This window comes from Hydra vulgaris, chromosome 11, assembly GCF_038396675.1.
Source record: "Hydra vulgaris chromosome 11, alternate assembly HydraT2T_AEP".
Taxonomy (NCBI): domain Eukaryota; kingdom Metazoa; phylum Cnidaria; class Hydrozoa; order Anthoathecata; family Hydridae; genus Hydra; species Hydra vulgaris.
In genome coordinates, this window is record NC_088930.1 from 11,238,447 (window position 1) to 11,310,535 (window position 72,089).

General features: G+C 25.9%; 3 protein-coding genes across 4 annotated transcripts in view; all 3 read right to left on the reverse strand.

Annotated features, from left to right (window-relative positions):
- Positions 1-2,694: 2,694 nt before the first annotated feature.
- On the reverse strand, positions 2,695-6,156 carry LOC100210289 (fas apoptotic inhibitory molecule 1). The gene is made up of 3 exons (XM_065810072.1): positions 5,612-6,156; positions 5,337-5,386; positions 2,695-3,025 (listed from the first exon to the last, which is right to left on the reverse strand). The coding sequence occupies exons 1-3, from the start codon at positions 5,958-5,960 to the stop codon at positions 2,876-2,878; spliced, it is 549 nt and encodes a 182-aa protein (XP_065666144.1). The 5' UTR covers positions 5,961-6,156; the 3' UTR covers positions 2,695-2,875.
- A 2,228-nt stretch (positions 6,157-8,384) lies between these two features.
- Positions 8,385-42,645, reverse strand: LOC101239015 (glycerol-3-phosphate phosphatase). 2 transcript variants are annotated; one of them, XM_065810074.1, is made up of 10 exons: positions 42,552-42,640; positions 37,939-38,006; positions 24,138-24,230; positions 18,344-18,483; positions 14,732-14,792; positions 12,252-12,399; positions 11,992-12,091; positions 10,638-10,679; positions 10,412-10,556; positions 8,385-8,667 (listed from the first exon to the last, which is right to left on the reverse strand). In XM_065810074.1, the coding sequence occupies exons 1-10, from the start codon at positions 42,622-42,624 to the stop codon at positions 8,638-8,640; spliced, it is 900 nt and encodes a 299-aa protein (XP_065666146.1). In that variant the 5' UTR covers positions 42,625-42,640; the 3' UTR covers positions 8,385-8,637. The 2 variants fall into 2 exon arrangements, with proteins under 2 accessions (XP_065666146.1, XP_065666147.1); XM_065810075.1 differs by lacking the exon at positions 37,939-38,006 and having other exon boundaries at positions 8,501-8,667; positions 42,552-42,645.
- A 16,340-nt stretch (positions 42,646-58,985) lies between these two features.
- LOC101241027 (transcription termination factor 2) overlaps positions 58,986-72,089 on the reverse strand; it is a 44,763-nt gene continuing 31,659 nt past the window's right edge. Inside the window, exons 13-24 of the mRNA XM_065810076.1 lie at positions 69,819-70,042; positions 69,652-69,743; positions 69,345-69,558; positions 69,141-69,233; positions 69,012-69,062; positions 67,067-67,134; positions 66,886-66,975; positions 61,732-61,792; positions 61,560-61,642; positions 61,328-61,402; positions 59,687-59,770; positions 58,986-59,107 (exon numbers count right to left, since the gene is read on the reverse strand). Coding sequence (XP_065666148.1) covers positions 59,041-59,107; positions 59,687-59,770; positions 61,328-61,402; positions 61,560-61,642; positions 61,732-61,792; positions 66,886-66,975; positions 67,067-67,134; positions 69,012-69,062; positions 69,141-69,233; positions 69,345-69,558; positions 69,652-69,743; positions 69,819-70,042 — 1,202 coding nt within the window. The 3' untranslated portion in view covers positions 58,986-59,040. The remainder of the gene's footprint in view (positions 59,108-59,686; positions 59,771-61,327; positions 61,403-61,559; positions 61,643-61,731; positions 61,793-66,885; positions 66,976-67,066; positions 67,135-69,011; positions 69,063-69,140; positions 69,234-69,344; positions 69,559-69,651; positions 69,744-69,818; positions 70,043-72,089) is intronic.

Below are 72,089 nucleotides of genomic sequence, written 5' to 3' on the forward strand. Positions count from 1 at the left end.
TATATATATATATATATATATATATATATATATATATATATATATATATATATATATATATATATATATATATATATATATATGTATATGTATATATATCAATCAGGGTAAATTCAACATAGGTCCAAACTTGATCAGAATAAAATGCATAAGCATTAAAATTTTATGTGACCTTATAACAAATTTGAAATTAATGCAATCAGTGGAGAAGGAAAGTTTTTAAATTTTTGAAATAACCAACTTTTAAACAAAAAAAATATTCCAGATTTTTTTACGCTCATATGTATGACAAAAAGATTCTTCAATTCTTCCCTACCCTAATGTGAGGGCAATGAGTTGAATTATTTATTTTTTCATAAATGTAAACTAGTTATGTATTCATCAACAGATTTCAAATTTTATGTTTAAATTATTCAGTGTTCAGTTTTTATGACCATGTAAATGAGTGTCATCAATATTCTACAGCAGTGGAATGGGGTGCAAGAATGACTGGCCTGTGGCACCACAAAGTCATCTAATAAAGTTTTATACGCATCAAAACTATTATTGTTATTTGGCACGCATTTTGAAAATTATTTGCTTTTTCTGAGTTCCTGACACCACATAACAAAAACTTTGGTTGTTGCTGTTTTTTTTGCTTATACAAAAATACAGAACCACAAAAGTGTTGGTCAGCAACAGTTTCGACTAAACAATACTAAGCAACTAAAAGATGATTAAAAACATATTCAACTAGTTGAACTGAAAGAACAGCACAATCCTAAACTGAATCAAATTCTTCCTACCTCCTGGATGGCCTTGAGACTATAAGGCTATCAAACATATCTCATTTCTACAGTCACATTGTAATTGAATAGTGGGTTTACAACACAAATGCCATGGATTTTTAACAGCTTTGGCAAACAATAAATTTATAGAAAATTAGCACTTATCTGGGTTAAAGACAATGTGCATGTGTTTATATGTATTTATATATATCTTAGGGCTCTACAAATCTTTGAAATTTTGCATCGAATCAGAAAAGTGATTCAATGAAATTGAAAAACTCCATATATACTAATCAACCTATTTTAATAAAAACATTTATTTTATAATATTTATAAAGCAGACAATCCACACTATACAATGTAATTTAAAAATATAGGAAAAAGACTAAACACATAATTTCTGAAAAATGTCATTGTAACAAACTATTTTGGGATGACAATCAATACTGTTCTGTTATAAATTAAGGTCATATAACAAAATTGTTACTTTAAATCTCCAATCGAATACATTCAGTCGTGTGTGGCATCTTTTTAAAAAATTTTATAATAAGAATTAAATAAGAAACAAACTAACTTTTTTAAGATTCAAGATTCAATTTAAGAAAAATGAGGTCAGTAATAAATTGCTGACCTCAAACTGTTAGAGGTCGGATTCAGGTCAGCATAAAAAATTTCACACAAAGGTTTACGATAAAACATAGAAATGAGGTCAGTGATTTTTAGTAGACCTCAAACACTTTTAGATTATCAGTTAGGTCAGCATTGCTGAATACCGACCCTAATTCTGAGGGTTGATGTGTGTATATATATATATATATATATATATATATATATATATATATATATATATATATATATATATATATATATATATATATATATATATATATATATATATATATACACACACACACACAGGGGTTAAAGTAGAATAGGAAATCAAGGGGAACGGTGTTAAAAAGTTAAAATTGTTCGTTCAAAGGGATGCGGACTAGCCCATTAGGGTACAAAATTACAAATTTTTTCCATAACAAACAAAATTGTTTGTTTATGTCAAATGCCTAAATTAAATGGTTATATTAGGGACAAAACTTTTAAAATGAGTTGATTTGTGGTGTTCAAATATACTTAAGCAAGAATTAGTTATATTTATGAAATTGTTGTTCACGCAATTCTTGTTGTTCCCAGGCTTAAATCACCACAACTTTGTGATGATTTAAGCCTGGGAACATAACATTATTTGGCATAAGTATAAACATATAAATGTTTGGAGTTTTCTCCATGTTTGGAAGTTAGCTTCAAACACAAAAAATGCTAATTTTTTTAATAAAAATCTTAACAATTTTTTTTATTTTATTACAAGTTCTTTTAAATCATTAATAAATTAAGCCCATTTAAATTTAATTGAAGAGTCTAACATTTTAGCAATAATTAAAATGTCTAAGTTCAGTAAAAATCAATGTGCAAAGTGAAATTACTGACAATCCCGTTAAAAACAACAACTCAAAAACAAGATGGTGGAACGGTTGCAAAGAAATTTGAAACAAGGGGAACGATTGCTTGATTTTTCACCTAAGGAGGAATCGCAATCTGCATTCCCCCCTACGTTACCCCTGTGTGTGTATATATATATATATATATATATATATATATATATATATATATATATATATATATATATATATATATATATATATATATATATATATATACACACACACACACACACACATATATATATATATATACATACATATATATATATATATATATATATATATATATATATATATATATATATATATACATATATATATATATATATATATATATATACATATATATATTTAATATTTATGCATTTATATATACATGTGTGTGTATGTATGTGTGTGTACATTTTTTGTAGAAACATACAATAATCAAGTAAATACATTTTAAAATCTTTTCTCCGTAAAAAATACAAGTCTATACTATATATTATATAATATTAAAAACTATTTAAATATAAAACTTAGAGAATATATAGTACATTATGTACACTATAGCCATGAAATAATAAACTAATAACTAAATTATAATGTAATAAATAATCTTTTTTTTTTAAATCATTCAAAAGATTCTGGAATTATAGCTCCATCTACAATTAAACTATGTACGATTCCTTCACGAATTTTTCCGGAGCTTACACCTGATATTACACAAACATGATCACGAATTTCAAAGTGTGTTTCTGTTCCTTCATCTCCAAATTCACCCTGTAATAAAAAAACTTTTTTATTATTTTCACAAAATTAACATGTTGCTGACAGTCAACTAATAATTTATTAAAGACAACTATAATTTAATATAACCGATATTAAAAAAATATCTTAAAGTATTACACAATGTAGATATAAAATAGGGAAAAATTTATAATATTACATAGTACAGATATATAACAGTGTATAGTATTATATTACAAAAATATATAATAGCGAAATAATATATAATAACAAACTAAAATAAGATTTTGTAATACTTAAAAATAAAAAACTTTTACAAATCAAAATTAAATTTATAACAATGAATTTAATTTGATTTAGTAAAAATCAAAGGTAAGAATAACAGCAGATATTTTATAACCAACTTAACAAATACAATTTAAAAAATTGCATTATTGCAACATTTTTAAATATGTTTTTAAAACAATTTTATTTTAATCATCTTCGCTTCCAACAAGGCTGCAAGCAACCACTATTAGAATTGAAAGTTAAAAAACTGAAAGAGAAAAGATAAATTTTATAAAGCAAGATAATGATTAACAGATGACTTAAAAGATTGCAAACTATATGAATCAGGAAAACAAGGAAGCAAATTCTAAAGAACTGATGTTCAAGGAAAAAAAACTAGACAAAAAAGAACTTTTGGAGCACTAAGGAACACTAAATCACAGTAAAAGGATGAGTCTTAAATGATGAGTAACATGAGAATGAATTTCAGTAGATGGCACAAGAAATGCTAGCTCTTTAGAGCAGCGCCCATTATTGTATTTATAGAAAAGAGAAAGTTAAGCAACATTTCAACAATGTGACAATGGTTGAAGGTTGGCTGTAAGAGCAGGTCCAATTATGTTTAGAATGCATTTTGCACCTTATCTAAAAGAGAATGAACATCATTTGAAATTGGCTCCAGATATGGTAACAGTATTCCATACAAGAACGGATTAGAAAGATAAAGGACAGCATTGGAAATATGAGTTTATCCTAGAAGATAAAGGGTAAATGAATCATGGAGTACATTAGCTTTCCTAAATAAAGGTCTAAAAATATCTAAAAAGATCTAGAACATTATGATAATAATTAGCCAAAAAAAATTGAGTTTTATCTGAGTTAAAGTTCACTAGCCACTGAGAGAGCCCCATGTTGTCGCAGAATTGAGATCCTTTTCAAGCCCTATGCCCCCACCAAACAATCAGAAAGTGTTGGCTTCTTAACAAGACAAGAATAAATGGTAATATCATTAGCAAACAACGTCACCTTAAATGTATGAATATCCTGGAAATTGTTAACATAAATTAAAAAAAGTATAGGGCCAAGGATAGACTTTGAGAAACCCCTGAAGTTACAAAAAATGAAGAAGAGCTGTCCATCAAGAACAACTTTTATACTACGGCTGGTAAGGAAGCATAATCTTAAAGATGTTACCTGATACACCCTAAAAAAAAGCTTATGGAGAATACCAGCATGCCAAACTTTATCAAAGGTTTTAGAAATGTTGAGAGCAATAGCCCTAACCTCTCCACATCTATCTAATACACGATAAAACCTATTAGTTACTGCTGTTAACAAACCAGCAGTAGAATGAGAAGATCAAAATCCATATTGAAAGAAAGTAAGTTAATAAATACTTATTAGATTGAAGATCTAATAAGTATTTGTTAATTAAAGATTAATTGAAAAATAAATATAAACTTAAACATTTAAAAAATATTATCAAAATCCATTTTTTAAAAGCTTAAAATGTGTGCAAATAATAATGGGTTTAACAAATTATGCAAAAAATCAAAATGTGTGTAAAAATACTAATAAAATTATTAAACCAGGAGACATTAAGTTGCCAACTAACAACTTAATGTCTCTTGGTTTAGTAATTTTACCATTTTTCTCTAACTTTAAATCTTGTTAGCCTTACCCCCCTCCCCCTGTTTAATACATTTAGAGGTTTATTTTTGCTCACTTGCAAAAATACAAGAGGATCAACTATAGAAACAAAAATACAAGAGGATCAACTATATAAACTTCAGAAACATTTCAACGGTTAATTTCATACATAGTCAATTTCATTTATTTGTTTTTTTTTATTAGAAAGTGCATTGAAAATAGAGAAAAACAAAACTACAATATCGATTTCCTGATCATTGAAATGATAACAAAAGCCCCAAAATTAATTTGACACCAGAGTAAAAAAGTTTAAAATTTAACAAAAATTTCTATTAATAATGATTTTAAGAACATATAAAATGTTTGTATTCTACTCTTATTTTAATATAAAAATCTTTTTACTCTTATTTTAATATAAAAAACTTACTGCAGTTTCTAAAACACTTCCATTGACCCAAACATCCATAGTATCCTTTTCTAAATAAATAATGCATTAACTTGAAATTATTATTAATAACAATTATTACTAAATAAAAATATAATTATATTGTAATAATATTTTATAAATATATTTCTAAAAATTTCTAAAAATTTCTTTAAAAAATAATTTTTAAACTAATTTAAACTAAACTTAATCAAATAATAAAAAAATTTGATTTGATTATTTTTTATTAGAAAATTTAATTATTAGTAAAATCATACCCAAAACAACTCTAGTCTCTATTCCATCCAATAATAATGTCCATACTTTTGCAGACTTTTTTCTATTTTCTTTGAACTTATTTAAAGGTTTTCCATTTATTAATAAAGTGTATTCATAAGTAAAACCATTACAGGCTTCTATTAAAATAACTGCTTTTGCAGTTCCAATATTAAAGTCTTGCCGCCCAACTAATTTGAACATCCAGTTTTTACGGAATATTTCAGTTTCGTCAACCCAAACAACACGCTTTCCTGAAGTTGTACCATGTTCAAATTTTACTTGATGATTTCCATCTGGTAGTGATACATCCCAAACTGCTACAACATCAGAAATATTAACTCCTGACATCTTTATTTAGCAACAACAACTTGATGTATACAGTTTTTAATGAAAATTATCCCGGTATAAAAAATTGTAGGAAAAGAGCATGCTATTACATTATAAGATAAAATCTATTATTAACAGTACATAAACATCAACATAAATATATATGTGTACATATACATGCCTCCCCAAGGCCAAGAAGACCAACATGGTAAAAAAATAACAAGTACATTAATACTTATATATTCTATAATGGTTGAACATATTTTTTGCGGGAAATATTAGTAAAGATTTTATTAAATATTAAATTTTAAAAATATATTTATTTACTGCCCTGTTGTGTAGCACTAAAAACTGTATCGTATATCCATAATATACAAGGTTTTTAAAAATCATTTATACTTTTTTCTTACATCATTGATGTAAGAAAAAAGTATAAATGATTTTGTCATTTTATTTTTTGTTTTTAAGTATCGGATTTTTTGTTACGACCGCTACAACAAAAAGAACATAAAAATGCTTGTAAAACTCTTGTAAAAACTATGAAACTCAGAATATAATAACATCAATATGTGCTAAATACACACATCAAATGATTTTTTTTACCATGCTGTTCGCAAATCAAGCAGGCCTCCATTTTGATTGCAGTTACATACCTCAATCAACTTTAAAACTTCAAAATACAAATGTTAAAAATTTAGAGACCAGGTCTCAAAAAATATCTACTATAATCTCTTTATAAATATTTACATATACACTACAACTTTTATATACATATACCACAATTTACATATATATATATATATATATATATATATATATATATATATATATATATATATATATATATATATATATATATATATATATATATATATATATATATATATATATATATATATATATATATACATATATAGATGCACACACACATACAAATATAATTGCCTAATTAGCCTTATAAGAAATTTGGGCAGCTGAGACAACTGTTGTATCAGCAAATGAAATGTAATGAAAAGTAATGATCACATACTGAAAAAGCGATCTGTGGGGACTATAATCCATACATCAACTGAGGGTTTAAAAGGAAAGTTACAGAGACTTATTTTAACAAAAATATTATTAAAATGATTTTTTTGTAAAGATTCTTTTTGTTTTAATTTTTTATATTATTATATATTGTTTGTACAATGCTTAGAAACACATTAATAATTTTAACAATGATATCACAAACTTTTGTCATTAATACTTTTATCATATTTTCATTTTTTATAAATTTGGAATTTTGATTTTAGATTTGATCCTCAACCTAATTTCTTACAGAGTTTTTGGCTTTGTGCTTCCAACTAAATAGTATTTCTTTGTTTAAATATGTGGGGACTTTAATGCAGGACTTTAATGCTAAATGTAAATTTATATTTGGTTCTATGGTTGCAACAGAGCTATATACAACTTAGGTACTTGGTATATGATAATATACTAATAACTAATTACAGCTTATACGGTATCTATACAGTAATGTATATACAACCATCAGGTAAAGTAAAAATATTTAAACTAAACATTTTTAATCACCTTTTAAAAGGTATTTAAAGGTTGTATATCTACAAACTTCAAAGTAATTCAATAAACATGATGGACCATTTAAAAAAGATATCAGTTGACAGTTTAAAAAATATATGAATTGAGAAAATAAGTATATATGATTAATATTTTACAATAATTGCAAAAAATAAAAATAAACTTTTTCTATTGCATAAAAAATTGTTATAAAAAATAAATTTATATTGTTTGCCTAAAAATTAAAAAATAGAATATATAATGCCTAAAAATTATGTTTCTTTAGAAACATATATAGAAAAAATATACAAAAAAAAAAAACTTAAAAAACTTTGATGATCAAAAACTTTAAATAAATACCAAAATTTATTTTGATAGCTAAATAAAACTTTTTAAATTTTAGCTTAAAAAAGATTATCTTTTTTATTATCAACTAAGTATTAATTATTTAAAAGACAATCATATAAGTTATGAATTAAAAAAGTAGATTCAAAGATTCATTTTTAAAAGCTTCAATTTTGAAACACAAAATAAATTATTTATAAATTATCCTTAAGATATTTTTAAAATGATTTTAATATTTAAAAAAACTAGCAATTCTCTTAAAATATAATAGTTAGGTAAATAGTTGAATGATTAAACTTTTTTTTTTTAATTTTATGTTTATTATTAAAAAAAACAAGAAAAAAAAGAAAGAAAAAAAAAATAGAATAAATAAAACAAACTAAAGAAAATTTAAAATAAAAAAACCTAAAGTAATTATCAAAATATTAAAATTTCTTAAATTTATCAATTGCTTAAACTATCTTAATCATTTCATAAAAAATATATTCCATTTATTTAAAAAGAAAAACCAAAATAATTTTTTTTTCAATATTCTTTATATTTCTATGGTTTGCCTGAAAAAGTGTCTGGCCAGTCAAAATTACAGAGAGCAGAATATATTACATACATGGAAACATACGTATACATATGTTGACCTAATTTTATTTAATGAAATATAAATGCAAATATGTCATATATAAAATTTAAAAATTTATTAACTTATAAAGTTCATAATCAGTTGTGTATTTATACACATGTGCAAACTGTAGCCAGCATTGATGGAAGTCTCAACTCTTCATTTAAAATTTTCATAATTTCAGTCTTCAATCTCTAATAGATCTGATAACTAAAAAATAATAACTTTAATGAAAATAATGATAAATAATAAACATGTCAAAAAATTAATAGAAAAACAACTAAAAAGAATAAAAACTATTATTAAAAGTAACAAGAGTAATGTTTTAATCAATGACTTTATTATGACTACATATGATCGCACAATCATTCAATTATTATATGCAATGAAATGCTTCTTACAATAAAACTATAAGAAAAAAATATTTTCATAACACTTTTCAAGTTAGGAACCCAACAAGTAAAATTCTGTAAAGAAAATCAAGAGCAAAAAGGTCAATAAGGAAAGTAACCAGTGAGAACATACTTAAAAATAGTTCATAGTAATTTTATGCAAATGTTTATAGGAACAAACTATTTTATATAAAAAATTAACCTTTATAAAATAATTTTTTGTTAAAAAGGTTAAAAAACTATCTTTATTATTTTCTAATATTGATGGTCTTCAAAATAATATTTCTTCCATTATATCTCTTATAAAACTCACTACACCTCTCTGTTAGACTTATTTGAATTGAACTGTTTTGTTTTCATATTATGATGTGCTGATGGCTATTTTACAAAATATTTGCATTTACAAAAATTTTAATAGTCAAATGCTTAGCCAGGGCATATACTTACATATCAATTTTCCTACTAGCTGTGGAACTAAGTGCAAATCTTTTAGCCATTTTTACATGTGCTTTCGTTTAGCAACACTTCATATAATTCTCTATTTCTTTTTTTTTTTTTAAACAAAAAAGATAACGATAAAATGGTCTGATTACTTCAGCAGATTACTTTTGTGAAATAAGAAACATAAGAATATAGACCTGCAGAGATATTTGAAAAGTTATTAATAATATCATTTAACTAAAATGGCAGTTGTATCATTAAATTAAAATGGCAGTTGTATCATTAAATTAAAATGGCAGTAATATCATTATTATGATAAAACACTCTGACTCAAATCTTATTAGCTTTTCTGAGGATCAGGATGAACTGTTTGTAAAGTGCTTTTTCTCTAATCTCTCGATTCTATTCAGTGAAAACATCCTGACATCCATTAATCAATTGTTACACACTCTAATTACTTAGGCTTCCATTGCTATTATATATTGCATTATTATGCAATGTTATTTCTTACATAAACTTTTTTGCAGCTTGAGGCTTAGGCTCCTAGTCAAAATCGTACAAAAGTGTTTGTCAGAACTCTCCTCTGTACTCAAACTATTTAACAAATGGTTACCTAAACCTTGCTTATAAGACCACCTGGCTTTGTGGTGTGTTGGTTGAACATATTTTAATAAAATGTTAATCTAACTATAAATTCATTAACTTGATTTTTGATTTTCTTGTTCTACTGCTAACTTGTTGAAATTAACAAGTAAGGGGTGATGTTCTTGATGTATCTTTTTGACAACATCTATGCTGATTATATTTTTTTTCTTTTTTTTTTTCAGATTTATCATTTATATTTATATTTGTTTAAATACTTTATTTTAAAAAGTTATAAAAGTTTTTTTATTTTCTTTCTTTAATGAATTCTATTTAACTTACAGACCTAATTTTGTAAATAAATCTAAATTGAACTACCATTATTTAAAAAAATACACGCTAACCACTTGAAAATTTCAGGACTTAAAATGAAGTTGTTGCAAAGGTTTTGTATTTTAAAAACAAATACAAAACATTAAACAAAAAAGATGAAAAAAATCAAACCATATAATAATAATAAAAGTAGCAAATAAAATAACCTTATCAGTGTAGCAAGTCGGTAACAAATTTTGTGAAGAACTATTTGATGATAACTCAATGATTTCTTTTTCACTAGTAACCCCAGTAAGAACACATAATGTTTGCATGCCACAATCATTTCCAAAAACAATATCTGTATTTAATCTAAAATAACAAATATGCTACTTGATGAATTAACTCATAATTTATAAATAATAAAAAATAACACTAACATAAAGACCTCACCTATCTCCAATCATGAGTGATGTTTTTGAATTTATAGTATATCTAAATAAAAATACATATTTTGCATATATATATATATATATATATATATATATATATATATATATATATATATATATATATATATATATATATATATATTTATATATATAGTGGCTGCCAAAAATTTAGTGACACTTAGTTATTTTGAGGGTTCCAATCTTCATTAAAGTGCAAATATTAACTACACTGTGGGCCTGTATTTGATTCATTTGCTAGTAGGTCATGTCGTAGCACACATTTGTTGACTGTGACATCAAATTGCTGTAACTATAGTTATGTATAAATATATCCTACTCTTCAAACTATTCAAAAAGATTACAAAAATAAACAGTTCTGGTATATCTTCCATTTCTGAAATAATTTGAGAAGTTGCTATAGATGAATTTAACACAAAGAATTTCAAACTTATAAATAAAATCTTCATTACAAACTTAAAACACGGTTTAACTTTAATGAAAATGACAATTATATAATTGCCTTTTTTATTGGTGTACGTTCCAAAACTAATTTCTTGGAATTAGTTGAAACAAACAAGCAAACAAAAAATTTTTTCAAATGCTCTGAGAAAGATTGTAATGTGTGACATACATCAATCTTTTTCTGTGTAAGGTTAGGTCAGTGAAAGGTTAATCTTTCACAATGAAAAGCTGCTTGACACCGATGAACAATCACTGGTGTGTAGTAGCACCACAATACAGCTTCAACTTCATAAGAAAAAGAAATATAAATGAAATCATTCTACAGAAAATATGCTAGTATACATGAAGATTTGGAAAAGAAAAGTCAAATTGCAAATAAAGTTGGTTTTTACATGAAACCGTTTGCTCAAATTAGACAGCAAACCCTTAGAAATGGTGGTCAGCAAACTCAAAACATCTGAACAGAACTTGCTAAAATTTTACCACGTATACTGCAGAATTCCCAATGGGTTTAAATTTTTTTTTTAATCCAAGTTATAGGACAATGTCAATAAGAATTCCCAATATTTTGTAGAACAATAGTAAATATTTCCAATATCGCAAAAAGGGGATAAAAAATATATTCCTTGCTAACACCCTGCTTACCACTGATAGATTTTAAATATTAAATTTGCTAATTATTTGTTAAAAAAAATTAAAAAAATAGTTATATATAATCCTTTTGTTACAATCTTGTATTCAGTATTTGGCCAAATAGTTTTGAATATGCAATAACAATAAGTAAAAAAAGTAGTTGAAAAGACCAAATACCGAATTTTTAAATCAAAACTAAAAACAAATTGATTTTGTAAATCATTTTACAAAACTATCTACAACTAAGAAAATAAATTTACCTTTTCATAGCTGTGTCAAACATCAATCTGTTAGGTTTTCCGACAATAATTGGCTGGCGTCCTGTTGCTGTAGAAACAGCATTTACAATACAACCAGTACCTTTAAAAATATGTATCATTAAAATACATACAATTTAAGTTTAAAATTGTAAAAATGTAAATGATAATTATTAACACAATGAATGTTATAATAAAGAATAAAAATAAACATTAAAAAAAAAAAAAAAATAAATAAATAAATAGAATCTAAATCTCACAACCTGGTCCAATCTTTCCATTACCAATAGGAAAAGTACTATCAGTATTTGTAGCAATATATGGAATGCAAGGATCACTTAAATACTGCATGGCAGCAGCAATATGATGCAAGCTAAACTTTGGATCATATGCAACAATCACAGCACCAATCTATATCAGTGTAAAATAAATATTTCATTATTATAGCAAGTACAATATCAACCTGTTTACTAAAGACTTAAAGCTATGTTATTGTCCAGAGTTCCACATTTATGTGGCTAGGACAGACTTCTATTATCCTATTTTTTTATAATAGGTGTATGCATATGAAACCGCTGTTTTTTCTTTGAATTAGAACGTTTGTTTTGGAGATGTTTTATTTATATTTCTTTGAATGTAATTTCCATTATTTTCTACTACTTTTTGCCAATTTTTTGGTAACTTATGAATTCCATCCCAATAGAATTTCTCAGGTTTAGAAGCTATCCAATCATCGAGCCATTTTTTGACCTCTTCATAATTCGAGAAGTGCTGATCTGCCAAGCCATGTGACATTGATCGGAATAAATAGTAATCTGATGGAGCAAGGTCTGGTGAATACGGCGGGTGGCATAAGACTTCCCATCCGATAGTTTTCAACGCTGTTTGAACAACTTTACAAACATGAGGACGAGCATTGTCATGTTGAAGAATTATTTTATCGTGTCTCTCAGCATATTCGGGTCGTTTTTCTTCTAATGCTTTTCTTAAACGGAATAATTGGAGTCTGTAAAGTGGCCCATCAATTGTTTCTTTAGGTTTTAGCAACTCATAGTATACCACACCAATCTGATCCCACCAAATAGACAGCAAAGCCTTATTTCCATGAATATTCCTCTTTGGTGTTGATTTTACAGGTGCGCCTGGGTCAACATAATGTGTTGTGCGGACTGGATTGTCAAAATAAATCCATTTTTCATCTCCAGTCACTATTCGATGCAAAAAAGACTTTCTTTCAAAACGATTCAATAACATTTCGCATGTCACTAAACGCCTTTCAATATCACGTTCTTTCAATTCATGTGGAACCCATTTTCCTTCCTTTCTTATTTTACCGAGAGCTTGTAAACGTCTTGAAATTGTTGCCTGATCAACATTCAACTCTTCTGCTAATTGTTCTTGGGATTGAGCATCGTCTTCGTCCAATAAACTTTGCAATTCTGAATCTTCAAATTTTTTTGGAGGTTTACCACGTTCCTTGTTGTCAAGATCGAAATCGCCACTTTTAAATCTTCTAAACCAATCTCTGCAAGTTGTTTCAGATAAAGCATGGTCAGAATAAGCTTCTACAAGCAAACGATGACTTTCTGCAGCAGTTTTCTTTAAAATAAAATAGTGAAGCAATACTTCCCGCAAATGCATATTTGAAGGCACAAAGTTGTTCATTTTGAAAGATGTATAAAATTATCTAGATATGAATAAAATCAAATTAAAAACTATGATATTTAAAGCAAATTGAACGTAGTTTCACACACATAATCATCCATACATTAATTTTGTCTTAAAAAGAAAATTAACTTGTCTTATTTTAAACAGCGGTTTCATATGCATACACCTATTATAAATATGATATTATGATACAATTATTATTATAAATTACGAATAAAACAATTTTTCACAAGCAGATTCCCTTCTTGGTGTTAACTTTTTTGCAGACATTATATTTAAACAAATTGAAGTATTAGAGTATCTTTTAAAACAACATATTTGAAAATTTTAAAGGGATCCCAAAGTGCCAAGACAAGTTGTGTTCATTTTAAAGAGAATGATAAAAAAAAATGTTTGGGCAGAATTTTTTTAAGTGAAACAAAATAATAATAGATGTATACCAAGAAAAACAAACTTTGTTGTTTTTACTTGAAGCTTGCTATCTCTATGTTAGCCGATCTCTTAAAGTCTTTAAAATATATGCCGCAATCTACAGACTTTATAATTTATTCAAATGCATTTAATTCCAAAGAGTTTTAGTAAATGACATCATTGTAAAAATATTTTTTCTTTTGAATCAATATTTGTTTTTGTTTTAATTTATTTTTTTAAATAAGTGTTTATTATCAATCATGACTTTCCTATAAATTTTATAAGAAGCTAAACAAAAGAATGTTTTTTTATAGAGTGCGCCAGAACCAAATAAATTTAAGATTTATATGTTAAAATATAATAAATATTCAAAAAAGACGTTGATCACATTATATATTCTGAATCTTTTTCTTTTTATATAAACAATGTGAACTTTTTTATCGTGTTATATTTTTTAAGTCGTTTATCACTTTGTTATCCTATCGAAAAGACATTTTACAAACTCTTAAATTTTTAATTAATAAAGAATTTTGGTAAACGACATCATTTATTAGAGATATTTGCTGAATTTTAAATTTTTAGTTATAAAATATTTATAGATTTTTCACTTAACAAATTTACAGACAACCATATATATACACGTATAAACAAAAAAATTTCATACACCATGTTCTTTTGTAAAGCTTTCCATAAAATTCTTAGCTATATACACCTGGTTTTCCTCACTAAAAAAATGCAAACAAAACTATAAAATATTATATAAATTTAAAGACTCAAAGTGAAGTAACAATGAAAATCTGTTATCATAAACCTAAATTTTAAAACAAATGCTTGCTCTCATCAAAATCCTTAATCTGTGTTACTAATGAAACTTGTGTACACTAAATGTCTATGGATGAGGAGATGGAAGGGATATGGAGGTTGGAAAGAATATGGACTTTGAAGAATTTGATGTAATGATTGATAAAGCAGCCCTCGAAATAAGGAAAAATAAGGTCAGTAAAAAATTGCGAACTTAAAACTGTTTTAGGTTGGCATCAGGTTGGCACAAATTTTTGAAACAAGGTTCAACAAACTGACAATTTTATGTTAAATGTGAACATTTAACATAAAATTGACAGAAAAACATATGATAATTTTGCCAACTTTTTTTCCAAATATTTGCTTAAAAATTTGAAAAATGAATGCAGCATATTACCATTTTATTAAGAATTTAAGTAAAAATTAGTTTTGCTGATTTAATTTAAACAAGATTGGTGTAAATAATTCATTTGAGGAATTCTTTTTGAGCCTATTTTATCTGGTTATAAACTGTAGATAATAGCAAGCTCATGTGAAATGCCATACAAAGTCACTACTAATGAGAGAAATTAAAAAAATCTACTTGAAATTCATGTGAAATTCTTATTTGCAAGTCTACCAACCACTGTGTTTTTTTTTTGACAGTTTTTTACAACCTGGTATGCCGACTTGAAAAAAAAAAAGGTAGAGAGCAACCATAACACCACAACAGTTGCTGAGCTTAAAACTTGATTTTTCTACAGCAAAACTATGTGTGCTCATATGATTTTTTTTTAAACTTAATTCCAAATCCCCAAGGTTCAGGAGGTCAAGCTACTGGTCAACTTGGCCATTAGAGTTAAGGAAGCTACTTTTTTTTTTGATTATTCATTTTTTTTTGAAACTCTCTCTTAAGTTTTTAAGTTTTTGGGTTTAGAAGACAATAAGGTTTGTGTTTTTTTAGGTTTTTGGGTTGAGAAAACAACAAGGTTTGTGGTTATTTTGTTGACAATTATGTTCATGTTACTATTAGCAAAGTTTAATAATTTTTATATGCTTAATTTTCATAGCACTTTTACAAGCATATTTTGCTCACCAATGGAGAGCAAACTGCACCAGTAGTTGCTGTTTGACAGCTGTCTTCATCTTTTAAATATAAATAATATAAAAATATAGAAGTTGTTTGGAGAAAATTAACGTCATCTAGCCATAATCTGCAGCAATGGTGTTGGATATGAAGCAGTTGAAAAGATAAATTTTAGGAGATTATATACATGTAACACAACCAGCTGTGGTCTAACACTATAACAATAGAGTGGGTTGTGCCTTCATTATTGATTGGGCACTTCATTATTGATTGGGCACTTTTGAATTGTGCAGCCTAAAACACAGAAGATTTTTTTTAAATGTCAAAATCTTAGAGAGAGAAGACAGGAGAAGAGTAGTCGTTTTTTTTCTATTTTTTATAATATTTTTTTTAAATGTTTTGAAATTCTTTCTCAACTCTAAACTCTAATGCCTTATTAAAAATCCTTGATAAACAAAACCACTGCCCAGAGAAACAAGTTAACTAATTACTTCCAGAAGCAAGTGTGGAATTTTGAGCAAAGTGTTTTACTACTAGCCTACTACTGCATTTATGCATGCCATATACCACAGTTAATGCATCATAGAGGAGGTGCTGTGTTTGTGGAAGAAACAAACTAATATTAGTTACAGCAGTTGTGAGAAAATTATACCAGTATTTCATTTTGGATGCCATTTAGTTAGAGACAATTTATCAACAAAATAATGACCCGAAACATTCAATTCTAGTGATTAAATCTTATTAATGTTGGATGGATCAACTCTAATAAGACCTAAAACTTAAAAGCCCATCATACAAACAAACATCAATTTGTAAAAATGTCTTGATATGAAACAACACTTGCATCAATATGTGAAAATGTCTTGATAAGAAACAACATATGCATCAATGTAAATGTCTTGAAACAACACTTGCACCAACCAGCAATAAAAATAAACTAATTAAAGTACTATAAAATTAAAATCAAAAATTTATATAAAGTAACCCAAACAGTGATCAGCAATAAAAATAAAAATTAGAATTTCTCATAATTAATTTGAAAGTGCTTATAAAAAGTTAGGCATGATGAATTTTTAAAGAAAAAAATTGAAGTGTAAGTTAAATTAAAAACAAACCAGAAGTTTTTTTTATATAAGAGTCAAAGTAATTTGAATAATGTCATTATTGGTTATAAGAAACTTATACTAGAAGTCCAAAAATCTTAAGATACTTTTTTTATGTTAATTTTCAATAAGAAACTTATTTTATCATTACAACTTAACACAAAGTTATAAAGCATTATCTACAACAGAGAACAGCAATTTAAATGAGTATTTAATTTGCACCACAATAGGATGGAACTCCATTCAACTGCAAATGAAATAGATATATTATATAAACAAACTTAAGAAACTTTTAGCATTAGAAAATAGAAGCATCAAATTAAAAAACTTTCTAGTCAAAAAACCCATTTGCTTGGTTTCTAGTAGAAACCCATTTGCTTGGTTGTTAGTAGAAACCCATTTGCTTGGTTTCTAGTAGAAACCCATTTGCTTGGTTTCTTATGAAAAATAAAAAAAAATCTACTAGTTTTAATGGAAAATAAAAAATTAAATCTTCAATCTGAATAAATCTTCCATCTTCAGTAAACATATCTTTAATTATGTCCTCGTATTCATTATACCCATAATTTAGCCATTATGTCCTTAATGTTTTATATATACCCATTTTCATTTTAGTTTTTATTTTTGCACAGTTATGGACAAAAAGATTCGACCACTGATAATTATTATAAATAATTACTTATAGATGCAAAATATGCACTCTGGAAATAAACTAAACAATCACATATTGCACGGGTTGCGTACTTATCAAATAATAGGATACATTATGTAATGTAATTTCATAATGTATCCTATTATTATTATGTTACTTAATAATAAATATATTATAAGGTACAAAAATGGTTATTTGAAAAAAGAATTGGGGGTTAGATCTTTTTTGTCCATAACTGTATAATTAATAGATTCTAAATGACACAACAAAACAAACTATGCATCTTTTTAGTCTTTAAACTACCTGGATCTACTTATTAAGCAATTTTAATTGCTGATAAATTATTTTCTTTATGTCAGATTCCACTTTTGATACTTTTTTTTTTTTTTTTTTTCTTTTAATAAAAACCTGTTTAATTGTATACAATATTTTGAATAAAAAATATACTCAAGAATTTGGCTAGTAAGCTAATAAAGCAAACTTGGAGAGCTGTTTTAATCATCAAGTATATATGAAGAAAAAAATATATTTATCTAAAGATGTTTTTCATAAAAATTGAAAAATATCAATTAGACAAACATTTCTCCATAGATCCACATTTTGTCACTTTATTCTACATATATATTAATTTTCTCATAAAGATAACAAACTTACTTTTCAAATGAAACATATTTCATTCCAACATCTTCTAATTCTTCCTTCATTCCTGCTGATCCAATAACAAAAACTTTTTCTGCTTGAACTATATCTTGTGCATAGATAGCAGCAATATATGCAGATGACAATATCTCCTCCTATTTATAAAAAAAAACAAATAGTAGAAATATCAAAAAAAGGTATATAAAAAATAGAGAAATTAAAAATATAGAGAGTGTATTTTATTGATCAGTGTTTTTCTTAAGTGTAAATATTTTAAATATTACCCATAATCCAAAACATGGCTATTCAAATATGTTTGATAACTTAAAAAAATATATATAACTTTATGAAATATATTTACCTCCCTAAAGCCCAGGGGCCAGAATAATCAAAGAGGATAATCGTTTTTTGTTTATGTTAAGTGTTGTTTTAATTCTTTCTCAACCCTAAAAACCCAAAACAACCACTTGTAATTAATGCTTTTTTTTTTAACGATAGATTTTTAAAAGATAAAAAGAAAAGACTAGATATGATAAGAAAAGATTAATTACAAAAAATAATTAATATAATATAAATCTCGAAAAATAAATAATAATATAAAAAATCAAATGTTGGGTAATTATAATAAACCAAGTGTTGGGTAATTTCATGTAAATGTTGAAAAAAAAAAAAAATTTTCCACCCATAACACAGTTCAACAAAAATTTTTCTTCTGTTTCCTAGCAAACAGTTTTGTTGTTCATAAACCATGAAAATGTAAAGATATTTGGGTTCAAATATTTAGTATTTGGGGCAGAATCCCTAATATTCTCAACAAAAAAAATTCAAAAGTATGTCAAACTTAAATGATATAGATTATATTTTCATATAGATTATATTTTCATATAGATTATATTTTCATATAGATTATATTTTCATATAGATTATATTTTCATATAGATGATAGAAAACTTAAATACTTTTACTTAAATTTATTGACAAAAAATATTGCGAAAAAAAAGAGTCTTAAAACAATTTTAACAAAATTTCATCAATATAAAAAAAGTATTTATTACACTTCTTATTACAAGCAAGTATTTTTAAAAAATCTATGAAAATAGGCTTCTATAGAGACTCAGGTTGAATAACTTTGATCCCATGCTAAAGATTTGAACCATAATATTTTTACAATTTGACGTTATGGTGAAAAATGAGTTTCAATTTGAAATCAAAATGAGAAATGCTATACAAAAAACGCATTGTATAATATATGTACATATATATATATATATATATATATATATATATATATATATATATATATATATATATATATATATATATATATATATATATATATATATATATATATATATAATATATATGTAACTAATGTTTATAATATAATTTAATATTGCAACTCTGAGTTTCATGTGTTATCACAATCATCAGGCAAGTAGTAAAAGTTTAATTTTGCTAATTTTGGTAACAAAATTAAACTTTTACTACTTGCCTGATGATGATGATGATGATGATATATATATATATATATATATATATATATATATATATATATATATATATATACTTATATGTATATATATATATGTATATATATATATATATATACATATATATATAAATATATATGTATATAATAAATATTATTAGTATATTAATCTAAATCTTTTACTTCTTTAACTTGATTAGCTTTTAAAGCTGATCAAATTGAAGAAGCAAAAGCCATTAAAAATATTACCAAAATGCATTTTTGGCAAGTAAAAAATGGAAAGCTTTTGGTTTCAAACTGTAACAAGTTTTTAAAACAATTTTAAAATTAAAATTTTTACTTTTCTAAAAGATTTTTTAAACTTATGTTGGGAGCAGAGAGCATTAAGAGTGTTAACCCTTTAGCGTCCATTAAGGCTTAAAATTTTCAAAAAATTCCAAAAACTTCAAAAAGCAATTGTTTTAGGGCCTTGATTATAAAAAAAAAAAAAAAAATTTAAAATTTCACTTGCAAAGCCAATTATGTCATTGTAGCATATCTGCTAAAATGGGAATATGAGGAGTGAAATAATAAAAAAAGTTTTCTTAAATTAAAGGATTCTGTTTAAAGAATATAAAGCAATTTGAGAAATGAAAGCCTCTTCTAATCAAATAAAAAACATGTAAAGCATAACAATCGTTCATCCGATCATTGGATTTTTAAAAAGACAATTTTGATGTGTTTTTATGCCTTGATTATCCAATTATATTAACCTGGCTATATCGGATCAACAAAAGTATGTTGTAAATATGCTACAAAAGTTGTTTTTGAGATCACTTTTGTTGACAGGACAGCCATAAAAGGTTTCTGAAGTTATGTAGCATATCTGCTACACGGGGCGCTAAAGGGTTAACCATTAAAAATTTAGTAAAGTAATAAAGTATAAATAAATTTATAAATAAACCTTTGGTTGTCAATTCTAAATTAAACAAATCAAAAAACCATAACCGAGAACTTTATTAATGTTAAAAAGTGCATTTTTTAAACATAATTTATATGGTTTTTATAATTATTTATCTTCTTTTTATGGCATTAATTGCGTTATTTTATTTGTGTTTTTTTTAATATTAAATTTTTTGTAACGATTGCCATGGTTATGATTGTCACGACATAAAAATATAAAAAACTTCAAGGAAAAATTATGAAACACAACATTTAATAATATCAATATGTGCTAAATACACACAGCAAATGATTTTTTCAAAACATCCAGTTTGTTACATTAAATCTGACAAAGTTGTTATGTTCAGAAGTGGCAAAAAGTAAACATAACAGCCAACTCGCTATGCAGAGTTAATTTTTGAAAAAAAGTTTATAACAATATGTATTATATTGTTATATCAATGCTGTAACTTTTGCATACTAAATTATATGATAGTATTTCACATTTCTGGAAATTTTCGAGCCATTTCCATTTTTTGTTCATTTTTAATAGCTTAGAGAGCATCAAATGTTACAACCATCACTCTCGCAGAATTGCCCATACATAATATATATATATATATATATATATATATATATATATATATATATATATATATATATATATATATATATAAACAAATAATTTTAAATATATTCTACAAAATAGAGTGCTCAATGTTCTTAAAAGAACAGAACGATGATAAATTAGTAAACTATCACTTATAAAATATTATTCATTTTACACTGTGTTTCATCTATTAAGACTCATCAGAAATAAATAATCAGATTATTAAAAACTTTAATTTTAACCCAAAATTAAATTACAGGAAGTCATAAATGTCTTAACCCAACCCTCGGAATTAGGAAAAATGAGGTCCGCAATAACTTACCGACCTCAATCTTTTAGAGGTCGGCATCAGGTTGGCATAAAAAATATGAAACAAAGGTCTTAACATAAAACATAGAAACGAGGTCGGCAACTTTTTGCCTCAAATACTTAAAAGTCAGCATTTAGCCTGGCATTGCCCAAAACCGACCCTTATTCCGAGGGGTGCTCAACTACTGTAAATTTTAACACATTTGTGGAATATGCTGACATATTTATAAAGAATTCTGTTAGAATTGTTCACTTCTACTTTTTATTAAATATACTTTTAAATATAATAAATAGGAATTGAATAAAAAAAAATTTTTTTGAGCTCATCTATTTTTATATTTTTTTAGGACAAACTTATTTTCATGCCTGCATTTAGAAATCAATTCTGATTTTTTGTTAAATAAACATTCTTGGTTTGCATCTGTAATTGCTTAAATTTTTTCTTGAGACATAATATGCATTATTTAGAAATATTATTATATGCAGGTGGTGTTTTAAGAACAAACCAATTCAAAATAAAATCATCAATACTTTTATCCTTTAATTCCCATACGCGTTTTGACAGCATAGTGAAATTTGAATACTTTTTATTTTTTAAGGATTGATAATGGTTGGCAAAACTTTTTTTTCCATTCACCCTTTGCTAAGCCAATATATTGTTTATCAGGTACATGCTATTGGTATCAAACTATACAACTCATTTAGGAATATGGATTATAGCCATGATCTAGCTGTTGCCATCAACAAAGTTTTTCTCTGGTAAGAAAAATGGCCATTAGAAGTTACCAGCAGCAAGTGTTTTATGCCTAAAATAGCACCTGCTTTATTTTGTAAATATATTTACTTCAATTATAAATTAGGATTTCATAATTTAACTTGCTTTTTAAAGTTTAGACTAGATGTTAATAAATATTTTTTCACTCTTAGAGTTGTTAACATTTGGAATAACTTGCCAAAAATATCAAGAGCTTTAAAATAAAAATTAATTCCATCAATTTTGAAAATACTTTTCCTAACTACATTTTGTTTAACAGTTTTTGTTTTTGTCATGGTGATAATTTATTTCTTATTTTTGTAATCTTCCTAGTAAATTTATTATATCATTGTGTGGCACAATGTCCTACATATTTTTTGACCTGTGTGTCCTTTAGAACATGAATTACTGTTGTAGTAAATTTTAATCTAATCAAACATCAAAACTTTTTTATGCTGTCAAAATACTTTCAAAATGATGCCAATAAAAGACTTTACTTTTCTAAAAAATTTTATAAATAAATCTTTGAAAAAAAAAATTTATCTTTATTATTAAAATAAAATTATAAATAGTTATTTATGAATAGTTAAAGTTATAGTTCCCGCCAGACAAATTAAAGTTCTGATTTTTTAATCGATATTCCAAATTACGATTGATGTTGATTTATGAGCAGAAAAATATTTTTAAATAAAATAAAAAATCTGATTCATGCTTTCAAATGTTTTGTACAAAAACAATTATCATTTAACAGACATAACTTTATAATGCCTGGATTATCTACTGTTCACTTAACATTATAAAAATATTTTTCAAAACAAAATGTTGTTTAATAATTAACCGTAGTGTGATGAAAATTATTCATTGCTACATTCTCAAAAGTTATCGATCAATTTTTATATCTTCTGCTAAACATATGACCTTCATTTGAAATTTAAGTTTAAAATTATGTTTAATATCATAAAAATCAATGGATAATAAAAATTATACATTGATTTTTCTACATTCTCAAAAAGTATTCATTCACTTTTATACGTTCTCCTAAACACTTGACTTTCATTTAAAATTTATTACATTTTTAAGTAACTATATCAATGCTAATAGAAGCCAGTTCTTTTCAATTCAATGTAATTCTAATTAGTTTAAGTTATATATGGTACCTACATACAAATCAAACATATATCATATATACATACAAATGGGCCTTCAAATCAAGCATATATGGTAAAATCCTGCATTAATAGGCCTTTTCACAAAAATCCCGCAAGAACTTTTTAGAGTCAGCATGTTAATTTCATTATCTACCTAAGTATTACAAAATGTCTTTTAAAGTGTTTTATTCTTAGTATGCATAAAAGCTTTTTTTTTATTCATAAAAATTCTATACTTTTATTTAGTCATAAAATTTTAAATAATAGCTTCTATTCAAATTTTTAGCTTTCACTAAAATTAATATTTTTCACTAAATTACATACAAATAACTTTAAAAACTAGTATATAAATCAATTATATATATATATATATATATATATATATATATATATATATATATATATATATATATATATATATATATATATATATATATATATATATATATATATATATTAATATATGTGTGTGTGTGTATAATGTATTTTTATCATTATTAAAATTATATTTATTAGTTTTCAAAAAAAAAAAAAAAAAATTCAGAATTAAAATCTTAGAAAAAATTTAAATTACTTACAAGTTTCACATTGAACCCATATTGTTGAAACTTTTTCAATATTACTTTTCTTGAATATGAGCTGTTGTTAGTAATGAATAACAAATTCTTATTCTAAACAAACATAAAACCAAAAATATTTTAAAACAACATATTTCTTTGTGCCTTGTTTATCAGGACTCGTGTTTTTGAGATAATAAAATTATCAATGATATCATGCAGATATGAATGATAAACAAAAAACTATGAAAAAATATATTAGCAAAAAGTGAGCAAAAAATGGCATAATTATTGAAAGCTAAAAAAAAATTTATTTGAAAATTTTTTTTAAAAAAAAAGCAAGAAAATTACAATTGAAGAGCAGTTATCCAAAACTTGTTAAGTCCATTTTTGTAGTTTTGAGATATTTAGGTTTTTTTGTTTATGAAAAAACTAAAACTCACATGTAAATTTTTATAAGTTGAAAACATTCAAATTACTTAAACTTCATTTATAATTAAGCTTTGGTAAATCTTTGTTTATCATAAGCCACTTTTTTAGCCCTTTAAAATGTGTTGATTTTTCTAAAACTGTGTAAGTCCATGTGACTTAACAAGTTTTGGTTGAACTATAAAATGTCCTAGGTAAAAAACTCTTCTATAACTGTTGGTTGTTGTGTTGTAACATCTTTTAATTTTACATAAAGTAAGTATTGTCTTTAAAAAATAACTGAACTTAGACTAAAGCCCTTTAATGGTAATCTTAATTGAAGATAATCGCATTAAACTTTTTATTTGTATTTATTTACAGTCATTTATTCTTCAAATGCAGTGATTGAAAGCTTAATATGATTACAAAATACTTAATTTTAAACAACATTATTACAGAATAACATTAATAACAACATTAATAACAACAATATGCAATAATTTAAATCTCCAATATATTATTTTTGGCTTTTTATTGAAAAATTTTCCAAAACACACTAAACAAGAACACTAACAGTTGCAATAAAATATAAAGTATCTACATGTAATAGTAGTTGACAAGACACACGCCTTAATAGTGAAGTGATAATATTAATATGTGGATTATGTCAAATGAAGCAAATTTAAATGATACAATGAACAGAAAATAAAAATACATTACATTTCAAAAAAATATAACAAAAAATATTAATAATAGAACAAACATCAGTTATAGGAAATTTTTACAAAAAAGATTCAGTGATATCATCATAGATCTGAACTTCCTCTCCTTCTCCTTCAACATTCGCTCCCAATACATCATTATAAAATGAAACTGCATTAGCTGGAATAGTAAAAAATGACATAAGTTTTTGCACATCATCAGCTTTAACTTTTTTAACTTTGTTTTCTGGGGTTAATTTAACAGCCTTTTCAAGCGCCTCAATTTTCTTTCCCTTAGCCAAAATTGTTACCATTGTTGGTTCAGCATTGTAGGTTGTCTGAACAAACAGTGCAGTTTTAGTACAGCTTAACACTCGCTGTTCTCTCATTAAGAATGGTAGCTTTGATTTTAAAATATTTTTTGTTACTAACTAAAAATCAAACATTTCCCAGTTTATTCCAAATACGTGTAAAGTGCCAAATTCAGAAAAAATATCATAATATTCCTCTGGGGATAGATTATTTTCTCTTTTCCAAAGCATTTTCTCTATTCTTCCAAACACTCTATCTGGAGGCATATAACTATGCCCTCGAATAGGAAAAAAATGTTCAATTTTTGTAAAAACTTCACTTTTTTTAATGAAATTCATCAGAGTGCTCATTAAAACAGAGTTTTTATTTTGCGATGAGCAAGCATCTGAAAAAAGGCGTATAATTTTAGGACTCACTTTATTTTGACTGCACTCATCTTCAATCTTATCTAAGTAGTTCAATAATGCAGAAGCTACTTGATTGCTTCCGCGTCCACTTTGAGTCTCAAGCCATGTGTATATGTCCACATTTTGTTTGTCTTGTTTTGCACCCTGCCTTACAAATGTAAGGTTGTACAGCCATGCCTGGCGAGCATAAAAAACTTCACCTACACTAAACTTGGGAAGTGGTTGATTTTGCTGCATATCAAAGGAAATAGTGATTGTATCAGGCTGAGTATTACTCAACAGATCAAAAAACTTTGAAGCACGCAGTTTGTAGACTCGCAAGTCAGTAATAAGCTTTTGCTTAGCAGCTGGTGTGCTTGCACTCTTAATTTTCATTTTCGTTGTCTAACAAAAAGAGCAGACATCAGTTCTAGGATTTCCAAAGCCTAAGTTGAATTTGGAAATGAACACTCAAGTAAACTTTGATAACGAAGCTTTTTCATGTTGCTTAGATTTCCACGTACGCCACATTTTGGCAATAGACAGCTCTGGGGGAAGATACGACCTCACACTTTTGCCTCTCCCATAATGACTTTCTCTGCATCGATAGGTAGCGATGAAGTCTGTGATGCTTTTTGTTATCCTTATATCATTGAGACTCTGTCTGGATCCACCTCTGGTCTCTTTAATAACAGAGCTTTCATTCTGGGCGTAGTTGCGCTGTATTCTCTGAATACGGTCTGCAGAACAACATGTAATCGATCTAAATGATTTAGAACATACAGGCACTAGGTCACCTGCACTGTTGCGCACAGTGTAGTTAAGTATTTGCCGGCGTGTTTTAGTCTGCAATGCCTTACGATGTCTTGTTCTAGATGGCATTTTACTCGACACATGCCTTAGAATGAACTTGTCTTGCTCAATCTTTTCTCCACATTGGTAAAATGCATCGAAAAATCCAAAAAACAAAAGAAAATATAATTAAATATAATATAAATTATATTACAATTTTATTATATTAAATTTAAATATTACCATTAAAATATTATAAATATAAAACCATTTATATAATAAACAATAGTACTTTATTAAAAACTAATAAAATATAGCCTCTATTAATAATAAAATATATAGGTCTAATCCTTAAAACAAAAAGTTATTTTTTTCAATAATAACTAGACTCGATTATATTACTATAACTATAACTATTAGACAACTGTTTAATAGTAGATCTACTAATATTAGAAGAGACCAACCTTGTAAATCTTTCGAAGCTAGGTCACCAGCCCTACACTGGCCATTACAATGTTGGCAGCTTAGTATTGGCACTTTATCGATCTTTTTATATTTTGTATTCTTATCTTTTGTTTTCTGCCATTCTTTAATTCTTTTTCGTCCTCTACCGGGTGTTACTGGGGAAGCGAAATCATCAAGGAGCTCCGATACATCTACATTGTCGTTCAACGCCATTGCAACAAAATGCTTTCACTGCGCATGCGCATGGACGTAACGAGTTTTTGAAAGAATTCGTATCATGACTTACCAAGTTTTGGAAAAATATCAATATTTTGTACTTACTTTATATTGCCATATAACAAGTTTTGCATGAAACGGTTTTATTCATTAAATAGCATCAGAGAGAATTTCCAGAAAAATGAGTTATCTCATTTTTTTCATTTTTTGACTTAACCAGTTTTGGAAAACTGCTCTTCAATTGTGTATGTGTGTGTGTTTGCACAAGACCATTGACAATTATTATAATTGGGCAGAAGGGGAGGGCATGAGAAGGGCAAACAAGTTAAAATAATTTATTTTTTATGAAACTTTTTTTTTTTTTAAATTTATACCAATAAAAACATAATAATAGAAATTATCGTAATAGTCTAAAATATCGTAAAAACAATTTAATCAGGCCTTCCCAGGAGAGGCGTGCGGTCGGTTGCTTTGAGTGACCACGCATATATATATATTTTTTGAGAGTTTGGCCACGGTTTTTTAGCATATATTAATGACGCATTTTTAAAAAGGCGCTGAAAAAACCTAACTAAATTGTCGTATTATTTTATTATTTTTATTCATAATTTATTCCTATTATTAATATAAAAATATGAACATAAAAATGAAATATATATATATATATATATATATATATATTTATACTTATTTAAAAATTTTTTTTTTTTCTTATTACAATTTTTTTTTTTTATGTCTAGTAAACATTAAAAAAAAATTTATTTGTTTATATTTATTTTTTATTTATTTATATTATAATTATTTATAATATATTTTTAGGTGTTGATTTTTTCAGCAACGATATTTGAGACAAGTCGAAAAAATAAACAGAAAATGTGACCGAAAACTTTTTTAATTTATTTTGAAAAATATGCTCTGCCGACGCGGGATGCGAACCCGGGTCTCCGCGGCGCTGTGTAATGTCTTAACCGAATGAGCTAATCGTTCATATCCTTATCAAGAACCTTGTAGATAATAATTCTTATAGAACTTAGAAGTTATTTTTTGTAAAAAGACATACTTATGCGAAAAAATTTAAAATTAGAAAAAAAAATATGTAAAATAAAAAAAAAAAAATTTTGTTATAAGAAAAAAAAATTCAAAAAAAATATATATATATATTATTTTTATGTTATTATTTCCTTATTAATGAAAAGAATAAATTATTAATAAAATTACAAAATAATACAACGAATTTAATTTGATTTTTTCAGCGCCTTTTTAAAAATGCGTTTTTAATATTTGCTAAAAAAGCGTGGCCGAGTTATCCAAAAAAAAAAAAATATCCGTGTTCACTCAAGGCGTGCGACCGCACGCCTCTCCTGGGAAGGCCTGATTTAATAGTAAAATAATTTAACAATTTAAAATTTTTCAAAGTCAAGAAAAAAGTTACTTAATGAAAAAATGACAAAATACTATTAGAAATATAGTTTTATTTTTTAAATTAGTTTTGAATATAATAATAGTTTTATTATTATTATTGAAATAGAAATTAATTAATTTTATTTAACTTTCTCTTTCAGTTAAAAATATATTTCTATTATGAAAATGCTCTACATAAGTGCTAAAAAAAAAAAGAATCTTTCAATAAAATTTCAAAAGAATAAAGAGACATGGTTTTAGTTGATCCATATTTTATTACGAACTAAAAGAACTGTTTTTGAGATTTAATAAATAAATTATTTAACAAGCCAATTGTCAATCAAAAAGGATTGACAATTAGTTAATTGATAAATTTTAAAGATAAATTTATATTTATCTTTAAAAATGTATTAAAAAATAAAATAATAAACATGTTTTTTTAATCTCTTATAATTATATATTATTTCAGGTAAATCTTCTAACAGCACAGAATGGTGGATTAATAAAGATTTTGAAGTCTATTTAAAACACTCCTAATCCTTATTGTATGGGTCACATTTCATGCTTTGGAACCTTGTTTTGAAAAATGTTTTACCATTTTTTGCATTTTTTTCAGCAAAAAAATTAGAAAATTTACTTATTTTGAGATCTTATTCCAATTGTCTGTTGATTTGAAATTTAGTACTCAAAAAACATATGATCAAATCTGATCAAATATCGTTGATATGATAAAACTAATAATAGAGAATTTGTTAACACAACAAATTGCATATATCAAGATTTACTTGAGAGCTAATCATAAATAAGGTTTTCAAAAATATCATCAAAATACCTCTGGTTTTGGTGGAAAGAGCACTTGCTTTAAAATCAAGCACTATGAGATTTGATGCCAGCTGTGGCTACAATTGTAATATTGGTAAGGAAAGAGGCATGGACTTCCTAGTTAAAATCTCTTCCTGAGAATTTAACTAGGATGCTGCTTTGTGATACAGCTATAGGGATCAATAAGAATGGTATGGAGAATCTTGGAAACTTTATAACCAAAACAAAACAAACGAAGTTATACTTGCTTGCTTGAATCAAAATTTTGGCATAACATTAGAGATTGGGAATGAACAACTTGGATTAAGATATCTATATAAAATAAAAAACTTATCACATCTGTAAATTGTTGTAGATGAAATATCTTACAAGAGGGACACTTTAAACCTTTATTTGCTTCAGAACCTTTTAATAATAATTTGTGATTAAATTAAGAACGAATTCAGCGGAAATGGTTAAGAACTGCTTGAAGAATGCAGTTAAATATTTAAAATTTTCTTAATCTTAATTCCAAATTAACAAGAAGCTATAAAAAATATTAAACTGATCTGAGAATGTAACAGCACCATTCTATTTTTGTACATAAGTCTTTAGAAATGAATGGTAGAAACGAATTTTTCTAAAACAAATCAACAACCTTGTGACTCTGTTGATGATGTCCTTCCTTGCCAAAATTAAAACGTACATTTAATTGTAGTCTAATTTGTTCTTTTATTTTAGTTAAAATCAAGTCTCTTGCATTATATTTAAGTTTACCAAATGGTCCTGTCTTTTTAACCCAAAATGTAACATCAATACAGTAGTTTTAAAGAGCAGGTAATCTGATATTTTAAAGAGCAGGTAATCTTAATACTGGAATATTGTTGTTATATTTGCGCACGTTTTCCAAAACCACATTATAAATGTTGTTGGACAAGGTATCATCACTAGTTCCATCAACCAAAACCCAATTGTGACTTGTCATTCCGCAAAGTTGCTTCCTTTTACTGTAACCGCTCTCTCATGCTCAAAAAAATATTTAGTTTTTTGAGCATGAGGGAGCTACTTTTTTTTTAAACTAAAAACTAGTTTTTTTCCTAAAACATTTATGCTTTGGAATTTTTCCCCCTCTTTCTTGAGTAAAGTTTTTTCCTCTTTCTTGATCTTTAACTCTTTTCTTTGCTTTCTGCTAACTCTGTTAACTGTTTCTATTAACTGTTAAGAGCTTGCATCCTTGTTAGGAGTAAATTCATTAGAAAAAATCAATTTTTTCATAAAAAAATCAAATTATTCATAGTTAAGACAATAAGATCAAAATAGTTTCTGCTTTCCTTATCAACTTAAAATATTTTTTTAAATAATATTTAAAAAATTTAACAATTTAAAAAAAAGAGGTAACTTTTAACAATTGTCCTTAGCATATTTAAAAAAAAATGCTAACATTTTTAAAATGAATATCAAAAACTTTTTTTATAATCTAAAAAACCAGATTAAAAACTTCTAGTTTTAATCTGGTTTTTTAGATTATAAAAAAACTTAAATTTACAAATTTATTTTAATTTAGTTGTTTATTTTTACATCTTTTTTTGACTGGGGTGTTATAGTATGTTTAATCAGCTGGAGTGCAGACTGGCCCAAATTGTATTTCAAACATTTTTACCTTTTCGATAAGGTTACTGATAACATTGCAAACTTTACCAACCCAGATATAGGTTTTCGTAAGTTCATACTATTGATATAAAGACTGTATATATACATACATACATACATATATATATATATATATATATATATATATATATATATATATATATATATATATATATATATATATATATATATATATATATATATATATATATATATATATATATATATATAGAAAGAGAGATAGAGAAAGAGAGAGATGATACATATAGAGAGATGCATTTGTCAACCTAAATATAGTTATTTTATATATATAGTGTCTTTGCAAAAAGAAAAACAAAGAATAATGAAAAAAAGCTCATAGCTGGCTTAAATATATAAATATATACATATATATATATATATATATATATATATATATATATATATATATATATATATATATATATATATATATATATATACGTACACATATATACAAATAATTTTTAATGCATTCTAAAAAATAGAGTGCTCATTGTTCTTGGGGGGTGGGGCAGAGGGAGATTAGTGTCGATAATCAAATTAATAAAAGTTCAATTTGTACCAAAATTAAATTACAGAAAGTCACAAGTAACTTAACCACTGTAAATTTCACACATATGTGGAATATGTTGACATTATTATAAAAATAATTATTTAGAATTATTTATTTCTTCTTTTTTTTTAAATATATTTTTAAACAGGGATTAGTTATAATTATTTTTTGAGCTTATTTCTATAGTTATTTAGGAGAAACTTATTTGTCTGCATTTTTCGTCTCTGCATTTAGAAATTAGTTCCAATTTTTTGTTTAATAAACATTCTTGGTTCGCATGTGTAATTATTTCAAGTTCTTTTGACATAATATGCATTTTTTGGAAATATTACTATATGCATGTGCTGTTTTAAGGATGGACCAATTAAAAATAAAATCATCAGTATTTTTATCTTTCAATTCCCATATCTATTTTGACAGCATGGCGTTTTTTGAATACTTTTTATTTTTAAATGATTGCTTATAATTGGCAAAACATTTTTTTCCATTCACAAACCCAAATATTTTACTTTTGTAACACTTAACAATCATGAACCAAATTTTCAAAACAAACTTTTTCATAGGTTACTGGTTCCCTCAAAAAGTGAGATCGAACATGTAAGCAAAATTAAATTGGACACAGTTGATAATATTCTTAGAAATAAATTAAATTTACAACAGTGCAAAAAAACCACTGATTTTATAAAAGTTTTCCATAATCGAAAATAAAAAAGACTGTACATTTATTCAATTTGACATTAATGATTTTTATCCCTCAATAACTGCAGATATTTTAGATAAAACAATTGAATCTGCAAAAATTCACATATATATACTTATAACACTAAATGTATATACATATATATACATATAACACATATATATACATATAACACTATATATATACATATATATATCACATATATATACATATAACACTATATATATACATATATATATCACATATATATACATATAACACTATATATATACATATATATATCACATATATATACATAACACTAAATATATATATATATATATATATATATATATATATATATATATATATATATATATATATATATATATATATATATATATATATATATATATATATATATATATAATTGCACAACCTCTTATTTGGTGAGGTTTGACAAAAAAAGTATATAAGTAAAAATTTTTGCAAACAAATAATGGGTAGTGGTTACCCAAACCCTATTTTGGAACCCTAAATTTACCAAAATTTGTCTAAAAACCTAATCTTAAAATTCTGTTTATTTCATACAAAATCCTGCTATAAATTGTTTAACATTAAATCTGAAAACAAATAATATAAAGTATTGTAATGTGACAACATAGATAGTTCACAGAGGATGGGTAAAGGGTGGATGGGGTTTGTATAATCTAAGATTTTTTTTAACCATTATTTTATTCACTTTGAGCACTTTATATTTATTAAATCTATTTTTATTATAGTAAAAAAGTATAAAAATAAAACTTAAAAAAATGGCTGCTTCAAACTTATATGCTTGTAAAGCACCACACTTAACTACAAATGTTTGACATGCTGAACATGTTCTCTCTACAATAGATGGTTTGTATCAGTTGTCAGCAAGTGGTGTTGTTCTACGTGGAGTTTTTTATGAAATGATAGTGAACAATGTTAATATCCTGCAACACAGTTGCAGATGAAGTTATGATTTTCTGGTTCAAGGCTAATATTCCTATTATACCAAAGCATCATGCAATAGCTAAATTAAAGAGTATTCATCAGCAGCATGTTTAGGTGTCTAAGTACAAAAATAGAAAATCTGCTCCTCAACATAGCTATGAAGAAAAAATTCACCACCAAGATGAATACACTTTTTGACATTGCCCATGGTGAATGGGATTGTCGCATCAAGATAAATGAAGATAAAAATTCCTAATAGACCAGTGAGGTCTCCAAAAGATCTCAATGACATTCAAAGACTTAATATATAAGCAAACAGTTGTTAAATATAGAAAACATAAGCTTGAAGAAAAAAGGTGCCAGGAACTACATAAAGAAAGTAAATTTTTATCTACAGAACCATTAACGAATTTAGTTTACTATTTGGATGAAAATTCTGACTGTAACATGCCAATTCAAACGCAAAAAGCCTTCACTTCACCAAATTCAAACGCAAAAAGCCAATTTCACCAAAACTTTCACAACATTCTACTTTTAGCACTAGTCAACTATCAATAATGGTATCCAAGCGTTGCATTCTTAACAATCAACTCTTTAATGCAGCATTAGACTGAACAAAAACAACACCACAACAAGTGCTGATGATTTTCAGACCAGCTCTAGCTGTAGTTGATATTGATGTAAATAAATTAACATTTTCTTGTACCTCTTTAATGGAAGCTCGAACTACATCCTATGAATCTCTTGCAATAGCAGTAAGAAAAAATTTTCAACAAAAATCTTTTCTTACTGCTAACAAAAGCTAACAAAAAAATCACAGTTTAAACCAATTAAAGGTGATAAAAGTAGAACTGGATAAAGGTACAACAACTATTTGCATCCCTAGGGCTTACCATCATGCAAGATGGATAGCTAAAGTTATATAATGTTCAAAAATTTTTGGTTTTAATCATCAGTTAAATGTCACAGAGAAAAAAAATGGGATTTCAAGGAGAATATGTCTCTTCATAACCACAATACATTTGTGTTTCTGGTTTTTAGCTGCTCTTACAACAGCAGTGCCAAAAAATGATCTCCTTCTTTTAAAGTTAATCAAGAAATATTGTCATATTAACAAAAAAGTTGCAGATGTTGCAAAAAAAAAAAATTAAACTTCATTTATGGTATTTAAGTGAAGATCTAGCAGTACTACCATTATTTAGTGATAAAACTTCTGTTGAAGAAATAATAGAAATGCTAAATGCCTTAAAAAAAACCCATTACCAGGTGATAAGAGAAGACTTGCTCTAAACAAGATTTATGCTTTCTCTAAACTCTTGTTATAAAACTTGGGCTATTTGTGTTGACTACAAGGTGTGTGTAAGATAGCCATAAAAGTGGTTAATGACTGTGCAGAATGGGGAGTTAAATAGGCCACTGACTTTAATAAAGTTTTGACAAAAAATGACAGTCAAAGTCAGCTTCTCTACCAAGCAGCTGCGTATCATAGAAAATATTATTCAACTGAAGCTACAAAGAGACAGTTAAGCAATAATCATCCTAAAAACAACAGTTAAAAAAACTAAAGAAACGTTTAAAAATAAGGAGACTTTTTTAATATTTAGAACTTTTTTTAACCACCACCACTCCCTCAAGTTGCTACATACATTCATATACTTGCCTTCACCCTAATAAGTAAAACTAATGCATGTAACACTGAAAATAATTGATTTTAATACTTTTCAGAAATATGCCATTTTAGTCAAAAACGGGTCTCAAAAGGGCTTAAAAAACAGGTCCATGTCCTGGCATCCCTAGACTGGGTCTGGAAATGGGCCACTGCTATATACATTCATATACTTGTCTTCACCCTAATAAGTAAAACTGATGTGTGTAACACTACGAGTTCCAAAAAACCGCATTTATAAAAAACCATGGTTTTGGTTTTTCTTGTAAAATAATAAAACTTATGTAAGTTTATCTTAGATTGTTTATTAAAAAGCAAAGGATTCTAACATTAAAAAGCAAAGGATTCTAACACTATGTTTATATTTAGAAATAAAACTTATAATGACTTATTTTTATTGAATAAAATTTTATGAAAACTAAAGATTTTAACAATTCATCAGATAATCATGATCTGATTTTTGTACAGAAACTAGTGCAGCTCATAAAAATGCGTTTGACATCTGTTGATGAGGGCTTTATAGAGAGAATCGCATTGTAAATCATTTCAAGACTTTTTGTTCATTTACCCGTACTTTGATACAACAAAAACTCTTGCTTAAGCTATTTGAATTGATCAGTAGCAAGAATGAATTAAAGAGCAGTATCTGCTGTTGATAATGTTGCATCTTTTATGCTAAGGAATTCCACAGCTAGTTTATGCTGGCTCTAAAGCGACATGTAATGAAGTAATGACTCAAAATCTAGCTTGTTTATTACATTAAGAACATTTAATTTAGTAAATGTCTGGAATAAATATTTCTTAGTTTTTAACAAAAGCGCAGTCATTGAAATAAGTGAATTATAATGATGACAAACATCTAGATGCAGTTCGATTTCTTTACCAAATTTCTCAGTAACTTACTTCGGAAAATTTTGATTACAAACTGATGACATTTATATGAATTTTACTACTTTTCATGCATTCATCAAAATTTCGGGGTTATCAACATTAACCTCATTGTTTACTGATTCAAAACTAAAAGTATCATTGTAAATTCCATGTTTATCCTCTTCTGAATCACTGTCGATTTCCTTGGGAATTGGTACGTATGTGTTTTTATTTTTCTTGAATAACGTGTTGCATAGACCACGATGAATAGCATGATTAAAGCAAAACTGATCATCAATGCCCATTAATTGCATAAGCTTAAGACACCAAATGAATTTAAACGATCCTTAATATTTGTCTTAAACTTTCAACTGGACAGAAACCATAAATCCTAATGAGTCCAGTTTTATAGATTTTCTTACATTCGCTTTCATACAGGTTGACACCAATGTACATTCTGTGTTTCAAAAATGTGTATTCGTTATGCATTAAGCTGAATTTATGTACTATGGGTAATTCCACATCAAATCACCCAGTCCATTGAACCATGTCTCTTCTTTTTGTGAAAAATGAAAATAGATTTGAAAAAATTCAAATTAATTTAAATTTTTTCAATAATTTCTTGTTTCATCACCTCCTTTTTATCAGAAAACTCTTGATGGATTAAGTTCATCACAGTTGTTGGACTTTTAGGAAGATGATTTACTTTTTGCTGAATCGATGAGTGAATAAATTTTATCGTATTAATTGATAAAATTTATAATTGTGTTTGTTATTGTATTAATCGAAACACCATCTGTAGCTAGATCAGCTATAATTTCTTAAAGGCTCGTTTTTTGTAAATAACTGTCCATGGTTTTAATTATTTTTTCTGGTGGTGGATTTGAGCTGCTGCTTGATTCTCCAGTCCAAGGACTATTGATAGTAATTCCATGACACAGAGTATGATTCCACAAAGTAGTTGTGGATCCACCGGAGCATGTTATAACAGAGCGGTATCTACAACAGATGCCTTCAACATCTCTTGATTTTGGAATTTTACACCGGGCAGCAAATTTCCAATCTGAGGATGTGATTTATCTGGAAGATGATTATATTTTCAAAAAGTTAAATAATTGATAGAAGCAATATCCTGAATTATTTTTATTATATACCTATACATTAATATTTTATTGAACCAAAGTATACACTAAAAACATCTGTATGTTTTTTTAAGGAACAAAAATCTTTAATATAAGGAATTCTATTTGAGTATTGGAATAATTTATATTCAAATATATTTGTGTTTTTTATTTGATATTCGAAAATTTTTTGGAATACTTATAGCTTTGTAGCTTCAGTTGAATAAAACCGCCAAAACCGTTTTTGAAAACTGACATTTTATTTAAATCCGTTTGACGAAAAACCGCGGTTTTCGGTTAAAACTGATTGGAAACCTTAGTGTAACACCAACACTAGTTCATTTTAATACATTTCAGAAATACATGATTGTAGACAAAAACTATGTTTTTATATATATATATATATATATATATATATATATATATATATATATATATATATATATATATAAAAATAAATCTATATATATATATACATATATATATATATATACATATATATATATATATATACATATATATATATATATATATATATATATATATATATATATATATATATATATATATATATATATATTTATATCCTCCAAATTTATTTCAACTGAATTGACATAAATAAACTAAAACAAAAATCAGCTAAATAAATAGGTCAGCGTTGACTTAATGCTGTGATAAATATATTTAACTAATTTTCAAAATGAATGTAATTAACTATTATAAGATTTTTTCGTTTAATTATATATAGTAATAATTATTTCTTAGCACATTACAAATATTAAATTTTTGTTTTAAGATTTACCATTTCTTTTAGTTTTTGAATTGTTTCTACTGCTCCTTGAATTATTCCATGACTATTCCATAAAACACCTTTTCAAAAAAAAGAAAAAAATATGGAAGCAATAAAAAATAAGTTTTTTACAGGCTTTTTAATGTTTTATACATTACATTGGTTAAAATCTCATTACATTATAAGTTTAAGGGTATTATCACCACATGTCAACAAACAAGGGATTCTAAATTATTAAAAACAATACTTTATTTCAAAAATAAAAAAATTCCTTTATTGGTTCTTGGAAAAAATAATTAAAATAAAAATTTCTTAAAAACAAATAATAATAACAAAATATAGAATCAAAATTATTTTAAAACATATAATCCAAATATGATCTTTGTTTGGCACAAATCAACAAATTTTTAAAAACAGTAATCTACCAACTTTTGACTAAAAACAGTAATCAACGAATTTTTGCCTAAAATCAGTATATAACTAAATAGTTATAACAAGATCTTTATATAATAAAAGCAGTATATAACTAGATAGTTATAACAAGATCTTTATATAATAAGAGCAGTATATAACTAGATAGTTATAATAAGATCTTTATATAATAAAAGCAGTATATAACTAGATATTTATAACAAGATCTTTATATAATAAAAGCAGTATATAACTAAATAGTTATAACAAGATCTTTATATAATAAAAGCAGTATATTAACAATTTTTTAAATATATTATATATATATATATATATATATATATATATATATATATATATATATATATATATATATATATATATATATATATATATATATATATTCAAGTCATAGAAATTTCTTAGTTTTTTAATTTTTTAAGGACATTAACTTTTTTAAACTACTTAACTAAAACAAGTTAATTAAATATTAAATGAATGTAGAAATGCTATTAATTAGAGTTAGTTTGAGCATTTGTATAAAAATAAAATATTATCATATTCAGGCTTAGCCAGGAAGGCGTGCAATTTTACACCATAATATGATCACATAAAAACTATTTGATTTTGAAAATCTGACCACGGCTTTTAAGATGTTTTGAAAATTTGTATATATTTTAAAAATGCTCTAAAAAATTATCTTAAGTATAAAGAAACAAAAATTATCCTAAAAGAAGCAAATAAATCTTCGTAAAAAAAAAAAAACAATAACGAAAAACAAAATAAAAATAACTTAACTAAAATTAAAATCAAAAAAATCAAAATTAAAATTTAACTAAAATAAATAATAAACTATAATGATAAAACTATTTAAGTTATGTTTGGAATAAATAATTTTGAATCGTTTATCTTTACTCATGTTTTTTTTAATATAATACTATGCGAAACCCATTAAAATAAAGTAATAACTTGCATCGATTGTTTAATAAATATGCACATTTAAAAATTAAAAAAAGATTCTTAACAATTCTTTGCAGTAACTTGTTTCTTTTTAAAGTTAAAATAAAGTTAATAAAAATTTATTTAAAGACATTTATAATAAAAAATGCATACTTAAATAACTATTAAAATATATATACAGGCCTTGTTTTAAAGCGTTACGCTTTAAGCGATTTTTACGTACCACCTAAGCAATTTTGGTTAAGCTACTTTTTATCTTTTTAACTTTTAAATTAGTGGTAAGATAAAAGAAGTAATTAATTTTTAAGAAAACCACATTAACTTTTGAATGGCAATATGTAAAAATATTTGTTACAAAAGTTTGAAAGAAGTTACGTTAAAAATAATTGTTTAACTTTTTATTGCAATGATATTTCTTCAGATATTTTTAATAAAAATTAAAAAACTATATAAAAATCTATATTACAAAAAAACATTTATATTTTGTATTCTCTGATAACAAAAATATCAAGACATTTTTTCGAGATATTAAAAAAAATATGCCAATATATAAACAACTTATTTTTATTGTACTAAAAATTACTTCTTTATTAATTATTACTCTTTGCTATTCTTATTAGTTAAAGGTACCTTTAACTTTAAGATATGCCAGCACAGAAGAAAAAAAAATGACCTGTTACTCGCAATATTTGAATGAAGACAATTTGTTAAATTTCTTCTGCATGCGATTCAATAAATTTTTTTTTTTTTCATAAATCAAGTTATATAATAAAGTTAAAGAAATCACGTGTAGACTATAACACCCGCTGATGACACTAATATTACGCTTTATATATTTATATAAAGGAGGTTTCATTATGCACGCACACGTTACAGTCTCCATTAAATTAATACTAAGACACATTTTAGTTTAATGAGAGTCTTTATTCTTTACTAATCACTATATATTTTTCGATATAAAATAAGACAAACTAGTATATAAAAACCTAGTATATTTCTATTCTCTCCAAATTGTTTAAAGTTCGATTATGGATTATATTTTGAAGGACAAAAGAATTACTTTGAAAACATTTATCTCAGAAAAAGAGAAGACTTATGTTATCAAAATCATATGTAATTTGTGTGATCTTCATCAAAATAAAACTTTATCTAAAACCAATCCAAACCAAGCTGTCGTAAAGGCAGCTGCCCTACAGTTTATAAATGGCACAAGTCATGTTAAATTTTTTTTTTTTTTAAACATCTTCGCTTTCAACAAGGCTGCAAGCAACCACTAATTAAAGTTGGAAGTTACTGGAAGAGAAAAGACGAAGATTGTAGAGCAAGATAACAATTGACAGACGACTTAAACGATTGCAAACTATATGAACCAGGAAGCAAGATGAAGGAAGCAAGATGAAGAAATATTTTAACATAAATAAATAAATAAAATTAAAGTAAATAAATAAAATTAAATATCATAAGTAAATAAATAAAATTAAATATCATTCAACAAATAAATTAAATTTTTCTTAATAAAGATTTAAACATTTATTCTCCTTTTTATTTTATTACTCTAAATTAAATTGCTTGCAAACAAAAAGAGTTCTAAAATTAAACGTAGAATGAAAATACTTTTGAATTTGTTTACAAGTTAAGGAACTTAATTTTTAATGAATAATTTTTAAGGAATGTTTGTTATAAACAGATTTGATTCAAATTATTAAATATACTTATATTGTTTTAGTTGAGTACTTTTTTAAGTTTCCACGATTAAAATATTGCGTATATATAATATTTAAAAAGTTTTTTGTTTTGAGAATAATTTACAAAATAGTTTGCATAATTAAGACTTTTATATTTAATTTAATTTTTTTTGTCTAATATAATTCAAAAAAAATAAAATAAAGAATTTAATTGTTAAAAACGATTCTTCTCTATAGCTCTGTGTTTCTTTGTGATTTGTTTAAATGTAAAACATTTATACGATAAGGTAAAACATTTGTTCATTAAATTCCTGGCAAAGGCGTTCAAAAAATGAACGTGTATAAAAAATATGCTCAAAACAGACATTGAACTTTTTTATATTTTTATTTAACGCAAGTGAAAACGCTAAGCAACATAAATTTAAAAAATATACTTAAAAACCTAAATTATTCTTTGCTAGTCAAAACAAAATCACTGTTCAAGTAGTTAACATGTGTTTTTGTTTATCAATATGTTAAAATTCTTTGCTTACTCCTGAAATTTTTAAAAATAAAAAATCATTATTTTTTAAATTCAATAATGCAATTTCAGAAATAATGAAAATATAAATATATATATTTTACTAAGTAATATTGAACTAAAATTAATATTAAAATATTTATAATTAAAATTGAAAATATAACAAACTTTTCATAATATATTTACATTTACAACGTTTATACATTGTTTTAGTTACTTGAGTTAATTGTCAAATTGAACAAGATTGCGGTTATTTATTGCGGTAGTTAAAACACTTAACATCTATAAAAAAAAATAAAGATAATTTTATGATGTCAAATATTGTGTTAAGCTAATGAATTAAGCACTTTTTATTTAAAACAAGACCTGATATAAATATATTTATATATATATTTATATATAAATATATATATATGTATTTATATATATATAAATATATATATATATATATATATATATATATTATATATATATATTTTTTTTTATATATAAATATATATATATATATATATATTTATATATATATAAATACATATATATATATATTTTTATATATAATATATATATATATATATATACATATATATATATATATATATATATATATATATATTATATATATATATATATATTTATATATAAAAATATATATGATATATTTAAATATATATAAAATAAATTTTAAAAAATATATATGAAATTCATTAATAATTTATATAAAAAATCATTAGTAGTGATTTTATTTAAATGCGTTTCAATAATATAGAAAAGTTTGTCTTTTTTTTCATCTCAACAAAATTTTTCTTCCTTTTAAGTATATTAACTTTAATGATTCTTATAAAAAGTTCATTAAAACAACAATCGTATTTTAAAATCGGAATCAATTAGATAATATAGTAATCAATGCCAAACTAACCAGTTTTTAAAAAAAATTACAAAATTTAATGAAAAAAGTTCTAACATATACAGCTGTTGGGTTTTTTCTTGAGACTCAAGAACACAGCTTTAATAATTATAATTATTAATAAAATTTAAAGAAAAATACTTACCATCACAATCAAAAAAAATTGTGGCAACGCTATTCAAAAGCTTTCCTATATCTTTTTTAAGCAATCTTCCCATTTTTTTTATTTTAATGTCTCTAAAAATTAAATAAGAATTAAAACAAATTATATTCATAATTTTTGCTAAAATTTGAATAATGGTGACTATAAGCATCAAAATAAGTTATGTTCCATTAGTTGTTTTAAATTCTATTAACTAGTTAACTACCACTTTATATTTGTTGGTGTGTTATTTTAATAACTCAAAACACATAATAATATCAATTATAATAATAATCATATAAATTAATGATAGCAAAATTTGGTTTAATTTAAAATGAATTGTTGTGTTATTTGTCAATACAATCATCATTTACTCATTATTAAAAATCAATTACTGTGTTATTTCTTAATATAATTATCACTTACTCAATTCTACTCACTCCAAAATGTCAACTAAAAAAACAAAAGCATACAAGGAAGATGATATACTACCCACATTAACTGATATGAAAGAAAACAATACATCACTAAGAAAAGCTGCATTCAAATGCATTCAGTCTCAACACTCACAACACAGAAAGATTTCAAAAAGAAAAGCAAACAACTTAGCACTTAAAAGAGATGATTCTTGTATGCCAGTGATAATTGATTGTTATTTTGAATGTGTCGCCAAGCAATATAAAAAACAGCCATAATGTGTCAAAAAGGGACAAGATGTGCTATTAAACTTATTGGTAACAAGAAAAAAAAATTATTATATAGTGAACAATTGCTACAACACTGATAGGCATTTTGAATGAGTCAACGCTTTGCGTTAAGTTTTACAGCATCCTTTGTAGCTTTTTCTTCATCTTTCAGTTTGAGGAACTTGATCACATTTTCTTTGGTAATAAATTTTCCCTCAAATTTTTAATAAGTTCAACACATGCTTGATATCTATTAAAACTCAAAGCTGGCATAGTCGATAAAGATGGTAATTGGTATATAGCTGGAGGGGGTACTGTGGCGGCTGTTGAAGATGATGATACTGTGACTGAGCAAGATGGTACAGGAGCTGCTGAGGCTGCTAAAGATGATGGTGGTGGATTAAATTAGGTGGAAATAAGCCAGTGTACTAAAAACCAGCAATAGCATGTAAGCAAGTAAAACATATACCACTCTTATACAGCAGTTTTATGCTGGTTTTAATTTTGCTTAAAATACTTGTTTCCAGTAGGTCAAACAACATAATTAATGCATTTTTTGACCTTGTCTAGAAGAGAAGGAGCATCATTAGAAGAACCAGAATTATGAATTATGAAAACAATATGACAACAGTATTCCACACAGGGAAAAATAAGAGATTTTGTAGAGGTAGAGAATAGAATGGGGAATAAGGAAATGACAAAGCAGCATCTACTAAGGCTGCCTCTCTTTTCAATGGATTGTATGTATGGTTTCCATGAAAGGTCAGAAATGAATGATAATACAAAAAGCTTTTAAGTAGAGGACTCAGTGAGAGTGTTGCAATTTATCAATATAGGAATGTCAACAACATTGTGATATTTTTTTGAGTTTTTTGCAGTAAACAGTTTTGTTGCATGAAAAGATCAAATTCAAAATCTGCTGTTTTAAGCGATTGAAAAGAGAAAACTTTTCGACTGCTTAAAACAGGCAGGAGATCATTAATATAAATAAAAAGCAATAGAGAACAAAAGGTAGAACCTTGCAGTACCCCAAATGCTATTGGAAATGAAGAGTGCTCACCTCTAAAGATGATTTTAATACTGTGGCTATAAAGAAATGATAAAACTCAAAACATTCTTCAGGTACACCATAAGTAGCAAGATTATTGAGAATACCAGCATATCAATCTTTATAGGTTTAGAGAGCTGTTGATTAAAGTCTCAAAAACCTTGCTGATAATAAAGAGTGATTGGACAATAATGGAAAAATACCTTACTCTTGAGTCCTCATACAAGGAGGGGGGGGTGGGAGGAGAATAAAAAGAGGGAGGGAATTTTATGTTACAGTATAAGTACTTTTTATAAAAAAATTCGGTTTATAAATCCAAACTAATATTTTTTACAAAACACGCATAAAACTATTTAAATTTAGTGTGGCCTGCGGTTAAATGCGCATTTTCTAACAGATGTTTTATAATAATTTCAATAGGATTTAATATGTTGATATAAGTTTTATATTTTGGTGAGAAATAAATTAAAAGCTGATTTTCTATAAATCGAGATTTACTTGGTTGGTGATTTTTAAAGCCTGTTAACACTGAAAAATTTTGTTTTTATCAGTGACTGAAATAATTATTTTCTAATTTTTAAGGCTGATTTTAACTGATTTTTTTTTTGATAACAAGTAAAAATTATTAAACAGGGGGGGGAGGGGGTAATAAGCTTGGGGTGGGAATATTTTCCAAAAATTAATAAATCTCCCTCCCCTTTTATTAAGGACTCGAGAGTAAGCAACAGAAGCCGAAGTGACTTGGATCTCTAACAATGAGCTAATCTGTTTAACTGGAATGACCAGAAGAGAGTGGACATTCAATTTAAGAAATTACAGGAAAAATTTTTAGCAAATAGTTCTGAATAAGGTAATAAGATCAGACCCATTTACTAAAGTGGAATGCTAGATTTACCTTTATCATTAACACTGTTCAAGATATTCACAAAGTCTCTCAAACCTAGCCTTTAAGATAATAATCCCTAATAAAAGGAGGAAGGGGGACATTTATTAATTTTTGGAAAATTTTCCCACCCACCCCAAGCTTATTAACCCCCCCCCCCCTCCTGTTTATTAATTTTTACTTGTTATCAAAAAAAAAATCAGCGAAAATTGGCCTTAAAAATTAGAAAATAATTATTTCAATCACTGATAAAAACAAAAATTTTCAGTGTTAACAGGCTTTAAAAATCACCAACCAAGTAAATCTCGATTTATAGAAAATCAGCTTTTAATTTATTTCTCACCAAAGTATAAAACTTATACCCAAATCCAATTGAAATTATTATAAAATAGCTGTTAGAAAATGCGCATTTGACCGCAAGCCGTGCTAGATTTAAATAGTTTTATGCAAGTTTTGTAAAAAATATTAGTTTGGATTTATTGACTGAAATTTTTTATAAAAAATACTTATATTGTAACATAAAAAATCCCCTTCCCTTCCCATTTATTAGATCTGGACTAAAACCCCACCTCTCCTTTTATTACCACCCAAAAACCCCACCCCCCTCCCTTGTATTAAGGACTCGAGAATGAGTACAAGATTTAACAAACTGGGAATATTACATCTTAGCTTAGCATCACACAACACCTTTTTACATTAATTTCTTGCAATAATAAAAAGATGTTTGTTCTCAAGAGAGTTGTTCTTGCGAAAAAGTTTTTACAATTCAAAATTGTAAAAGTTGCACAAGAATGTGAAAACCATGAAGTAAAATGAGACTTGACTCAAAACCATCAAAATATAAAAACTTTTGCATCTGGAGGTAAAGTAGGAGGTAATTTTATCAGAGACAAAAGACATCAGCATTAGAAACATAATAAAGAAAACCACAAGTCAGCTTTATGGTAATATTAGATAGTGCAATGATAGGGTGAGTCCAAAGAAGAAATGCTTGATAAAAAATTTAGAAAGAGCATAGCATGATCAGAACCACCTAAAAAAGAACAAGGAGTAACTGAACACAAACTACAGTTAAAAAGGAGACACAAACCAATGAGTGGTAATAGTGATTAGGGTTTTCTGGAAAACGAATTACTAAGTTAACAATGAGTAAGAGATTGAGAAATAGTGAAGTTTTGAACTTTAGTGTTAGCAGGGTTAGTGTTAGAGCCAAGCCATTCAGTGTGATAAGGATTATAAGTTCACCAATAACAGTATTATTGGCTAAAGGAAAAAAGGAAATCAATTTGATCAGAAACTACATCTAAAAGAGTGCAGTCTTGAGAAAGAGAATGATAAAAAATAAAGAAAAAAGCGATTAAATGAAGAGGTGCTAAATGAAAGCACATAAAAGAACAGTTAGAGGATTGTAACTTGATTTTATAGCAGATAGGTTAATTGGTAAACATATGCTCAAGCCATCCATATCACTATTGGAGCCTTTACAAACAAAGGACAGCAGCCACCAACACAGTCATGTTTTAGGTTAAAGAGAGTTTGACTCAATCAAAAATAGAGCATGGCGTCCTAAGCAATGAGGTGTGAAGTTGCCTCAGTCCTGCTTATTAACCTAAAGTCATAACTAAAAGCTCCTGATGTACCTATAATAATGCACAACAAAAGCACTAACAGCGGACACCATCCATGCCCAATATGGCACTGTTAACACTCAAATATTTTACAGTTGTTGATGGAATCAGTTTCTCTGAGAGCTACCACAGAGTTCAGGAAACCTTACTACCAGCTGTCTCCACAACAATTAAACTGAGTTTTAGAGCTGTACTCTCATTTAGGAGATAACAGGAGGAGTTGAATAGCCAAATCAAGGTGACACAAACAAAAACCTATGAGTAGAGTAGAGAAGATTCATCATTTATCATGCAAGGCAGGAATTAATATAGTACAGGTTTACCTCTAGGCCAGCCTAATAGATGAAGAAGGGGTGCAAGGATGGTCTAAAGAACTATTTTGCTTAACATTCAATTCTTTGCCTAGGAGGCCTTCTACAAGACAATAGCAGATTGGAGTTAACACCTAATAAGTTAAGTTTTTTATCAAGACATTTTATCTAGCTTTTACTCAACCAAGACCAATTTTGTCAAATTTTAATCAATTCAAACTTCAAATCAAAATTCAACCAATTCAGTGGTATTCTAAGCCACAGTTAATTTTTCCTAGTCTTTGTCTAGGACCAAATTTTACAATAAATTTTAAAATCAATATTATAAAACATTGACAGTTACAGTAAATAAAGCAAGTCATGGTTGCAATAAGAGGCATGTTTCTAATAGACAATTACACAGGTCAACAAAAAAAAAAATTCTGGTGCCTAGCAAACATTTTGTTTTTTGTATAGCACTTCTCATTTTGATTTCAAATATGCAACTCATATTTCACCATCATATCAAGTTGTTAGTATTTGGGGTTAAAAGGCCTAATATTAGGGCTTTTACCCCAAATAATAAAAAATTATTTAAAAAGTCCCTAATATTAGGGCTTTTACCCCAAATAATAAAAAATTATCTCAACCTGGGTTTAAAAAGAAGCGTATTTTCATAGATATTCTAGAAAACAAAATTTTTATTAACTCTTAAAAAAATTTCAACACAATGTTTTCAGCAATAATACTTATTTTTATTACAAACAAATATTATTTTTAAAATCTCTATGAAAATATGCTTGTTTAGAGAGCTAGGTTGACATACTTCTGAATAATTTTTTATGTGACAATATTAGGGATTTTAAAAATGCTAAAGATTTGAATCCAAATATCTTTACAACTTGACGTGTTGGTGAAAAATGAGTTGCATATTTGAAATCAAAATGAAAATGCTATACAAAAAACAAATTGTTCGCTCGGCACCAGAAAAAAATGTTTTTTTTGTTGACCTGTGTTATTTGTCAAATAGTTTTCACAAATAACTTTTAACTACCTAAACTGAAAAAAACAAATGCTAAAAAAAACTTGGTTTACATTTCTGGGTTTATTTCAAAAATTAAAACAAATAAAAGAAACAATTTTATTATGAAAAATATGGGTAACATAAATAGATTATTTGTTGAAAAAAAGTATATACCATTTTGACTGTCTGTCAAAGTATATGCTTTATTATGCAATGATTTAGCTTAAAGTCATTGTGAAATTTTACTATTGGACTTTTATAATTTCATGAAACATAGAGATTTTATGAAACATATTCTTTAAAAAACGATGTATTTTATTTATTCTCCGATCATTAAAAAAACTAAAATAAAAATTTTCAAAGCTGTCGAAGTAGATAGAGCTTTTTATAATTTATATTTGTATATATAAATTACCTTATGTTCTTTTTGTTGTTGTTGCTATTGTTATTGTTAACAGCATTTACTAAACTCACTTTATTTTTGTCTCTTTTTTTGAAATTTTATGTTTCTAGATTCTCTAGATGATTTCCTTATATTGTTTTATTTTTTTATAATATATTTCATATATTTTTTTATAATAATTTCCTTATATTGTTTTTGTTTTTTTATAATACATTCATTGAGCAAAATAACATGTTTTTTTTTTTTGTCTCTGAATATATTATAAAGCAAGTATTTTTTATTGAGAGAAACTTTTATCCATTATATAATTTACCAAAGTTAAATTGCATACTAAAATTAAAGTTTTGTGCTAATAATATACTTACTAATCAAAAAACTCAATAAACTTATTGATAAGTAATGATGTATAAAATATATATATATATATATATATATATATATATATATACATATATATATATATATATATGTATATATATATATATATATATATATATATATATATATATATATATATATGTATATATATATATATATATATAAATATAAATATATATATATATATATATATATGTGTATATATATATATATATATATATATATATATATATATATATATATATGTATATATATATATATATATATATATATATATATATATATATATGTATATATATATATATATATATATATATATATATATGTATATGTGTATACCACATATTTACATATGAAAACATAGTAAGTGAAAGATACTATGACTCAAAATGAGGTTTTGTTTTTTTTAAAAAACGGAGTCCAGATATCATGATGTGTGTGTGTGTGTGGTATACATATATATATATATATATATATATATATATATATATATATATATATATATATATATATATATATATATATATATATATATATATATATATATATATATATAGATATATATATATATATACATATATATATATATATATATATATATATATATATATATATATATATATATATATATATATATATATATATATATATATATATATATATATATATATATATATATATATATATATATATATATATATATATATATATATATATATATATATATATATATATATATATATATATATATATATATATATATATATATATATATATATATATATATATATATATATATATATATATATATAATTGTCTTCATAATAACAATATTTTAACAATATCGAATTGAAAAAATAAAAAAATTAATCATAAAAATAACTTGTATGATTATAATGGTAGTAAAAATTTTAAAAAAAATTTAATTAAATTAAAATGAAATCGCAGTGGCTACGGGTACGTCTAGACGTATTCTTAACAAAAAAAAGTTAAAGATTCGTCCAAACCTTCGGGCGCGGTAGAAATATTTAGACGTATTCCTAACAGAAAAAAATTAAAGATACGTCCAAACTTTCGGACGCGGTAGGAAGGTATAGACATATTTCTAACAGAAAACGTTAAAGATACGTCCAAATATGGACGTATCTTTAACTTGGAAATGTTTAGACCTATTCCTAGCAAAACAAAGATAGAGGTAATTCGAAACTTTTGGACATATAGAAAAAGTCAGGTGAATTCTGACAAAAAAAAACATTAGAATAGGTTCAAACTTTCTGACCTGAATTTTAGCACTGAACCGTGGCGTAGTATGCAACCATTGCGTAGAGGTTAAGCATTTGGACTCCGACCGCAAAGCCTTGGGTTCGCTTCCCAGCTTGGCACAAAAACTCTTTTGGTAAGTTTGGAAATGGAGAGCTAATCTATTAAATGCTATTCTATATGGGGAGGTGGTCTGTGAAAAGACCATTAGGACTTCTTAGAGCACCTTAATAATAATAATATTAATAATAAAAAACTTAAGCCAACTTAACAAGAATTAAGAAAAACATTCGGCGATGGATGAATAAATACCGTATCCATATAATATATCCGTATACATCTAAATACCGAAGCCACAAAACAGATTCCTGTTTTATAGTATTGTAACTGTCACGGGTAAAATGCGGAGATACAGAATGCTGAAATGCGGAAATTAACAACGAGTAAAATGAGGGAATAAAGGTTTCAAATTTTTTTTTACTTTTTTTAGGGACCTCTGGGTTCTGAGCCAGAACTCTAACCACTGCGCCACGGCTGCTCTGAAAAGATATCATATATATAATGCTATATATTATATAGCATTATATATATGATATATTTGATTGTCATATTCTTGTTATACGATTGCATAAATAAGTTGAATTTAATAAAAAGGCAGCGTATAAGCTAATATATGTATATATTATATGCTGTATATATAAAACTTTTTAATAATATAAATCAAAATATGCTATTAAAAAGTTTATACGCTGCCATTTTATTAAATCTTTTAAATATCTGTGTATGTGTGGCTCCAACAATAAGTCAACGTATTAAAATAAAACAAATTTATAATAGCGAATCTTTTTAAAGCATTCGCCAATATAAATTCATTTAATTAGTAAAGATTAAAGTTATGAAGTTAATTTTTTTGCGTGTATTTTTAAAATTTGTTGTGCGGACAAACATGGAAACATACTTGAATGTTCTCAAAACATCTATGAAGCCATGGGCAAGTTGTCGCAACTAAATATTGTATGCGTGGTCAAGATCAGAGTGCGATCGCACGCCTTTTCCGACCAAGCCTCCTATTACTATTGTTTTGATCTCCTTTTTATATATAAGATAAAGGCTTGTCAAAAATAAACAGTTATAAAACAATTTTATTAAACGCTCACTAAATATTTATATATTATATATTTAAATATATGTAATACTAAATATATTTTAAAAAAATTTTAGAATAGAATACTTACACAATTTTGTAGATATAATTAAAAGTAAAACTATTTAAAACGCGTATTAAAGAGAGTTAATTTATTTCAGTGGGGGTTAGAAATACTTAAGCCCCCAGTTAATCCATTTCGCTATATTTTAAAATAGTTTAACTCCCGGGGTTAATTTATTTCGAAATAGATTAACCGGGGAGTTAAAATCTTTTAACCGGGAGTTAACTTTTTGGGGAGTTAATCTATTTCGCGTCACCGGTACATTTAGAATAAAAATTATAAACTACTAAAATTACTAAAACTACTAAAACCTTGTTGAGATAAAACAACTACATTGAATAAGTATTAATTATTCCATAGATATTTTATAAATAGTGATTATAAATATACATAAATAAGTTTTAAAAACTTTTTTTTAATATTACAGTTAATATTAATAAAAAACATGTTAAGAAATGAAGTTTATTGTTAAATTTAACAATAACCTACTTCAACTATCAATAAATTTAAAGATTCAGGATTCAACAGGAAAGTGCCACAGTACCAATTTTTATTTATCTTGGATGTTACCTTGACACAATTAAAGTGATATCATTCAAGGCAACTGCTACACTCAATCGATTCTGTAGGAGCATTGACAAGACAAATGGAAGATCTTTAGCATCTAAATTAAGGTCTACTGTATCAGCAGGTGTAACAACTGTAATATCATTAGGTCTTCCTCCTTTCAGCAAATGCCGCATCAAAACTAAAAAATAAGGAAAGAAGGAATTAGGATTTAAATTCATCATCTCTTGTAAAAAAAACACTGTGAAGTTTGTTAGAGTATTTTCAAACGGTGATCTTCTTATCAAATTCCAATTCAATTATATTCGATAAGATTTTACTGCAGATTTTTATTTGGTGGAAGAACATGACAAAAATAAATTTCATTAACCAAATTAAAACATTTAGAAACTGATTTTCGACAAACCATTGAATTAACATCTAATCTAATTTCATGTACAAAATGTAACAAAAAAAACACCCACTGACACAATGTATTACCAGGAATTTTTAAACATCCGCTATTGAGTTTTTTCACATAACTTCTATACATTTCTAAGTGTTAAAAAAATTTTCCGAATGGTCATCTTCAGCTTTGTGAACTATGTATCTAGCATTATAAGCACACACCATTTTGCTATCTTCTTTCATAGATCTTACTAAACCATCCAACATGTCAAAAATCTCACTCCCAATTTTAATACTCTGAGAAGTCAGAATAGTCTGCATCAAACCTTAGAAGCAACTTGGAATGGTAAATTATGCATTTTCTCAATAGCTTGTTGATCAGATATAAAATATGATGCACCAGCACCGTGCCTTAATTTACCAAGAAATTTTTCTAAATGATCAGTTAAAAAATCACCAAGCATAATAAACTGATTATCTTTACTAGTTTCAAGTAAAAAACTAGTTAAGTCTATAAAACCTTCTAATGTGTGTAATATTGCATCTGATGTTGTCAAAGTAAAAGTTTTTATTCTTTTTTTACCATTAATCGCTCCCATATTTTCACTCATTTGTTCAATTTTCAATAAATGTTGCAAGCGAGTATCTTTAGCACTTCGAATCACAGCATGCAAAGGATGATGTAATCTTACATCGTCAGAAAATCTTCACACATTTATAATTTTCCATGCATCTTTCCGCTCAATTGCGAGGCCTGGAGTTAAGATAGTCTTGGCGAAATTATACAAATTATTTGCAATCTTTACTTTTTAATATTAGTTATCATCAACTTATAAATATCATTTCAATTAATGAGTTTTTTCAATTATGTTACAGTTTGTTTTGTCTATATATAGTTAGCAATTTAATTGGTCCAAATATAGTAAGCCAGTTAACAACTTTTGTTGGAGAGAGAACTCATAATTTTAAACCATATAATAGGTCAGTCTTTGTGAAACTATTGACTTTCTCTACTGTGACTAATAACCCTAACTCATGACTTCTTATGGAGATTAACTTGCAAAGTTGAAAAAAAAATTGAGTAAATTAAATAATTCATCAAATCAATTGATTAAACCGAAGCCAGTTTTAAATTTCTGATTGTTGACAAGTAAATAATGTATACTTACGATAAACTTTTTCTTTAATAGTCTTCTGTTCATAAGGCAAGCAGATCTTCTGAATTTTATGCAGTAATATGTGATAACTATAATTTATGTAAATCTAGATTTCCATAATAGCTTTAGAGAAAAAATTTGCAAATGATGGGGATTTATTTTCATCTTACAATAGTATAATTAAGGATCAGTTATCCAAGGGTATAATGGAAAAAATTACACATTTTGAAAATAATATTGGTGACGTTCGTTATTTACCTAACCGTCCGGTAATTCGAGAAGATAAATTAACTTCTAAATTGCGCATTGTTTTTGATGCAAGTTCATGCGCATTCGGTCCTACGTTAAATAAATGTTTATTTTCTGGACCTTCTCTTGCAACTTAATTATTTAGTGTACTTATACGTTTTCGAGCTAAACAAATTGCATTTATTGCCGATATTGAAAAGGTATTTTTAAACATAGCATCATCTGAAAAACATCGTGACTTTGTAAGATTTATATGGTTTAAAGACTTAATTGATTTAAATATTAATAATTTACGTAAAGCTGAATTACGTAATGCGTTTATCGATTGTGCAGGGTTTTGTTTGGTGTAACCTCTTCTCCCTTTTTATTATCACCTACATTAATTAAACACGCTGAACATTATGCTTCTAATGGTTTTAATTTTAGCAAGTAATTACTTCAATCACTTCGTGCTGATGATTTAAATGTAAGTTTTGACTCGGTGTCTGAAGGACTTCAGTTTTATAATAAAGCAAAGCTATGTTTAAAAGAAGGAAACTTCAACCTTTGAATTCAATTCTAAGGAACTGTGCAGCTTAATTGAAGAAAGCAATTCTATTTTAAACGACATTGCTAAAGTCCTTGGTATCAAGTGGAATAAAATTAAAGATACTTTTACCTTTTCATTTATGAATATATTATATTTAATAGACAAACCTACGAAACGAAACATTCTTAAATTTATTGCTAGCTTTAAAGATCTCTTAAAATTAATTACTCCTGTTATTGTAGGATGTTAAATTATATTTCAGTCAATTTGAAAATTAAAATTAGGATGGTGTTCACCGATAGAAAATGATATTTTAAATGAATGCGAAGAAATATTTTATGACTTTAGTTCGGTTTCCTATATTAGTATACCTAGATGGTACAGTAAATCCGTAGACAACACTCAATTTAATAAATTTGAATTATATGGCTTTTGCGATGCAAGTTTAAAAGCGTATGGGTGTTGCATTTATTTAAGAAGTAGCAATGAAGGGTTCGCGAATTCCTGTCTAATTTCTTCTAAATCAAAAGTTTCGCCTTAAGTTAAAAATACAATTCCTAGGCTAGAATTAAGAGCAATGCTATTGTTAGCTAATTTTTTTTCAGTTGCATATAAAGAATTTTCATGTGTTTTAGACATTTCTTGTATTGAACTTTTTTCTGATTCTATTATTTGTTTAAATTGGGTTAAATTAAATTCAAATCACTCTAGCTTAAATTTAAATTTTACTGATATTAAAAACTTTAAAACGTATGATTGTCTCCTTAAAGTCACAGCCTTTATTTTACGCTTTGTTAATATTATTAAGAAAACAGATTCTTATAATTTATCTACTCCTACAGCCTCTGAATTAGATTATGCAGACATATTATGGATTAAGTTTATTAAAAAAAAAAATTAAATGTTTAGATTCTTATAGCCAATTAAAAAAAGATTTAGGTTTTTTCTCAGTCAACGGAATAATTCGTTGTCACGGTTGACTCAGTAATGTTCCGTTACCTTATAATGCTAAATTCCCGATATATTTACCGAAAAATTTTCTTATTATAAATTGAATAGTTTTACATTTCTATTCACTTAGTAAACATAGCGGTGTTAAGAAAACTTTTAATGAATTAAGATTGAAGCTTTGGTTATTCAAAGCTCGTAATGGAATTAAAAACATTATTAGGGACTGTTACATATGCAGAAAATACGATAGCAAACCTTTTACTTTTCCTAATGATCCACCTTTACCTCTATCTAAACTTAATAATAATTATGCCTTTAAATACGTAGGAGTAGATCTTTGGTCCAATTATGTTAAAAAATATATATGAAAATTGCGTAATTTATAAAGCATGGATATTTGTCGCTACACGTTGTAGTACACGTTTACTTTATTTAGATTTGGTTCCCGATTGTACGGCGGAAGCTTGCATTTGTGGCCTTCGTAGATTTATTGGTCGCTTTGGCGCACCTTATCAATTTATAAGTGATAATGGTTCTAATTTTACTGCCGAAGAAACTCAGAGATTTGCAAGTATGCGACGAATTAGTTGAAGTTTCAATATTTCTGCAGCTCTTTGGTCGGGAGAGATATTCGAAAGATTGATTCGAATTACTAAAAGAACTCTTAAGAAGGTCCTTGGTACATCAAGACTTACATACAAAGAAATGCTAACAACACTTACCGAAATAGAATTAATAACTAATAATCCTCAAAGCATCTATTATACCGAAGAAAAATTCACCTTGAATCCGTGGATTTAAATGATATATTACTCGAAAATGACGATAAAGCAAGATTCGAAATACGAAAATCAATTACAAATTATTTTTGGAACGTTTGGAGAACAGAATACTTAAATACATTACGCGAGTTATATAAAAGCATCTCACATAAAAACTCTGGGTTTATTGTAAAAATTGGCGATGCTGTGCTTGTTGACGACCCGAAAGTTCCTCGGTCAATATGGAAAATAGGAGTTGTTCAAAGTTTGATACCATCGAGTGATGGTCAAGTACGAGCAGCGGAATTTAGAATTATAATTAATGATAAACTGCTAATTATTGAAAGAACATTAAACAAGCTATATCTGCTAGAAAATAATAAAAATTCGAAACAATTAATTGACATTACATTTATAGACGAGAGAAACATTGGATTGATAAATGATTTAACAGTGCCGGCGTAGTGTTGCGTTAGTTCGATGACGCTACAGCCAGATTAGCTTTTTGCGCATGCCCGCGAATTTAAAGTATTTAAACTAATGCGGTATGCGCTGAACTCTCTTTTTGCAGTTACGCTCTTTCTTTGCACTCAGCTTTTGTATCTCAATGGGGATATTCGGATTATTGTAATTTGTGTTAAGCAACCTGAAATATATGTATAACAATCCAATCACTTAATAACCTTCGTATAATAACCTTTAATATAATCTTATAATAACCTTTATTCTAAAGATAATACTTGTCCCACGTAGTATTTAGTCTTTTTAAACGTCTAGTTAAATGCTCTCCCGCGGTGCTCCGTGATAAGACCATAAGGACTTTTGGGAGCACCTAAATAACCTAAAACAAAAACCAACAAAAAAACTATAGTTACGACACGTGGCTCTTACTCAGCATATAATAAAATGACTGAAGAGAACCAACAAAAATAACCAAACACGTAATTATACAAAAATCATTAATTTGACTTGATTATATATTTTTTTAAATTTTGTTTAGGTGCCCCAAGAAGTCCTTACGGACTTATCAGAGCACCGCGAATGAGTATTTAATCGGAAGTTCATCCTTCCTAATCTAGTTCATCCTTTCTAGGAAGAAATCCTTCCTAACCAATGTCTCAAAATTTGTCCAGAGGTGGGGTTTGAACAACGGATCCTTTGTTTCTGAGGCAAGTACACTTAGAATCAGTGTACCTCCCATTTTGAGCTGCTTTCCCAAACAACAAACGATTATGGGCAATTCCACGCTCAAGTAAGTTATTTTGATAAAATGAATAAATAAATTCAAACAAAAACCAAGTAATCATTAGGTTGCCATATGTTTATAAATTTAAAACTTTTATTAATAATGTTATATGTGTTATTTTTTTTGTTTTAAATTTAAAATTAAAGTCATGCGTCATACTTTCTATATAAATGGTAGCTAAACTACATTTTGATAAAAGCGTAGAATTGTCCCCGTAAGCAACGATAATTAATTTGATTTAAAATATATAAATAAATAGCTAAAACAATCTTTTGAATAATTTTACGCAGAAAAATAATAACTTAATTTAATTTAAGAAGCCAGTTTATGCAGGTTAAATATTTGCCTTGAAATATTCAACTGAAAACAACAGGTTTAATGCAATGCTTTTTTGCGTCCCGCAAGTAACACAGAATATAATCAACTATAATTCGTAAACTTGTAATAATTGAACAAAATTTCAATATACTGGAAAACAAATAATCGTTTTTGGGATGATTCATAAATACATAAACATTTAATCTGTTAAAACAAAAAATATGTATCTAAAAATATGACATTACAAAAATCAAAATGTCCCATAAGTAACGGTGGAATTGCCCTTGATCTCTATATAATTTACTTTTTAAACTTTGAGTTAATGAGATTAAACTAATTAGGGGATCAGAAGCATGTTTAGCTTGAATTAAAATGTTAAATAAGTAGAGATGTGCTTAAACCAGTTTATGCCGAGTACCCGGAATAAAATACCAGGTCCGAGTCCGGGTACCCGGCACCGGCTCCATATTTAAAAGTTAGAATAAAAGCTTGTGAAATCTCTAGCGGTGAATTGCTTTCGCAATATAACGCGAATTAGTTTACAATAATTAAATTTGCATTAACTCGGGTCCGACACTACAAATAAGTTAGTTTCTCTGTTTAATTTTTTTATCAAATGTATTAACTCTTTCGAAACTCAATGGCTTCTCTCTCATAAAACTAAGTCGATCTGGTGAATTATTGATAATTTTGTCAACAAGCGTTAATACTTTGAACCAACCATGTTCATCAATTTTTCAAAAATATTTAGCGTTTAATATCGCAGCTACACTTCTCAAGGTAGTTAGAGTATAATATATAAAATAAATACTAAAACCTGCATCTTAAGAAAATTTATCAAAAATACATTAAAAACCTAACTTCAAGGAGTCACTACTATAAAGACAGTCACATTTAAAATTTTATGAATTGGAAAATTCGTAAAGAGGGTGTTAGTAACAAAACCCGCTATCAGACAGTAAGTCACTTTTTTTATTTCTGTATTTCCCACTATGCACTGATTTGAACAAAATGTAAACTTAAGTTCTATAATCTATTATCGAAGCCTGTGAACAAACCTAGCCCTGAAGTTTGGTTCCCCAGTTTATTTTTTAATTAAAACTAGATAAAAATTATAGATATTTTAAATTAAAAAATAAATAAATAATATAAACAAATGTAAAGCATTTAAGAGCGATAACTTTGTCATGTTAACAACCCCACTTATTTTGGCAAGTTAACAAATCTCATTTTGACAAGTTAACAACCCCTCTTATTTTGGCAAGTTAACAACAAATCTCATTAGGAAAAGTTAACAATTCCTTATATTTTAGCAACTTAACAACCCCTCTCGTTTTGGGGAGAGAAATGTTGATATAGATTGACATAGCAATAGCTTTATTATTACATGTAGACCACCAAAAAATTAGATTTGCGTTTATATAAATAATGCTTAAATTTTAAAATTATAAAAACAAATAAAAATGATAAAAAAAAATCTACATTTATTAAATTATAAATAAAATTATTTATGAGTACATTATCTAAACTGTGATATACCAAACAGCATCTTTAAGTCATCCAAAGTAAGCTTTTGCGATTTTTCGCTATAATAAATAAAATCAATTATTAAAAATAGATATTAATACATAATTAAAAACGCAAAAATATTGAAATATATATTTAAAAATAAATTTAGGAAAAAATCAAGTAATTAATAATAAGTTAGGGAAAAATCAATTACAGTAAAAACGAGCTTATTTAATATCTTACAGAACTAGATTTTTTTAAAAGATTTAGGGATTGTTTATTGGCGAGCAGAAAAGGGGTATTTAAACGGGGTTTTATTAACTTATGTTAGACTTTTGCTGGAAGTTCAAAATAATAATTATAACAGAAAGTTGCAAACTTTCAAAAACAAAACGATTTAACAAAAATAAAAAGATAAATATAATGGAAAAAAATAATAATTAATTTCAAAGTTGATTTTGTCTTAATCAACAGAAATATAAATTACATAAAACTTAAGATATTATAAACAAGGTATTTTTTTTTAAAATGCCTTTGAGAAAATAAAGTGATTACTACATAGCTTATTTGATAATTTACAGTTTGTTAAAAATCAATAAAAAAAATGCAAACGAGTATAAACTAATAAAACATATATAGCAAAATCAAAATTATACCCATAAAGAACATTGTTAGCCAGAGATTTTTTCTGTTCTTGCAGTTTTACTATTCTTTCTTCAACTGTGTTTTCACAGAGAAATCTTAAGTTTAACAAAAACATTAAAAAAATAAAAAAAAGAATTCAACGAATAATATATTCACATCAATATATTATATTGATGTGAATATATTATTCACAGTACATCACACACATACACATAGCCCACTCAATATATAACACAGTACATCACACACATACACATAGCCAACTCAATGATGTTTAACTTTACATAGCAATTATGAATTCCAAGATGTTTCTGTGGCTAAATCAAGGCTATGAAAAGTTTCACGAGCTCTATGTTTGTTGCAGTATGATTGACAAAATTTAATAATAGCTGGTGAGGTATAAATAAAAGCCACTCAACAGTAAAGTTGTATATTCATAACGAGACATATTTTAAGACTGTTGACTGATTTTCAGTTAATTTAAAGAAATAATTTAAAAAAATATATCGAAACTGGTAACAATAAAAAATCTAACAAGAATAAACATTTATGTATGCTTGCAGTCAGCATAGATTAGCTAAACAAACAAAATGCTAAAGTGGTATATAAATTAATAGATTCTAATTATGAAGTTAAACAAGGTTGTTTAAACTAGTGTTGAATTTCTTTTGATTCTGATTTTGAGCTAAGTTTCTGTTACCAAAGAAAATCATATTAATTAAACAGTTCAGTAACAAAAAAAAATTATGAAAGATTTGTATGGAAAAGATTGTCAGCAGGAAGACAAAAGATTTCTACCCAAAGGCCATTACGAAGAAAATCACAGTCAGCTTAAAGGTAGTTGTAAGTGGTACGACGATAGGGGGATTCTGATGATGAAGAAGAATGGGATAATAGTTTTAGAGAAATCAAACCGTGATCAGAAGCACCTTAGGGTGAATGTGAAGAAACTGAACATTGACTAGGATCAGAAACGAGACATAATCTATATAATAAATGTATGTATGTATAATGTATATTTAATGCATATAATATAATGTATGTATAACGTATATAACATAATGTATATAAAATAATGTCAGACTTACAAATGATATCTAACTAATATAAATAATAGCTTAGGAAAATTAAGCAAGCAAATTTGTCAAATACAGCAAAAGAAGATGTGCAAAATGCAATGAAAGCTTCTTAATGCAAGTATATTTAAATATAAGAAAACCCTTCATTAAATAAATGTTTAAACACTCAGATATTACTCAAATGATCTATTCAAAAATTAAAAAAGGGTTATTGAAACTGTTGTTGAAAATGCTTCTGTCAAATCTTATGTTTTTTTTTGGAAAGCTTATATAGCACAAAAAAACATTTTAGGAGAAAACAGATAACAGAAAGCCGGCTAAATTAAGTTTAAATTATACGATTTTAGTTTCAGAAAAAGTGGACCAATGCCATTAAATAAATTGAGATTAGCCATTATAATGTAGTAAATATCTATTATAATGTAGAAACAAAAAATAGCAACTATGTAACTATTACTCCCCAATGTTTAAAACCTGTTTTATAATTTTTTATAGTAAAATTTATAATTCTTTTAAGTAATGATTAAAAATTGTCAGAGGAATAGAGACAAAAATTTTGATGAAAAAAACAACCTATGGATGACTACATCATTTTGTTGTCCAACTCTGTAAACACGATCGCATGCTTGTTCTTCCAAAGCAGGGTTCCTTTAAAACATTTTACAGTACTATTATATTATTATACCTAGCACAAAGTCTTATTTAAACATATTTAACTGTTACTTAATAAAAATATAAATAATACAAATATAGGATAAAAACAAAACTAGATGCAGTAAAAAATAAAAATAAATAAATAAATAACCAGTGTTGATCAAGCAGAAACAAATGGGATCCTCCGACTAAATTTAATCCAACACCTCCAGCTTTTAAAGAAACCAGTAATATCTAAAGCAAAAAAAACATAGCTTAGTAATTTTGCCAAAAAAATTATTAAGCAAAACATATTCTGTCCAAAAAAAAACCAAAAAAAAAACCTGGAGATCTTCATCATTGTTAAACTTTTCAACAATATCAGACCTATTTTTTGCTGATACACTAAAATATAATGCATATAGTAAACAACACGTGTTTTTTTTCAAGCACATGTTTTATTATATAACAAATAAACATGTTTTGTTTATAGCACATGTTTTATCATTTAGTAAATTTTTCATTCTTTAGTTTTGAGAATTTTTGGTTTGCAAATTTAATATTTAAATAATATTGAAATAAAAGAATTCAAATTAAAAAAAAAGACTATAAAATTAAATAAAAAGAGTTAAACAACAAGTTTATTCAATTTTTTTTTACAACCTCCACATTAAACATCATCAAATAAGATAAAATTTTAGCAAAATCATATAAACTATCAGCATAATTAGTACAGTCAATGTTCAATGTGCTTAGTTATTATTTTTAATTTTTTAAACTATTGTTAGTCTTTCTGTTATGGAGTTCTGCAAAATAGAGATTTTTCAAAACTAAAAAAGTTTCTTTTACATTTCATCTTACCTTTCTTTTTTTTTTTTTTTTTTTTAAAAACATGTTTCAAATATGTCATTTATCTTGATTGTCTATTTTCTTTGTTTTAACTTTTCGTTTTGGTTGGTTTTTTCTTAGCAGTTTTTTTTATATATACTATGAACTTTTATAAATTAATTGAATCCAGTAAGTAAATTAAAGTTGATTAAATAGATTTTTCGAATTAAAGTAAATAAAATAGATTATTAAAGTAAAGAATATAAATATTGACTATTATGAAGATTATAAATTAAAAATTAATTATTATTTGTTTGTTTTTTTATTTAGTTAATGAAAATGATAAAGTAAGTTTAAAAGCATTATTATTCTTTATAAATTTATAAAGAAATTAAATGCTTTTCAAAAGTTTTATTTTCTTTGAATTAGAATCAAAGCTTTTTAAAGCTCGTCTAGCTTTTCCCCCATTTCCTTGCTCTATAACTCTATTCTTTTTTCTAGTAACTCCCAACTTAATAATGGTTGCTTGCAGCCTTGTTGAGAGTGAAACAGAATAATAAAATAATAATAAAAAAAAAGCGTTAGGTTTTTTTAAATCTTATACAAAAAGCCCTAGATATTTTGTTCTACTTAAAAATATATAATATAAATAATAAAGAAAAGTAAATTAAAATTCTTAGTACGATAAGATTAAATTTAAGAATTGTGTAAGTAATCTAAAATTAAACTTTTTAGTTGATCTATTGAGAGTCAATAAAGATAATGGTTGCATTAGTTGGTCTAATACAGCATTTAGTAATTGATTTTTTAGCATCTTTATACTTAGCAAGTCAGTGTTTTTTTAAATATCTATATACTTAGTCAGCCAGTATTTTTAAACATCTATATACATAGTCAGTCAGTGTTTTTAAACATCTCATATACTTAGTAAGTCAGTGTTTTTTAACATCTGTATACTTATTCAGACTGTTTTTAAACATCTATATTCTTTTTTAGACAGTTTTTTTAAATACTCTTTTTTTTTTAATGTTAATTCACCTTCACAAGGCCGAGAAGTCAACAGAGCCAACTTAAGTAGCCTCCTTGACTGTAGGTTAAGGTACTTTAGTTGTGGTTACAACCCTCTCTCAACTCTATAACTCTGAAACACAAACCTTGACGAACAAGGCAGCTGCGTGCAGAAACAAGTTGATACTACCAGGCACACCGTGGGGATCAAACTCAGAACTTCTCGCTTATGAGGCAAGCACTCTACCACTACACCACTACCACATAAATATAATACTTAGTCAGTGTTTTTAGTATTATTAACAGTCTTTAGATCTTTTATTTCAAAAATTTATTGTTTATAGATTACTAGTATATGTTGCATGTATGACTTAAGATATTATTTGTATATATATTTTATAGTTTTCTATAATTATATTTGTCAATATGTTTATAATTGTTATAAAATGAGTTTATATATGTTAAACTTAAAATTAGGCCAAAATTAATTTTGTCAACAATATTTATTCAAAATTGCTGAAAATTTGCTCTAAGATGTAAAAAAAAAAAAAAAAGACAAGGAAAGAAGACTCAAAATATTTAAAAAAGGGTTAATAATGGTCAGAGGGTAGTAAATTTTACTAAGACCCCCCTCCCCACCACCTTGCCCCGATTAATTTTAACTAATTATGTTTTACATTAATTATTTTTTTGAAAACCGAATGAAAAATTTTGAAAATAATTAGTTAACATGATCTATATGTTTTATATATCACCTAAATTGAAAAATAAGCTTAAAAATAAATATATCAGCATCACCATCTTACTCATTATGTTTATATACATCTTGGTAATCTATTTCGCCAGTAACTAATTCATAATTTTCTTCATCTTTATCTTCATTGTCATACTCATTGTACTCATTATTATCAGTTTCATTATCACTTTGGATTTCATCAATGGTATTTTTATTTGATTTTTTAACAAGTTCTAGAGTGCTCTTTGATAATTGAATTTTTTTAACTTTATTTCTATCTTGAGAAATTATAAATTATATAGATATTATTGGATCACTTGTAATAAGAAGATAGTGAAGTTGGTTCTCAATTGTATGGAGCCTTGTATCTTTTCTTGAATGGTGAAGTCTGAATTGTTTATTATCTTTATTTCTAGATTCTTGAGCTTCGTCTAAACATAATTAAATTAGCAACAAGAATTTGGAAATTATTTCAGAATTGTAAAGCAATAACTTATGCGTAGATAATGACATAAAAAACCAATTATATTTTTCACAATAAAGCTTTGCTGTTTTAGTGCAATATTCACTGAATTTTATTGTATCTATCTCATAACTTGAATTTATTATGTCCAAAATGCTTGCTAAACGTTCTATTGATTCTTTATCTATGCCTGTAATAGAAGAAAATAAATCAAAATGTTTAAATGCTCGTCTGGCAGTATTACCATCATTTGAAGTTACAGAACCACCTTGCCTAGGAAAATCTACTCCTAACCCTAATTCTTCAATGAATTTATTTTGTATAATTCATTTTTTTTCTTCACAAACTTCTTTGTCATCATTACCACAAATTTGCCTTTTTTTTATTTCAAGTCTGTAAGAAATGTGTAACAAACATTCAAAACACCTTATCCAAGCATGCAATGGAGAAAGAAATAATTCTATGTTATCTATATTAGAAGTTGGAGTTGGTATTGAGTCACATGCAATAGAATTCATTTGTTTTAGAGAAGCTGAACATATATTGCAAACTTGTTGTGAAGAAACTGAGCATATTGCATTGGCAGCCTTACTGTCAATCATTGTTAATTCTAAATTAAATTTAACTTTAGTTACAATTACTTCTAAACCATTTATCAACTCAAATTCTGCATCCTCTAGTAAACTTATTTGATTTAGAATATATTCTTTTTCAAATTTCAAAATAGCTTCTGATTCCTTTAGATATTGAACTCGTATTGGTCAACAAAATTTAATTGATAATGGTTTAGGGTATACCCAAACAAATATGTTTCCAAATGAAAGATCCAAAGGAACAAAAGTGGTACTAAATAAATTAGAGCCTTTTGAATTATCATTGTCAAATTTTTGCTTATTTCGCTTTTACTTTGACCAGATGCGCCATCAAACCCCCATTTACAACTAATTTGAGTTATGATTGAATCTGTTTGAAAAAAACAAATTGTGTGATCAAGAAGGCTTTGAAGTTTAATTTCAGCACTTTTCTCACTAAATATAATGCTATTAGGATAGCATTCTTTTCTTGCTAATAAAATATCGCTATTCAAAGGATATATATTTGTATTTCTTTCCTTAGCTGTAATCCTTATTTTCGGATAAGCTTTTTGGGACAAACCAGCTGAGACCATCAAAGCCAAACCTTCTTTTGGAGATAATTTTATAATAGGCTAATCATATTAGCTACTTTATTGGGTTGACAGGGAGAAAAAACAAATTGGTTTAAAGTAAAACATAGACTATAGCATTGACTTCTCCTTGAACTTACTATAGTAGATAGTAAGTTCAAGGAGAAGTCAAAGCTAATTATATATATAATTATATTATATATATAGTGTTCTTTGTAATAAAATAATACTGAATAAAAATTTTTTTAAGGGTAGCTCAATGCCTTAAAACATCAAACAGGTCCCTAATATTATCATAAAAAGTTCTTCAATAGAAGTGAAATTTTAAAAATAACCATCATTTTATAAAAATAATTAATTCGATTTCACTGCCTAGAAAATAATTTTTTTTTAATTAAAAAATAAAAACGTGCATTTTTACAAAAAAATTTTATTATAATTTTTAAAATTTCTATGAAATTTCGCTTCTTTTGAGACCTAACATAAAGACCAATACTTTTAAAGAACTTTTTTTTTTAATAACATTAGAGACCAGCCTGAAGTTTAAGGGTCTTGAGCTACCCCAAAAAAGATTTTTTTTCCAAAAATTTTTTAATTCTGGTATTATTTTATTATATAAAACACATTTACAGAGGTTCCTATACAACTTATTAAAAACACATGTTTTAACAACTACGCTAATATACTTATTTAAATATTTTTGTTGTGCATTTTATTATTTTTGGTTAAACATAATTAAAAACTACTTTTAATTAAAATAACGCTTCTGACCTGGAAATTTAACACAAGGGGTAGGAAAATTTCAAAAAACAGTAGTCAGGAAATTGCCAAGATTTTTAAACCAACAATTTTTTAATAATTCCTAAAAATTATTGAAATGAAGAAACCATATTAAGAATAAATATAGAAATGGTCGGTATGGAACAGACTAGTAAAAATAAATAGCATAAATAAATTTCAATAAACCTTCAATAATCTGACCCTGTAAATCAGTATCACACATTTATTGATAACTGTACTTATTAATATAATTTGCTCCCCATATATATAAGGAAACAAAAATTAAATAAAATAAATAAAAATTTAAATTAAATAAATAAAACTTTAATTACACACTAAAGGCAAACTCATTACTTTTTTTTTTATCAACAGTACAGTCTTATTTTTGTCTCAGTTATTTTATCTCAGTTATACAGTCTTATAGTTTTATTTCATGACTAGTTATATTGTTCATGTCAAAAAATTTCTGTCTTTCTCAAAAGAAATATTTTATATTTTTTTATAAAAATAACAATTACCTTCCTGTTATAAAATCCAACTTAAACATTTGTTTTTTAAGATGATCTGCTACAATTTCTAACATGCGAGTCCATTGAGATACAATAACACTAAAATAAATAAAATTAAAAATTTTTTAGAAATGACTAAAAAAAAGTTACAGTAATAGATTATTTGAAATTTATTTATAACATAGGACACCTTTTAATCGCCTTGGTTCCTAATGATTGATACTGTAAGTCTTTCAAACACTTTATTAATGCCTTTATCTAAAATATGAAAAAATCTAAAACATTAGGAAAAAAAAAATTTAATTAAATATTGAGCTGTACAACTCACACAAAACCAAATAATTATGAACAAATACCAGATAAACATCTCATAACAAACTTTATTTCATTCAAGTTAATTTATTTGCATTTATTAACTAAATGTACAAGTCCATCTTTCAACTAAATTATTAATAAATCATATTTCTATTAATAAATAATTTTAATTTTAAAAAAATATATATATTAGTATTAGTATACAAAATTAATTGCTAGATAACAAAAACTATGTGTTATCTATATTTTTTTTATCACAATGTCCTCCTTTTGTCCTGGTCACAATGTTAAAATGACCCTACTCTGGGGCAGGTGTGGCTACTTAGCCATGGAAAAAACAACTTATCTAAAAGAAGAATAGGTTGGATATAAAGCCCTCAATTTAATTGTGGATAAGGATAGGAGTTTGTAAATCTTGGATGGTAACCCTTTATTTAAAAAAAAAAATGACAATATGGTGAAACCAATCTGAACCACACAAATAAGAATCAATTTTTATAACCCTTTCTTTCACTTGAAAATAACTTTTCATCAAGTAACTTGTCTACAAATATGATTTTGTTAGGTTTTCAATATACTTGTGTAGTGTTGTGTATGTAATAACCCTCTTCTTTTGAGGCGTGAGTGATAGTGTTGCGGGTTCAAATCCTCAAAAAGATTTTTTTTAAAGTTTTAATGTTTCATTTCTAGGAGAGGTTTTTGTTATGTAAACATTATTTGTATTTTACACAAATACCGTTTACATAACAAAAACCTTATTTATATACAAAAAAATGTTTAAAAGCTCTATTTTTTTTCCTCATAGATGGATATATTTGGTGCCTAATTATTAAGCGTGGCTAACAGAGTTACAGGTTCAATTCCTTCTCAGGGTGTTCTTTTTTTTAATTTTAATGTTTTTTCATTGATTATGATAAAAAATTACATTGGTATTATATTGCAGTTTATATATAGCCAATATTGTAAATCAAAATTTGCTATATATATAAATCTCATTGAAAAGACTAAAAAATAGAAAATAAAATATAGCAAAAAATTTGCTAAAAAATTTAATCTTTTTTGTAATAAAAAGCAGAAAATAAACTTTTTAATTTAAATTTAATAATTCAGTAAACTAAAAATTGACAGGTCTGTTTTGAAATGAACCTTGTGCAGACCTGTCAATCATTATTGGATGCACAGTTTAAAAGTTTTCAACACCAATCAAAGCCACTACACCAAACAAATAAAAAGTATTTGATGTTCAGTACACAGTTTGCAGAGAAAAACTACATGAATCATTTTTTAATATAAACTAACTTTTTATTAAATTTGTTGTATATGGTTTGGCGCTTGAAAAAACTACTAAAATTCAATTAATAAACAAACCACTCAAATATGAACCTATAGAGGTTGAACTTATAAAATTAGAAAAAATATTTTGCTAACTGCTACATATCTAACTGATATTTTGCATGTCACCGGTAGATATGTAGCAGTTATGGCCGACCATAACTAATACATATCTACAATTAAGTTTGATTAAATTTGTTGAAAACTAATTAAAATTAACAAAGAAAAAATATATATTTGAAAATCAATTTTAATAAAAACACATTCAAAATCTTATATCATGTAAAATATGATTGCTGTCTAAAAGTTATATGACTGCTATTTAAAGGTTATATGATTACTGTCTAAAGATTATATGATTGCTGTTTAAAGATTATCATCCTGTTTAACAAATAGTCAGCAGTAACAAAAAAAAAGGTTAAATTTAGAGACAGTAGGTATTGCATGTATTACATGTTTTAAAATTATACTTAAAACTTTAAGCCTACCTTAGTACTTGGAAAACTAGGTAATAATTCTCTTGGACGTGAATTTTGCTTCTGCAAATAAAAGACAAGATTATTGGTAATGCAAATTGTTCTGCAAAAAATTTTGAAAAAAATTAAAATTTACAATACTTCAAACAAATCTTGATGAATAGAAAGATTTCCAAAATGTTCATCTAATGGTAGATCAATTCCTTCACTCTTTTGCAGGTCCGGATCAACAGCCTATGTTAAACAAAATTAACATTGAAATTTTTTAAAAAATTATTTTGAAAAAACTAATAAAACTATTTCAAAACAAATCAAAGCAACAACAAATAAGATACAAATAAGCACCTCGCACATCAAACTCAAATGTCCGCAACACTGGCGTAATCTTAAAACAAGTACTAATATGCAACCTGCATTTACAGCAGAAACATTTTTTAAACCAAACATTGCAAGAGCTTCCTCAATGTTCAACCCAAGAACATCACTTGGCATTCCAACAGAAGCATTACAATCATTATTTGCTGATGTATCCTTACGTAGGTATTGTGTAAACATATTTCTATAAATTCATAAGATTACTTGATACAAGTTTGACTTTTAACAATATAAACTATATAAAAATGTGTGTGTATATTCATATACACAAAATTACTTTGAAAATTTTTGAATAAGATCATATACTGATGATTCATCTTCCGATAACTTGATTTTGTGCACTATGGTACTTTTTTTTGGCAAATCTACCTGAAAATTAATTACAAGACTATTTAAATCAAATAAAAAATTGATAAATTATTTTTTGTTTTGCAATATTTTTACCAGTTTTTTTCCAGTTTCTTTATTTGTTTGGTCTTTTGTTCTTCGCAGCAATAAACTGCTTACAAGTGAATTGAGTCTCCGTGTTGCAGCGGTGCTCTTACTTTCTACCTCTCTTTTCCAAACTTTATACTCGTCAAATGGTGATACTCTCAAAAATTTGATAAGTGAATATAAATCCAATGTTTTGTTTTGAATAGGAGTGCCTGTAACTATCCAACGACTTTCTTTAAAAGAAAGAAAAAAATATATAATTTAAAACTTTTTTATTTGCTATATAAAAATATTAATTTTAATTTTCTTGTATTTTTTGCTAAATTTTAAATTAAAATTTTTTTTTTTAAATTTTAAGATTAAAGAAGTTACTGATACAGTGCAGAGCATACAAGTTACTAAGCTTATTTTAACTGAAGAGATTATTTCAGGCGACCATTACTTTTCTCTTTAATTACAACATCTATTTTTTTAGTAACTTTAGTTAAAAATTATTAAAATTTAATTAATTTAAAAAATTTAAAACTATAATTTAGGGCTATAAAAATAAATTACAATAGATAAAAATAAGACTAGATCAAATATTTACTGAGCAATATTTTTTAAACTGTGAAATTAAGGTTTGACTGCTAAAAATTTAAAACATGGCTGATGTTTTGAGGCTACAAATATTTTATTTATATTAACATTTTTCTTTGAACAAGCAAAGAGTATTTTGAGAGACAACTAATGGCATTTGTTTTGATATGCAGCAATATTCTAGAAAAGTAAATATTAAGTTAACTTTAATAATTTGAGTTTTATAGAGTAACGAAAAGTAAATTTTGTTACAATCATTAAATTGTTATATTTTAATATTACTAATATTATTATTTTAATATTTAATATGTGAGAATATGAAACTGCAACCAGATCCCTTATAATTATTAAATATTCATCTCTCTTTTTTTTATTTAAAAAAAAAAGGAATATTTTACATAAAACATACAAAAATTGCTTAATAATCTTACTGAATATTATGCAATTCTCATATGTTTTTGTGTTTACAGATATTGTTATAACTGGTAATATGAGATTTTATCAGAAACTCATATTACCATTTAAAACAATATCTGTACACTATTCAGGGTTACAAACATCAGGGGGATCAGAATATCAAGGATAAAGTAAATTACCAGAGGTGTTTTGATTTCAAAGATAAAAAACTGGAGAGTATTGTTATTATAGTTTTTATTAAAAAATCTTTTTTTTATTGCTGTTTTTTATAGACTGCTAAAAATATCAAAACATTTACATCCTGAGATTAATGAACATTTCAGAAGTATTGTCCTTGTTCATTTATAAATCAAATCAATTGGGGATTTAAACATTTTTTACTTAATTGCAAACAAAAAAAACAATTTTTAAAATATTAAAAAAAAAATGCATGTATAATAGAGACAGTTTTATGGAAGTATCATAAAACTTTATATGAAAGCAACCCTGTTATAAAACATTTAGTTAAATATTATCAATTCAAAAGATCCAAGTTAAAATAACACATAGATATTACCAAAAAAAAAATTTAAAAAAATTAATAAAAAACTCTAGATCCAGAGGAATTTTAGAAAATGTAAAACTTTTTTTTTTTGTTATATTTTAGAAAATATAAAACAAATTTTTTCTCTTAAAATCAAACAGCATTTTAATTTCTTTACAACTATTGAGCAAGGAGAAAAAAAATTCTCAGATTTTTTGCAACAACTTTAGCAACAAAAATCTGAGTCTGACTAATCTCAATATTACCAGTCAAAATTAACAATTATACCGAACAAAAAGGTCAACAAAACTTTTGAAAAAATTGAAAATGGAATACAAGTTGATGACTCACAACATTAGGAAAGCATTCGATACATTATCTCTTTGTGTCCTATTAAACAAAATGTCAGCATTTGGTGTAATGTCTGAAAAATTGTTGGTTAATTATCTTTTTAATCAGGTTCAGTTGAATCAAAAAATATACTTTCAGACGTTTTCAACTTTCAAATTTTAGGTACTCTACTTTTCATTTTTTTTTTTTTGTTGCTTTCTGAAAGCATCTCAAATAAATCTTAAATGCTTGAGCATTAAATATCCCAATGACACAGTGACATATGCTGTGGGTAAAAGTCAACTACATCTAGTTTATAAAGACAAAACATTAATTTAAAAAAATATTATATAAAAGTTACTTAATCAATTCAAAGTCAACATTAATCAAGTTTTTTAACAGCTCATTTAAAAAAAAGCTAATTATAGGCT

Excerpts from the sequence above, each read along its gene's own strand:
- LOC100210289 (XM_065810072.1), bottom strand. The coding sequence starts at position 5,960 with ATGTCAGGAGTTAATATTTCTGATGTTGTAGCAGTTTGGGATGTATCA. Across the intron at positions 5,387-5,611 it reads AGAGACTAGAGTTGTTTTGG|AAAAGGATACTATGGATGTT; the intron begins GTATGATTTTAC and ends TTATTTATTTAG. Across the intron at positions 3,026-5,336 it reads GAAGTGTTTTAGAAACTGCA|GGTGAATTTGGAGATGAAGG; the intron begins GTAAGTTTTTTA and ends TTTTTATTACAG.
- LOC101239015 (XM_065810074.1), bottom strand. The coding sequence starts at position 42,624 with ATGGGAAGATTGCTTAAAAAAGATATAGGAAAGCTTTTGAATAGCGTT. Across the intron at positions 14,793-18,343 it reads AAATATGTTTCATTTGAAAA|TGAGGAAAACCAGGTGTATA; the intron begins GTAAGTTTGTTA and ends GCATTTTTTTAG. Across the intron at positions 10,680-11,991 it reads TTTGACACAGCTATGAAAAG|ATATACTATAAATTCAAAAA; the intron begins GTAAATTTATTT and ends ATTTTTATTTAG.